This window comes from Mya arenaria, chromosome 10 (assembly GCF_026914265.1).
Source record: "Mya arenaria isolate MELC-2E11 chromosome 10, ASM2691426v1".
In the NCBI taxonomy this organism is placed as follows: Eukaryota; Metazoa; Mollusca; class Bivalvia; order Myida; family Myidae; genus Mya; species Mya arenaria.
This window is the reverse complement of record NC_069131.1, coordinates 2,805,223-2,877,311: the sequence shown is the minus strand read 5'-3', so window position 1 is coordinate 2,877,311 and position 72,089 is coordinate 2,805,223. Positions and strand designations below refer to the sequence as shown.

At 35.2% G+C, this 72,089-nt stretch overlaps 1 protein-coding gene across 3 annotated transcripts; it reads left to right on the top strand.

Moving 5' to 3' along the window:
- Positions 1-14,205: 14,205 nt before the first annotated feature.
- On the top strand, positions 14,206-56,260 carry LOC128204200 (uncharacterized). Of its 3 annotated transcripts, none has more exons than XM_052905580.1 (16): positions 14,206-14,251; positions 19,636-19,695; positions 27,596-28,453; positions 29,972-30,130; positions 30,268-30,475; positions 35,111-35,360; positions 35,872-35,971; positions 36,203-36,320; positions 41,374-41,433; positions 41,907-41,966; positions 42,695-42,763; positions 43,664-43,717; positions 44,487-44,552; positions 48,057-48,110; positions 49,619-50,674; positions 52,021-56,260. In XM_052905580.1, exons 3-16 carry the CDS (start codon positions 27,713-27,715, stop codon positions 52,530-52,532), a joined length of 3,507 nt encoding a protein of 1,168 aa, XP_052761540.1. In that variant the 5' UTR covers positions 14,206-14,251; positions 19,636-19,695; positions 27,596-27,712; the 3' UTR covers positions 52,533-56,260. The 3 variants fall into 3 exon arrangements, with proteins under 3 accessions (XP_052761540.1, XP_052761539.1, XP_052761541.1); XM_052905579.1 differs by having other exon boundaries at positions 41,907-41,978; XM_052905581.1 differs by lacking the exons at positions 14,206-14,251; positions 27,596-28,453 and having other exon boundaries at positions 41,907-41,978.
- The last annotated feature ends 15,829 nt before the right edge of the window (positions 56,261-72,089 follow it).

The following is a 72,089-nucleotide window of genomic DNA, read 5'->3' as shown; positions in this document are numbered from 1 at the left end:
AAGGTGGTTTTCGTTTCGGAGAAAACATTTTTTCAAGGACCTTCCGATCTGACTCGCTATATCGTCGGGTTTGCGTTCAATTCTTGTTTCCAATTGTAATTCATTGATTGGATTTGAGCGAATTGCTTTATGCATGCGAGTTAGTTCCCAGAACAGTTTCATATCACAGTTGGCAGCCGAATTTACGTCATCAAAAAGTTTTCCGTTCACTCTAAATTGTGCATTTTTCTGTTCGCTGATGAAACCTTTTTTCGCAGTTTTTCCTCTCGGTCTGCCCTCCGATATCCACTTCAAGCGCAGTTACACTGTGCTTCATAGGCTTGTTTGACCCCTTGGTTTCAAAATCATTTAGAATGAGTATTGTACTCAAGCTAAACCAATTATAAGCAGCGCTTATAATGCTATTTACTACATGGCTATATAGAATATCAAACTGTGTTATCAATGCCAGACATGTCGGCCATTTGGTGTCGCATGGAGTTTAGATTAACAGGTGTTTTTCTACAAGAAATTATTTTTCAAAAATCAAAAGACATGTACTATGCATAATAATACCTTTTAATCCTCTGTTGAACTGCTTAGCCGATCAGTCAGTGTATCTAAAAGGAGCATTCAAGGATTTCAGAGTTTTAGAATAACGCCTTTGAAATCAGGTTTGGAAGTTGCAATGACGATGAAGGTGTTATGACTATAAACATATTTGGAGACTATATTGCAATGTTTTTTGAAGTACTTGGGTAAGGTTTTATTCAATTGATGATAAAAAACTTGAACAGTTTAGTGGTCATCAGTACATTTAAATATTTATGCACGGCTTGACAGGGAACACAATAATTGACAACATTAAGATTAAAAGCATCCCGTGTTTCATTAACTTTGATGGTCATTTTTTATCATTCTCACCGAGATGAAGATCTCAATCCTTATTCATAATTACAATTTCATCAAATTATATGAAACTTTATTTCTCAAAATGAGAAGGATTTGGATCTGGGATGCTGGAAATTCATTTTCATCTCCTAACAGTAAGGGTGCATAGTAAGTAAACATAGAAATACCTATCGTTTGCATAAAAAACTCGTACCAAATTCATATTGCATTAAGGGTGTAGTAAAAAACGAAGCATTTCTGAGCATGTCCAATTTATTTTTATAATTGTAAACAATCTGGATAAATATTACTACTTATATAAGTATTTATACTTAAAAAGCCTTGGAACGGTCAGTGATACAAAAAATCATTTGAATTCGAGTGCACTCGGGACTAATACTAGTTTGCATGACCATATCCTCATATTTGTCCCATCTTCAACGTTCTGGCCCTTAAAATCCTCATTTTTTTTTATTTCTCTGCGAAAATACATTTTCACACCTTCGGCAGGGAATGTTCACACTGTGACTTGTCTGTTAAAAAGGATGTATGTCAATACTATTATGCGTTTTGTACCAAATGAATGTCAGAAGAATACTTTATGGAATTTCCTACGACGAGCACATGCAAATGCATTTTTTGGTTCTCAAGTCTTTCTCCAGATTATCAGTTATTCGAATTACTGTCAAGTTCCACTCATATAAATCGTACAGACGACAAGAGAACGTACATGGTTAAAATGTACTTAATTACATGAATGCTATGCGGATTTAAGTTAATTTTATTTAAAGTTACTACGTTCATTACTTTAAGATGCAGTTCAATACATTTTCAATATTAAAATTTAATACACCTGTATCATTATCTATTACTTAAACCTTAACATTCTCACTGTTGTCACTTTCTGTTTTGCTTTCATAGAAAGCTTCACCATTAACGAGCGATCCCTCTATTACATTAAAGTTGCTGTATATTCTGTACAGAAACTGTTTATTGGTTTACATATTATATCGTTAATATATTTAAATTTTGTTCGCGAATTTATACAGTGTTAAATTGCGTATTATGTATGTTTACACATGTATGTATAAAGACATAATATATATCTTTAATATTGAGGAAACAAAAGATACTAATATGAAATAAGGCACTGCCTTAGACGGGCTCTAGTTATGTTATCAACTGCAGAAACTTCTAATGCAGTACATTTTTTCTTAGATAAACAAGTGTCAAAGGCAAAATTCATTTTATATGACATACTATGACTTTGACTACACCAATTAGATTATTAAGGTGCATAACAAGTAAGGTTAAGGCAATGCAAAGCAAACTTAATATTTTAATGTTTGAAAAAACTCATAATAACAAACACAAGTGTATTAATTTACCTAATACTGAATATCATACAAGCATTTACAGTACAAATAAATGATTCCTACTTTAAACATAAGAAGGCAAACGAAACAGATTGAGTTTACTGAAAACTAATTATTACAGTTATCTGACAATTAACCTGTACTAAACTATTTTAATATGTAAAACAGCATTGTGTATATTTTAGATTTTTAAGGTTCTGCAAATAACCTGGAAAAATGGTTTGACCACCTCAGCAGTTATTATTATTATTATTATTATTATATACCGTATTTATATAGCACTCTTTTCATTCGTCATGAACGTTCAAAAGTGCTTTACAAAGAAATAAATATATCACATACATGTATATGACAAACAATTTAAAATAAGTTACAGATAAATACAGAGACAGTTAATACGTTATAAATAAAAAACGAATTAAATGAGATAAAATGTCCATCCACAGGTGACTGTAAAACAACAGGAAATTGACATATAGAAATAAATTATAAAATGAACAGACCCGCTAGAACCTGTATTAATTGTCCTGTACTTAAACAAATAAAAATATAAAGATAAATCATTCAATATTTCCTAGTACATGTACACACAATATAAAAGGAAAACAGGATAAAATGAAATAAAATATTGAAATTACTGATAATACACATTACTCGATGAGAGTACGTCGGATCAATGTCACAGTCAAGTCAAGTACCGATACAATGCGGTTAACACGTTAAGTTTCATAGAACTGAATGAATAAGTGTGTTTTTAATGCCCGTTTAAAAGAGTACAAAGTGTCACAATCCCTTATTCCAGATGGTAGGGCATTCCACAGTTTCGCGGCCGCAACTTGGAAGCTCCTCTCGCCATATTTCACTGTTCGACTTGATGGGACGACCAATGTTAGTGATTGATTTTTAGATCGTGGATTCCTGGATGGTATGTACGTTTGTAACATGTCCGTTAAGTAGCCAGGACCTTGGCCGTTTAGAGCCTTGAATGTTATTGTCAACAGTTTGTACTGAATCCTTGATTCAAACGGTAGCCAATGCAATTCGCGCAGTACTGGGGTTATATGATCGTACTTCGATGTTCTCGTTATGATCCTCGCTGCTGTATTTTGCACAATTGTGAGTTTATTGATCAAATGCTTAGGAGCCCCGTATAGAAGAGAATTACAATAATCCAATCGCGACGTTACCAACGAGTTGACCAGAGTTTTAGTTGCACTTGTAGTAATATATTTCCTGATGTGTCCGATTTTACGTAATTGTGAGAAGGCATTTCTACACAAATTATTCACATGGTCTTCCATTTTAAGTGTTGAATCAAAGTACGCTCCAAGATTTCGGACGCAATCCGATTTTTTGATCTCAGAGCAGAGCAGAGCAGTTTGAAATGAATATAAATTCCCTGTAGTTGATGTTGTTAGCACCATTCCATCATTGGATATAACGGTGTATGCAGAAAGTATGAAAATATTTTATTATTTGAAGTATGAGTCTTTAAACTGAATTATTTATCTATAACAGTTAAAAAACAAGAGGGCCCTGAAGCCCCTGTATCGCTCATCTAATCCAATACAGATCAGCAAGAATAACAATCTGATCAAGTTTCATGAACATAGGGTAATAAATGTGGCCGCTAGAGTGTTAACATGCTTTTCCTATTACTTGACCTGGTGACCTAGTTTTTGACTGCACATGACCAAGATGGAACTTGGCCTAGAGCTTATCAATATAAACATTCTGACCAACTTTCAGGAATATACAGTCGTAAATGAGACCTCAGGCCTCAATTTCTGGAAACTTCTTAAGTCCCTTATAACCGGATTAAGCTAAACTCACTATTTTTGGTTTTCAATAATTTGGATAATATTTACTTCTTTAAGAGTCTTTATACTTTAGATAGGAATTATCTATATCTTAGTTAAATTAAACAATTTTTCATTTATCAAAATTCCATTCAAGTATGTATTTTGAGTAATAGAAACATTAAAAGCTACTCACACCTGTTAAGCTTAAAAAGTTTCGAGAAATTGGGGCCTAGAGTATTTACAAGCTTTTCCTTCAATTTGACCAGGTGACCGAGTTTTTGACTACACTTGACCCAGATTCGAACTTGACCTAGAGATTATCAATATTAACATTCTGACCAAGTTTCCTGAAGATACAGTCATAAATGTGACTTCTATAGTGTTAACAAGTTTTTCCTTTAATTTGACCGGGTGACCTAGATTTTAACCCCAGCTGACCCAATATCGAACTCGTCCAAGATTTTATTGAGAGTAACATTCTGACTAAGTTTCATTAAGATATTGCCCAAACTGTGACCTCTAGAGTGTTAACAGTCAAATTGTTGACGACGGACGATAACGGACGACGGATGACGGACACAGGGCGATCACAATAGCTCACCTTGAGCACTTTGTGCTCAGGTGAGCTAAAAACATATAGATAAAATCTATAAAAGCACATAGATTATTCAACAAAACATTAATTCTTGTTACTGATACATATATATTTATGTTGTAAACTTGTCATATATGCACACTAAAGCAATTTAACTGTTCACAGCATTATCAGAACAAAAATGTACTATAATTATGCTTACATTAGCTCATTCATAAGCTCATTAAAACTACAAAAAGTATATACTTTGCCAATACACTTAATTGTTCAGAACATATTAGGCTTTGTTTTAATTTTAACAATGTCACTGTATTTTAGACATAATAAATTGCCCCCCCCCCCCAGCAAGAGTTTAGCAGCCTACTGACAAGATGACTGTAATAAACTATGATGCATTGATCTATTGATAGGGGAATACTCTCCAGGAAAATTGACACATTCTTTGCATTTGATACATATGCAATTCCTGTCTCTTATTCCAATTGTTCATGATGATTACAGTACTGAAGTCATTGATCCAAGATATATAATGCACTCTGGTATAGAGTACTGAAGTGATCGTCCCATATGCCAACTCTGGTATCCTGGATGAAATGTTACCAGTGAATACAGTACTGAAGTGATCAAATCCTGATGCCACTCTGGTATTCTGGATAAAACGTTACTGGTGAATCCAACTTACTGAAGAGATCAATCCCAGATGCCACTCTGGTATCCTGGATAAAACCGTACTGGTGAATACGGTACTATAGTGATGCATTCCGATCTGAAACAGATTAACACCTATTTTAAACTCGAATATAATAAACAAGGGTCAATTTGTTTACATTGACGCAGATGAAGAGACTATCACACTAACAAATGAAGTCACCGTTGTTAAAAATATGTAAATATGGCCTAAGACCACAGTTATTCTAACTATATTACAATGTATCTCTTCAAAACAGTATTTTCATATAATATTTTTGCAAAACAGACTTCAAAACTCCTATAGTTCTATTTCAGGCTGTATGCAACACATACTGAAAGTTTGGCAATGATATATTAAACACTTTTAGAATGAGTATAAGCAACAGTGGTGTTTTCATAAAAAGCAGAAATAGCATTTCCATCAATCGGTAAGCCGCAAACTTTTAAAGAGCCATTATTTCCTCATGCATTGGATTAATCTGACCAAGTAAAGTTTATATATATATATATATATATATAAGACAGCACCATGAAAATGGCCTGCCTACTCTATTATGATTTTTTCAAAGCAAAATAAGATTTTTCCACTTTATCAGCTTAGCGTTTATATAAAAAATGACATAGAGCCAAACTGAAATGCTTCCAGGGACAAATGGCACAGCAAAGGAAATGGTAAAAAACACACCAAAACTGAAAGATGACAACTGCTAGTGTTTTCATGTATGAGATGGCTACATGATGTAGGAAATGCAGTGATAGCATAATTATGCTAAGTTTAAAAAATAAATGCTTGAAGTATCTGTTTTGAAGGCTAGATTTGCCTTAAAGTTAAGATTACAGCTCTTAACCAGTGTCTATAAGTTGCTTATTTACACCTGATTAGTATAAATCTCACTCTTTGGAATCATTTACACACAAACAAGTACTACAAAGTTAACTTACATCTTTATTATGAAATATTAGATTCAGAGCTGCAACTCCTAGATCTAGATTGCAAGACCACTGCCATGGGCGAGAAGCCGCAGCAAACTGGAGCTTATTGGCACATCATATTCTGCAAGCAAGACACAAAATCAATGTTTGACACAGAATAAGACTATCTTCATCTACTGTAAAAGTATGAAAAATGCCTGTTAACACTCATTTGAGACATACATAACCTTTTATGTAGGACTTATGCTCCAGTCAATTGTAAACACCACTCAAGCCCGGGGAATAGAGGGGACTTTGACTTTCAGTCCAGCTAACCCAGGATAAAATCCCCGCCCTGCAGGGAAGAAATGATGTTAAAATACCCACCAAATGCCCCCCGCACTGTTACATTTTGCACCAAGACAAAACCACCGCATTCACCCGGCACTGCAGTGACACCTGAATGGTAAAAACACAGCCCTTTTCCCCGGCTATCCCCGGTTTACCACTGGACCTGGAGGGTCCAAGGTTACAACTGACTGGTGCATTAATGCGATAAATGTGCAGAAAAGTTCATTAATTCCAAAACATTTATAACAAAAAATATTAAATATATAGTCTTTTGGACGATTTGCAATATTTTTTTTAACAACTCAAAGGTTAATCTTGACTAATCAAGTACCCAGATGCATTTTGAAAGCCTTTAAACCAGACTTTCTTATAAATCTTTCTTACTTGCAGACAATATTCCTTTCTAAAGAATCCATCCTTGCCAAGAACGGGTATGGAATTCCATCACTAGACCATGTTTTGATCAGCATTGGTTCTTGTCCTTGAAAATACCCCTGTGGCTTCAGCAACCAGGATGGCTATATTAAATAAACAATAAATTAGTGTCTTAATTTATTAAAGCTGCACTCTCACAGATTGAACGTTTTGATCAAATTTTATAAAACAATTGTACCGAAAGTCGCTACAGAAAATAATGTTTTTGGTGCCAATCTGGTGTACCCTTTAAGGCATTTTGAGTGTATTTAGGTTTTTTCTTTAATGCATAAAGGGAAAAGGTACTTATCTCGATCCCCCTGCTCACTTTTTATTGCTTTTGCCATCAGAGTTGAGACGCAAATTTTTTCAATGTATTATCTTCAAGTAAATGAATATATTTTTGAATGATTGACAGTATGAATGAATGAAAAGTAGCAATATTTCTTTAGATAGGGATCTCATTGTGTTGCTGTGATTGTTCAAGTAGATGTTTTTCATGTTCATAAGCTAAAAATCATATGCACATTAAATGAAACATAATTCTGCATCATGTGTAGTAAGTTGTGATACTTTTTTTGCAATTAATGCAATGTTTGCTTAAAAGAGCAAACAAAATGTGCGAATAGATGCACAATACAGTCCAAAGACCAATGAAGGTCAGCAGTTTTATTAGAAAATGATATTATCTCAAAGCCGCAACAAAAACGGCATGAAAGAAATTCAATTCGGAAAGAAACAGTCCATCAATGAGCTATTGAAATAAACACTGATCATGATGTCATAACAAGCGAATGTTAATATCAAAGCGCAAGAAACATACTGGCAATTTATTTCAGGGAAGCCTTGACAAAAGTCTGGTTTATTTCCAAACTTATTGCCTCCAGTAATACATAACATGGCAATACCTGCATTGCTGAAAATCTGTCCACAGCAGTAATGTCAAAAACCAGGTGCCATGGATGCATTCTGAAATAAAAAAAACCCCTGTAATTTGTGCTAATCTTACATATCCCATTTACAAGTGATTTACACTGAAATCTAAACTATAGTAACACAACTTCTTTATGACCAAACATATTGCTATTGAGCATTAGTATACTGTATGTACATGACTTTTTATTTTGTATGTCAGAATATTACACCTTTATATATTGACAATCTAAAATAGAGTCTTTCTTTTTTAAAGACATCGACAATACCAGAACCATCAGTTATATCATATTACTCACTAAATACGTGGTTATAAATGAAGACGAAGTCATGTAGTGCTGATGAATCATCGTCAACATTATATCACTACCTTGTTGTTGATTCCAAAGCTCATACTTAAATGCCAAGAGGCAATATTACCATTGTCACTTTATAAAATGCCCTTTTCAGTACAATTTAACTTTACCTTGAGATGTTGATGTTTTATTAGTTTGCGGTCGACGATGTTTTTAGTTTTTGCTTCTTAAACATTTTGCTACTACCCTATGGGGTTGTTACCCACAACAATTATAATGTCTGTAACCTTTTATTGCATTACCTTTATTATGCATTATTATAATGTACTATGTCATAAACGAATGTCTTTACTAATGAGTTTGCCACTCTAATTATATTTCTTTACAAATGTCATTAGTTTCTGATTTTATATATTAACCTGTTCTCTGTTATGGCTAGATTGTGTCATAGGACTAAGACTTTTTTTATAAATTGGTTAAATGGAAACACAAATAGTATCATTAAACGTTCGAGGTTTAGGTAACATAGAGAAACGAAAACAAATATTCGAATGGACTTTTAATAATAACTATGATATCATATTGTTGCAAGAAGTACATTGTTCCAAATTATCTAATTCAAAATGGAAACATGATTGGAAGGGACCCTGTTTTTTCAGTGGAAATAGTACAAACAGTAAAGGAGTTTTATTCTTATAAATCCAAAAGCTAACATAGACATACACACATACACAGAAATTATAGAAGGTTGAATCATAGCCTTAGACATAATTTTAAATGAAAAGGAATACACCATAATAAATGTATATGGACCTAATAACGACGACCCGACCCCTTTTGAAAATTTACAAAAATTTCTGCTAGAGAAAAAACCTTTATCATTGGTGGTGATTTCAATACTGTTCTACACTGTACACTAGACAAAAAACGGTAAGATGGACACTCACAAAAATGCAGAAATACTTTAACAAATATTATCGATTCTTGCGAATTAGCCGACATATGGCGTTTAACGCATCACTCAAAAATGCAATATACCTGGCATTCGAGTAGTAAACCTCATATACACTGTCGACTTGATTACTTCTTAATATCAGATAATATGTTAAACTACATAAAGAATAGTTATATAAAATCAGGTTTTAGAACGGACCACTCCGTTGTTATTTTAACGATAGATCATTTAAAAAGTGAAAAAGGCCCAGGGTACTTTAAATTAAATAGCTCTCTTTTATTAGATACAGAATATCAAACAAAAATAAGAAATTGCATCCGTGAAACAATAAACTTAAATAAAGAAGCAAATCCAAATACACTATGGGAATTAGCAAAAGGTTCAATCAGAAATGAAACAATAAAATATGCATCACATAAGAAATCAATATTACAATCTAAAGAAAAATACTAATAAGCGATATAAGTTATATTGAATCAAAACTAGACAAAAGTACATCTGACAATATCGACATCATCACGCAAGAAATGATACAAAAAAAGAAAGAACTAGATTATATTCGCAGTAATCAAATAAAAGGAAATATTTTAAGGGCAAAAGCAATACACGTTGAAAATAATGAAAAAAACCCACAATATATTTCGCAAACCTTGAGAAAAAACATGCAGAGAAAAAAACAGTGTATAAATTAAAGGTTAACAATGAAATAGTCACAGGCGTAACAAATACACTAAAAGAAGAAGTCAAATTTTATAAACAACTATATAAAAAAGACACAACCTTAGATGAGAATATCAGAGCCTTATTTCTTAACGATAATAATAACAAACTTTCCGAAACTAACAGCAACTCCTGCGAAGGCTTACTTACAGTATATGAATGTGGAAATGCCCTAAAAGACATGAAAAATAATAAAAGCCCCGGTTCGGATGGTCTCACTGCAGAATTCTATAAGATTTTTTGGAACGATATTCAGAAAGTTTTAATAGACTCTTTAAATTACTCCTTTAGAAATGGTCATTTAACACCACTTCAAAAACAAGGTATAATCTCTCTTATTCCAAAACGAGATAAAGACTTAGAAAACCTTTCAAACTGGAGACCAATCAGCTTATTAAACACTGATTATAAGATAGCAACGAAGGCAATTTCGAACAGAATAAAATTTTTTTTACCTGAACTTATTGATAACGAACAAACGGGCTTTATCAAAGGCAGATATATTGGTGAAAACGTTCTTCTAATAGTTGAGGTCATGCAATACCTTGAAGAGAATAATATGCCCGGACTCCTGTTTTTCGCCGACTTTCAAAAAGCCTTTGACAGCGTTGACCACTCTTTTATATTAGACAGTTTGAAAACTTTAAATTTTGGCTCGGATATAATACAATGGACGAAACTCTTCTACAACGATATGCAAAGCATAATAACGAACAATGGTCATTTGTCTGAAACATTCCAAATTGAAAAAGGGGTAAGACAAGGATGTCCACTCTCATCGATTTTATTTATTATCTGCTTACAAATACTGTCTAGCAATATAAAACAAGATACCAATATTAGGGGAATCAAAGTTGTTAATACGGACATCAAACAATCGCTTTTTGCTGATGATGCAACTTACTTTATTGATGGTTCTGAGAAATCTTTCGAATCCTTGATCAAATCATTAGAGTCCTTTTCTAAATGCTCAGGCCTAAACCTCAACATTAATAAATGTATAATCCTAAGAGTGGGAACGTTAAAGAATACTACAATTAAATTATGTCAATCTAAATCCTTTATATGGACTTCAGAATGTGCGACAGCGTTAGGCATCACATTCTACAATAACAAGCAACAAACAATCGACACAAATATCAACAAAAAGCTAAACGAACTACATAAGACATTAAAACAATGGGAACATCGAAAACTAACTTTGTTGGGTAAAGTAACAGTTGTAAAAACGTATGCGCTACCAAAGATAATATATCCATTTACCGTGCTGGCGAATCCAAGCAAACCCGTTATTGAAAAAGTTAAAAGGGCTATCTTCAAATTTATATGCGATGGGAAGCCAGACAAAATAAAAAGACAAATACTGTATCAAAATTACGAATATGGAGGATTAAAACTTACAAACATTGAACATTTTCTTGACTCAATAAAAGCGTTATGGGTTAAAGGATACTTGGATGATAATAATAAAAGCCAATGGAAAATCTTCTTTAAAAATAAACTGAAAGCACATGGCAACCAACTAATATTTGAATGTGAAATGGATAAATATTTCATTGATAAAGTGTCAGGACAATGTGCATTTCTGAACAATGTGCTTGAAGCATGGAGCAAAATAAAACAAGTTTACGATCTAAATAAAATAAAAATAGCCAAAACAGTTACATGGAATAACAAAAACGTCCAAAACCTAGGAAACACACTTTTCTACAAACATTGGTATGAAAAGGGTATAAAACATTTTGAACACATTTTCGATTATAGAACCAATATTGTTTATGTTTTTAATGAAATTGAATATCTATACGGCATAGTAAACACCGACTTCATAAGATATCAGACCCTCATTAAATCTATTTCTGCAGAAACGAAACAACAGCTGATAAAAGATGGAATTAACCACATAAACGGCACGTCGCTTCGAGAAAAAATGGTAGAATCTAGGCAAAGAAATAATATCCTGTACTTAATATTGAACAAAGCAACAATTACATCGCCAGCTTCAGAATTAAAATGAAATGAAGCCCTGGAAGAAAATATTGAGTGGAAAAAAATATACTGTAATATATACATATCTCAATAGATACTACGTTACGTAGCTTTTACTACAAATTTCTTTTAAGGACAAAACCAACCAACAAACTGCTTTTTAAATTGAAACTTGTCGATTGTAGCTTATGTACATTCTGTATCTCGGGTATTGAATCTACATTTATACTGGGAATGTTACAAGACACGACAATTATGGAATAAATTAAACAACTTCATAGCTTCAACAACAATTAACATAATTATAGGTAAACGCGAAGCTTTATTGGGAACAGTGACAAAAAACAAATACAACAACATATGCAACTTTCTTATTATTCTTATGAAATTTTATATACATTCAACCAAGTATAATAACAGAACACTATCCTTTGATGCATACTTGACGTATTTGAGATTAAGGATTAAAATAGAAGAACAAATTGCGTTGAACAATGACAAACTTGAAACCCACAACAAAAAATGGGAAGTACTTAAACATACAATATAATTTAACAATAAAAAGACACAATTAGCCATACAAAGAACTCTTAGACTTAAAAAATAAAAATAAAAAAACATTAATGGAATCTAATACAGGGGACACCGATCGTATAAACATCATACGATCGGGTGTGTATGAAATGTGTATGTGTGCGTGCATGTGTGCGCGTGTGGGAGCGAGTGTGCGTGCGTGTGCATGTGTGAGAGCATTATTGTTTCTGAATATAAGTATTTCCCATCAACATACATAGATATGTTGTATATGTTGAGAATTTAAAACTGTACTGATATATGTATCTATGTGAAAAATAAATGAGAAAAAAAACGAGTTCACCTGTCACACAGTTCCTGTATATCTTTTAAGTTTCAATCTCTCAACCGGCGTGTTGGTGATTGAAAGGTGTTCCCATCCTTTGATCTCAGTCAAAACATCTCACTCATCCATTGTTGAGGTTTACAGACGGTACACCCCATTCATCTTTTCAGTGACAATATCTCGCTCAGCCATAGCGATTTCTGAACTGGTCAACCGCATGTCATAAGTTTATGAAATTGATATCTTCATTGTATGATTTACTGAGAAGTGGTTTTACATTTTTTACAAAATAATCATACTGTACCTGGCTGACGTGACAAGCTCTGCTATGTGTACCGCTATAATCCATGGTCGTAATTAAATCGGTAATCCAACAGAAATTAATTCTTCGCAATTTCTATCCGATCAACAACTGTCAAACATCTAAATAGTATTGATATTGTAAAGCCTAAAATGACAACCACTAACTCTCAAGTGTGACTATCGTATAGAATGGTAAACAATGCGTATGAATATCTTTAATAAACAAGTGAAAACAAAGTATATATCTCAGAAAATCTATAGAAATATGTTTTATTTGTGTTTTTGAGTTTACCAAAAGTATTCATAGTGATTGCTTATAAGCCTATTTTGAATTATTTTAATCACTAGTAGGGCGCTATTTCGCCGCATCTCATAGTTTAAATTTCATTCTTCCGTATCGTCACGCTCTGATGACGTTGGTGTCCGGCATGCACGCGCTCAATATAGTTTATGAACAGAAAAAATACTGGTTCCATCACCTTTACTTCTTTTTTTCAGGCTGATAGTATGTGCAACTTTTGAACGAAAGTAGTGCTATGTGTGACCGTAATAGGGCTCTGCCGAGCTTCGCTCGGTTTAGAGCCAGTATTAGTCTGTTTTCGCTCATTTCCCCCATAATTAAAGGTGCCATTTCCTTAATAAAATGTGTGGAAAAGTCATAAGGGTTTAGTTAAGGTGCGACAAACCACGTATTTTCAATACTGCTAACAACATCCAAACCATTACTGATATATTTGTATTGTGAAACAAAATTTGGTTTATACTATCAACAATTATTTGTACGGTACTATAGGCATTTTAGGGATCCACTGTATTGTCGGGCAGTTTTATTTATGTTATCTGCCTTTAACAGTACTTTTAACTTTAATCTTCAGAGTCAATATGCATTTAATCATATAATTTCTATAATGGCTAAATATGTAGAGAAACCTGTTATCAATTTGATTAATATTTATAGTTAATCTCAGTCGTACTTGTTTAAATCATTAAAAATACATACATTACACATACAGAATTTACTGTGACGTTTCAACTTTTAAAATAAATTCATCTGGTTTTAAACTATTTTAGGAGTTTGATATAGTCAATCCTGACTGTTCAACGAACGGTTGTCACATTTTCTAGTTGTGTGTAGCCTATCAAAGTCACATGATGTGTTTTATATTTAATACTTCCTGATTGGAAGGTAAGTACATAATTTATCATGTATTCATCGTGTATTCAACGTTATCATATACTAGTCCTTATTATTGTTATATTTTAATAAAAGCATTGCATTTAACAATACAATGTTCTAGTTTTTAAAATTAAATTATTTATTGATAAGATAATCATGATAAACTACTTCAGGTAAAATCAAGTATAAACATGTATTTTGTTTAATGAAATGAGGGAGTGAAACCTGTTATATGTAAGACATTTTGCGATCAATGGATCAAGCTAAGCTTAGACCATTTAATTCATACATACAGCATATTTTAAAGGCATTGTTTACGACAATAACGATAAACATTTTTCGTTTTGTTTGGTACAATCAAGTTTTACCATATACTGTAAACAAACGAAATACGATACATACGCTTTAAATATTTTGAATCGATAGAGTTCGTGTACATGACTGTCTTCTATGCTTTTATTTTATTACTGAATTTTGAAGTCGAAACAGATTTAAAAGAAGAGCAATCCATTTACCATTTAATAACAGAAACATTCTGTTGTATCGACTTACCTTGTATAAATTGCGGACTAGTTATGTCATACTATAAAAGACACTGAAGAAAGCCTAGTAATTTATTTAAAGACAATTGTACAATTGAAATCGGCGTATCGTGATGAGTTGAAGGTACTGTAGTTATTGTTCTACACATAGTTGTATGCATTGTTTTCCTTTTTATTTCAACGATCAATAGCACAGACGCCGTAAATGTTTATCATATTAAGGCCACTACTTTTATATAAATTGGTTTACAAAACCGGCGGGTCTAATTTTCCGAAAAGTACAAAAAAATAAAAAAATGAATTTCACTTTTTTGTTCAAAATTATTTTCCCGACCGTATTGATTTTGGTGCGAAACGAAAGAAAAACGAACAGATGAGAGTACGAATGCAGTAGATCTCGATTGGTTTGTTGTTCTGTAGCCGTATTTGCCATTTTACAGTGATAGCATGTGAGCCAGTCAACTGTTATGGCAGCGCCGTTGGCAATAATAATAATAATAATAATAATAATAATAATAATAATAATAATAATAATAATAATAATAATAACAATAATAACTTTATTTAAAGAAGGTAACACATTAAGACATAGGCATCATATTATAAACAAACATAACACACGACTTATTTACAATGTGGCCTTCTGAAAGAACATACACACGCTCACACACGATAGCAGTCATTCTTTGTATGAAATAATTATTTAAAATATGCAGGAGTTGTGAAAATAACAAAAGCAATAAACATTGGCAAATTTAACAGCCGCCACAAACAAAAACTGTTACGTGATTGTTGTTTTTCCCCGCCAATTTAGGTCATGAAAATATTGTTGTTTATAGATAAAAAATAAAAGTGTCAGCGGCTGCCATCGAATTAGTAGACACAAATATCTGTAAATTATGTGTGAGAAAAACATTTATAACATTTTATGGCTACATATCAAATAACAGTGCCCTAAGTGTGAGTGGTGAAATCGAAAGTAAAATTTCTAAGTTGACACCGGTGACCTAGTTTTACAAGTTCAGTCGGTTCATTTTTTAAATGGTTTGGAAATACTTATCATTGAGTCAATGTAAAGCTTGTGTTTATTCTAGATTACATGTTTATTCATGTTTGGGTTAATAGTAGAGTAAAAACAATGAAAGAGTTGAACACATGTGTCGATGACATTTACTAATGCCAGGAGTTGTGTGCAAAACATTTAGATAAAACAACACGGAAAACTATTTTGAATAAGTTCATTTCAATTTGTAATGAACTTGATATTTCACTATAAATGAGATTTGTTGTTGTAACCAAGGAATACTCTTTAAAATGCAAGATAAACAATAATGAAGTATAGATTGATGCCCTGTTAACGCATGTATACACAAAATGGCGGAGATGGAAGAAGATGAAAATATTTAATACATAATTATGGATTTCTCTGTTACTATCATTGGCACATAAAGTTAAGTCACATGCATGATTTATTATTTTGCTATGTGACTTTTATGTACTGATGTGGTATTTTGCTACAAGATTTGAATTTGAAATGGATTTGGTGAACATATCCTGACTTAGCATGAATCGGGTTACACACAACTAGGACCCCGCATGATAAAGGTGATTAAAACTCAAATCTCGGTCTAGTTTGGTTTTTAGTTTTTCAGGAATTGTTTTCACAATATTAAAGCTCAAATGACTTTATTAAATGTTACTTCCTTATTTACAAAATTGGTAATTATTTCACTTCATTGACGTTTTCCAGTATTGAAATAACTGAAACAATGTTTAGAAAATGTAATGTATTGTTTTAATACAGTGCAATTTTTGTGTATTTTAATGCGTAAAATTCGCCTTCTCTCTTTTTTTCAATTTAATATTGGTCAGTTTTAAAGTGTTCTGCATTCACGTTTGCTTTAGCATACCCTTAAAGCTAAACAAATATATCTTGCTGAGTGATATTCAATGTGTCTTTGATAAAAAAGTGTAGTTTATACATGTAAACATGTTTTAAGTCAATTTGATTAATGTTTTATATTCACAGTATGTAAGATTTAAACATTTTGTTTAATTAGAACTTTGAAACTTTGAGTGCATTAAAACATGCATTAATAGCAGTTTAAAAATGTCAAGTTAATGATATACATTTTCAATGTTTTAATGTTGTTATCTGATTTTCACCCTTTAAGAGTATGTTTTGTGACTTTTTTCCTTTTTATGCCCCCGAAGGTGGGCATTTTAAAATCGCACCGTCTGTCCGTCCGTCCGTCCGGCTCTATAACTTTTCCTTGTATGGACAGATTTTAAAATAACTTGTCACAGGTGTTCCACATACCAAGACGACGTGTGGCGTGCAAGACTCGTGTCCCTACCTCAAAGGTCAAGGTCACACTTAGTGTTTATTCACAATGGAGTGCTGCATATAAGGACATAGAGTATAGTTTGTCGTGTCCGGGCTGTAACTTTATCTTGTATGTACAGATTTTAAAATAACTTGCCACATGTGTTCCACATACCAAGACGACGTGTCGCGTGCAATACCCGTGTCCCTACCTCAAAGGTCAAGGTCACACTTAGTGTCTATTTACAATGGAGTGCTGCATATAAGGACATAGAGTATAGGTTGTCGTGTCCGGACTGTAACTTTCCCTTGTATGGACAGATTTTAAAATAACTTGCTACATGTGTTCCACATACCAAGACGTCGTGTCGCGTGCAAGACCCGTGTCACTACCTCAAAGGTCAAGGTCACACTTAGTGTTTATTCACAATGGAGTGCTGCATATAAGGACAAAGAGTATAGGTTGTCGTGTCCGGGCTGTAACTTTCCCTTGTATGGACAGATTTTAAAATAACTTGCCAAATGTGTTTCACATACTAAGACGACATGTCGCGTGCAAGACCTGTGTCACTACCTCAAAGGTCAAGGTCACACTTAGTGTTTATTCACAATGGAGTGCTGCATATAAGGACATAGAGTATAGGGTTATGTGTCCGGGCTGTAACTTTCCCTTGTATGGACAGATTTTAAAATAACTTGCCAAATGTGCTCCACATACCAAGACGACGTGTCGCGTGCAAGACCTGTGTCCCTACCTCAAAGGTCAAGGTCACACTTAGTGTTTATTCACAATGGAGTGCTGCATATAAGGATATAGAGTATAGGTTGTCGTGTCCGGGCTGTAACTTTCTCTTGTACGGACAGATTTTACAATAACTTGCCACATGTGTTCCACATACCAAGACGACGTGTCGCGTGCAAGACTCGTGTCCCTACCTCAAAGGTCAAGGTCACACATAGTGTTTATTCACAATGGAGTGCTGCATATAAGACATAGAGTATAGGTTGTCGTGTCCGGGCTGTAACTTTCCCTTGTATGGACAGATTTTAAAATAACTTGCCACATGTGTTCCACATACCAAGACGACATGTCGCGTGCAAGACCCGTGTCCCTACCTCTAAGGTCAAGGTCACACTTAGTTTTTATTCACAATGGAGTGCTGCATATAAGGACATAGAGTTTAGGTTGTCGTGTCAGGGCTGTTACTTTCCCTTGTATGGACAGATTTTAAAATCACTTGCTACATGTGTTCCACATACCAAGACGTCGTGTCGTGTGCAAGACCCATGTCCCTACCTCTAAGGTGAAAGATACACTAAGTGTTTATTCACAAGGGAATTCTGAATATAAGGACATAACGGTGTAGGTTGTCAAGTATGGGTGGTATTTTTTTATGTTCAGATGCAATTTAAAATAACTTACCATATGTATTTGACACGTAAAGGCAAGATCAACTTTTCATGTACTGACCTTGTTCGTAGGTCAATGTCACATTCGGGGGCATTCGTCACATACTGTTACAGCTCTTGTTTTGTTTTGTTTTAATTTTCGACCACCCGGTGGACATTTTCTCCAAAAATTCTTGTAAACCAAAAAATATAAAAGGAGTTGCCTAATGATCATAAAGCGTTTTACAACTGTCCAACGAACTTCAGTGACGTATAGAGATGATTTCACTTCATATAATTTTTTTGTAGGATCTTGCGGAGGATGGCAGTGCCCGAACAAAACGTTATAAACACTTTGTCGTACTGTAGATTAGGAACCTAAGTTCTGGGTAAACGTGTGGGGTGTGCGTAATAGCAAACATCTTCCCTTGTTTTACCTGGCATAACAATGTTGTTATGAAATGTCGTTTGCACTCAAATGACCTCTGAGTTTAACATTGAGCTTCGATAGAACAGTCCAATGCTTTGTGTACATGCTTTAAATTTGATTTGAATTTAAACTGTAAAATTAAAGATGAGACAAAACAATTCTCTTTACATTTCTTATCACTTATAAACGGCGATTCTTCACAATAGACTACATGTATTTAGTATTTAATTATACAAGTAATTTCTGATGGAAGGAACTTGACCAATAATTACGATAACACACGAAGAGCGTTATCCTGCAAAGCGCGGTAATTAATTAGATAAAACCCTCTCGATGATACCAGTGGCTTAGTTCTGAAGCCGAAAAGCAGAAATTATTTAGTCAACAAGAACCGTCTTAAATGTTTGATTTGATTATTTTAAGGTAAATAGGATTATGTGTACTAAAAAAAGGCGTAGTGTTACTTATACTGTAATGTTATCGACATGTTATTGAACATAATTAAATGATCTCTCTCTCTCTCTCTCTCTCTCTCTCTCTCTCTCTCTCTCTCTCTCTCTCTCATACTTATATGCTATGTATAGGAACTCAACCGCACACGTGTCCAAATTTTTATTATTAATACCAAAATTGTACATGTCGCCTTTTGAGTAACATTTAAAATAAAGAATATTTGTAATAATATGAAAAACATTTCTTTCTACAGAAAAGTGGACAATGCCAGAGTTGACGAAGTATGACGTTTGGACTATAACAACAAACAGAGGTAAAAATGTTTTCATGATCTAAAATATAAATTTGACATTCCAGTTGTCTGTGTCGAGTATCTGTTCTGCTGGTCATCAGTCATTATCGTAAATTCATCATTGAATAATTGAAAGGACAAAGAGTGTTTAAGCTGATCAACAATATTTGTTATAATATAACTCATTTAGACGAGGATACATAAAACAAGAAAACAGAAGCAATTGACCTTGAATATCCATAAGACTATATAGTTGAGAGCCAGCTGTTTTCGTACTAAGTGACCTGCGTAGGAAATTGTTTACTGCATTCTAAATATCAAAGTCTAGGATCCAGCGATGCATTTATTTATCAATAGTGGTGCTGGTGTTGGTAAATTATATTAATTGAAAATCGGGGTTATACAGTTATACAAGTTACACAAGTCATACAAGTCGTACAAGTCATACAAGTTACACAAGTCATACAAGTCATACAAGTCATACAAGCCGTACGAGCCGTACGAGTCATACAAGTTATACAAGTCATACAAGTCATACAAGTTATACAGGCCATACAAGTAATACAAATCGTACAAGTTATACAAGTCATACAAGTCCTACAAGTCATACAAGTCATACAAGTCATACAAGTCGTACGAGTCATACAAGTTACACAAGTCATACAAGTCATACAAGTCATACAAGTCATACAAGTCGTACAAGTCATACAAGTCGTACAAGTCATACAAGCCATACAAGTCATACAAGTCGTAAGAGTCATACAAGTTACACAAGTCATACAAGTCATACAAGTGATACAAGTCGTACGAGTCATACAAGTTACACAAGTCATACAAGTCATACAAGTTATACAGGCCATACAAGTCATACAAGTCGTACAAGTCGTACAAGTTACACAAGTCATACAAGTCATTCAAGTCATACAAGTCGTACAAGTCATACAAGTTACACAAGTCGTACAAGTCATGCAAGTCATACAAGTCGTACGAGTCATACAAGTTACACAAGTCATACAAGTCATGCAAGTCATACAAGTCGTACGAGTCATACAAGTTATACAGGCCATACAAGTAATACAAATCGTACAAGTCATACAAGTCATACAAGTCATACAAGTCATACAAGTCCTACAAGTCCTACAAGTCCTACAAGTCACACAAGTCGTACAAGTCATACAAGTCCTACAAGTCATACAAGTCATACAAGTCATACAAGTCATACAAGTCCTACAAGTCCTACAAGTCATACAAGTCATACAAGTCGTACAAGTAGTACAAGTCCTACAAGTCCTACAAGTCCTACAAGTCGTACGAGTCGTACAAGTCATACAGGCCATACAAGTTATACAAATCGTACAAGTCATACAAGTCATACAAGTCCTACAAGTCATACAAGTCATACAAGTCGTACAAGTCCTACAAGTCCTACAAGTCGTACAAGTCCTACAAGTCCTACAAGTCATACAAGTCGTACAAGTCGTACAAGTCATACAAATCCTACAAGTCCTACAAGTCGTACGAGTCATACAAGTTATACAAGTCATACAAGTCATACAAGTCATACAAGTCATACAAGTCATACAAGTCGTACGAGTCATACAAGTTATACAAGTCAACAAAGTATACAAGTTATACTAGTCACACAAGTAACACAAGTCATACTATTTATACAAATAATACAAGTCATACAGGTCAAAAATGTTGTACAAGTCAAACAAGTCTCATAAGTCGTAGAAGTCATACAAGTCAAACAAATTATACAAGTTATACTTGTCACACAAGTCATACAAGTCATAAACATCATACCAGTCATTCAAGTCATACAAGTCATTCAAGCCATACAAGTCGTACAGGTCGTACAAGTAATACAAGTCATACAAGGCATACAAGTCATACAGGCCATACAAGTCATACAAGTCATACAAGTAATACAAGTCATACAGGCCATACATGTCATACAAGTCATACAAGTCCTACAGGCCATACAAAACCTACAAGTCATACAAGTAATACAAGTCATACAAGTCATACAGGCCATACAAGTAATACAAATCGTACAAGTCCTACAGGCCATACAAAACCTACAAGTCATACAAGTAATACAGGCCATACAAGTAATACAAGTCATACAGGCCATACAAGTTATACAAGTCATACAGGTAATACAGGCCATACAGGCCATACAAGTAATACAAGTCATACAAGTCATACAGGCCATACAGGCCATACAAGTAATAGAAGTCATACAAGTCATACAGGCCATACAAGTAATACAAGTCATACAGGCCATTCAGGCCATACAAGTAATAGAAGTCATACAAGTCATACAGGTCATACAAGTAATACAAGTCATACAAGTCATACAGACCATACAAGTAATACAAGCTATACCGGCCATACAAGTTATACAAGTCATACAGGTAATACAGGCCATACACGTAATACAAGTCATACATGTCATTCAAGTCCTACAAGTCATACAAGTAATACAGGCCATACAAGTAATACAAGTCATACAAGTAATACAGGCCATACAAGTAATACAAGTCATACAGGCCATACAAGTTATACAAGTCATACAGGTAATACAAGTCGTACAAGTTATACAAGTCATACAAGTCATACAGGCCATACATGTCATACAAGCCATACATGTCATACAAGTCATACGAGTAATACAAGTAATACAAATCGTACAAGTCATACAAGTCGTTCAAGTCATACAAGTCATACAAGTCATACAGGCCATACAAGTAATACAAGTTATACAGGCCATAAAAGTTATACAAGTCATACAGGTAATACAGGCCATACACGTAATACAAGTCATACATGTCCTTCAAGTCCTACAAGTCATACAAGTAATACAGGCCATACAAGTAATACAAGTCATACAAGTAATACAGGCCATACAAGTAATACAAGTCATACAGGCCATACAAGTTATACAAGTCAAACAGGTAATACAAGTCGTACAAGTTATACAAATAATACAAGTCAGTCATGTCATACAAGTCATACATGTCATACAAGTCATACAAGTCGTACAAGTCATACAAGTCATACATGTCATACAAGTCGTACAAGCCATACATGTCATACATGTCATACAAGTAATACAAGCCTTACATGTCATACATGTCATACAAGTCATACAAGCCATACATGTCATACAAGTCATACATGTCATACATGTCATACAAGTCATACGAGTAATACAAGTAATACAAATCGTACAAGTCATACAAGTCGTTCAAGTCATCCAGGCCATACAAATAATACACGTCATACAAGTCATACAAGTCGTACAAGTCATACAAGTCATACAAGTCGTACAAGTCATACAAGTCATACATGTCATACAAGTCATACGAGTAATACAAGTAATTCAAATCGTACAAGTCATACAAGTAATACAAATCGTACAAGTCATACAAGTCATACAAGCCATACATGTCATACAAGTCATACAAGCCATACATGTCATACAAGTCATACAAGCCATACATGTCATACAAGTCATACAAGCCATACATGTCATACAAGTCGTACAAGCCATACATGTCATGCAAGTCATACATGTCATACAAGTCATACAAGCCATACAAGTCATACAAGTCGTACAAGCCATACAATTCATACAAGTAATACAAATCGTACAAGTCATACAATTCATACAAGTCATACAATTCATACAAGCCATACAATTCATACAAGTAATACAAATCGTACAAGTCATACAATTCATACAAGCCATACAAGTAATACAAATCGTACAAGTCATACAAGCCATACAAGTAATACAAATCGTACAAGTCATACAAGTCACACAAGTTATACAAGTCATACAGGCCATACAAGTAATACAAGTCATACATGTCATACAAGTCGTACAAGTCGTACAAGTTACACAAGTCATACAAGTAATACAAGTCGTACAGGCAATACAAGTAATATAAATCGTGCAAGTCATACATGTCATACAAGTCGTACCAGTCATATAAGTCATAAGAGTCATACAAGTTATACAAGTCAAACAAAGTATACAAGTTATACTAGGCACACAAGTAACACAAGTCATACTATTCATACAAATCATACAAGTCATACAGGTCAAAACAGTGGTCACACAAGTCACACAAGTCGTACAAGTCATACAAGTTATACAAGTCAAACAAATTATATAAAATAATTAAAAGTTATACTTGTCAAAAAGGTCATACAAGTCATAAACGTCATATAAGTCATTCAAGTTGTTCAAGTTATACAAGTCACACAAATAACACAAGTCATACAATTCATACAAGTCATTCAAGTCATGCAAGTCGTACAAGTCGTACAAGTAATTAGGGTCATACAAGTCATACAAGTCATACAAATCATATAGGCCATACAAGTCATACAAGTGGTACAAGTCATACAAGTCATACAGGTTAAAAAAGTTGTACAAGTCAAACAAGTAACACAAGTCGTACAAGTCGTACAAGTCATACAAGTTATACAGGACATACGAGTCGTACAGGTTATACAAGTAATACATGCCATACACGTCTCACAAGTAACACAAGTCATACAATTCATACAATTCATACAAGTCATACAAGTTGTACAAATCGTACAAGTCATACACGTCACACAAGTCATACAAGTCATACAAGTTACACAAGTCATACAGGCCATACAAGTCATTCCAGGCAAACAAGTCATACAAGTCATACAAGGCATACATGTCTTACAAGTCATACAAATTATACACGTCATACATGCCATACAAGTCATTCAAGTCATACAATTTGTACAAGTTGTACATGTCACACAAGTAACACAAGTAATACAATAAATTAAAGTCATACATGTCATACAAGTCATACAAGGCACACAAGTCATACAACTCATACAAGTTGAACAAGTTGTACAAGTTGTACAAGTCACACAAGTAACACAATTCATAAAATTCATACAAACCATACAAGTTGTACAATTCACGCAAGTCACACAAGTACCACATGTCATACAATTCATACAAGTCATAAACGTCATACAAGTAATTCAATTTGTTCAAGTTGTTCAAGTTGTACAAGTCACACAAGTAACACAAGTCATACAATTCATGCATGTCATACAAGTCATACAAGTCCTACAGCTCAGAAAGGTTCAACATGATTTACAAGTTATAGAACTTAAACGAGCTATACAAATGTATACAAGTCATATAAGTCCTACAAGTCACACAAGTTATACCAGTCAAACATTTGTTTACAAGTCGTTTAAGTCGTTCAAGTCATAGAAAATTGAGCGAACAACCAACGACACAGCAGCAATATATGGTCTACGAAGCATAACGTTTCGTTTGGCCATCACATAGATAGCTAGTATTCCCTTCATCGGAGATCAGAGTCGCATTGAACATTGACAACGTAGAGATACTAAGACGCTCAGATAATATAGAGGGATTGAAGTTCGAGCTAGCTGTACATAAAGCCTCGAACGCAATGAATTGTGTTTACTGTTGAAACTTAAGTCACGGACACCATACGTAGCGTTAACCACAACTCTTTTGTCTTAAAATTACATACCCTTAATATTGATATTTACTCTTGTGGAAAGATAAGACTTTGTGGAGCGAACTAATTTCAAAGTTATAGAATAATTGTTTTGATACATGGTACACAATATCACCATGGAGTGAGATAATGTCAGACATAATTTTCTTAAGAATTTGCCAAGTTTACTGAATAGCTTTGTATCATCTTTGGGGTTAGGTATCCCTGAATTTAACATTCATTTCTATATGACAGTTTCAAGTGAATTGCAATTTTGTTACTTGGTACAACTTTTCATATAAAGGTATCCGACCCGTAACTGTAAGAAATTTGAATGCCGGGGGACCCAACATTATTTCTTATCGGAAGAGAACATTATATAACACACATGTTTTTATGCCCCCCGAAGGTATGATCATATAGTAGCCGCTTTGTCCTTCTGCCTGTGCGTTCTTCCTGCCCTCTGTCTATCACATCCTTAACCTGAAGAAAGTATCTTCAAAACCTCTGATGGGATTGTAATTTAACTTGGTACAAAATGAATTGCAACCAGAAAAAGGGCAGTGCCCAGGAACCATTATCACTCCCTCGGTGCTCGTCCTGGCCATGTCTTGGAAAGTACTAAAGGGATTGAAATGGAACTTGAAATAAAGATCGATGGTAATGAGAGTAAGCTCAGTGCACAAGAACCATTTCGTTGCCCAACATATTTATTAAGGTACCCCCTTTATCTGATAAGTTTTGGAATTGTGTTTTTGTCCGGGTCATATCCGGGGAAAAGAGTTGATGCACATGTACATTTACCTCGGAAATGCCAATATACACTGTAAAAAGACTTTATCTGATAAGATTCGGAATTGTGTTTTTGTCCGGGTCATATCCGGGGAAAAGAGTTGAGGCAAATGTACATTTACTTCGGATATGCCAATATACACTGTAAAGAATTCAAAAAAAGAAACTTTGTTCTATTTTTTAATGTTTTAATTGTCTATTGCAAATCACGAGTTGGTAACGTCATCTTACAATAACCATATACTTGGTATCTTATGATCGTATTTAAAAACGTAACAGACCAGAACAATACATAACAGTGGGTTTTACTTAGTTTATATGGATATTACCTCACATCTGTCCAAGCATCAATAATTACAAAGTTAAAAATAGAAGCGATATCAGAGATTGATTTAGCTTGCAAACAATGAATAATTAAGTAAAACTGACACATTAACTGAAGTTAACGACGGATACAGACATTATCTGCAAACAAACGAATCAAGCCGGAGCAAATGTGCTCTTAAAGGAACTTTTTAAAGGGGAAGCACAGCGTTAAAGTTAATAGTCATATTATACAGTTCTTTGACTTAGCTTGCTAGAAAAAAGACACAGGCATTACTATGAGAGCTGAAGTAGTTTAATTAATGTTGACAAATGTTTTAGTTAAAGCAGGTACTGTAGTCAAGGTTTGTTTTTATAACGGTACGTTAACGCGCAAACGGAGCAATTACGGAACGTTGTGTTGATGTATGATGTTTTCTAAGCATGTTAGTACATACATCGCTTATATCCATGTTTAACCAATACATCTCCCAAAACAATTCTAGACACGCTTTTATAACGTTTCAAAGCCTATGACTGGTGATGTATCATTAAGAACATCTATGATAAATAGGCGCGTTTGTATCTATTAGATATTCTGATGTTGGCCATTTTCTCGGGTTCTCCGTTTCTTCCACAACACAAGGACACACTCACGCCCACCATCATGCGAACGACAGTGACATAGCATAGTTAATGTGGCTTCCTGTCACAATTGTTTTCAAAACAAACAAGGTTTAACCCTTACACCCGCACTAGCATTTGTTACTTACCAATTACATTTGATACACACATTTGGATAAAGTAAATATCGCAAACTATTTGTATGTTTTTACGGTGCTGCAAAAAAAAAATGATTCATCGAATCTATTTTCATTGTGCTCCGTGGCGCATTTTCACAGTCCATCAGTTTTATTTGCGAGAGTATCCTTTATTGGCAAATATTTTTCTTGAAATTATGTTTTGAATAACAACCATCCGGAGTGTTCGGATATATATGTAAATGTTATAACATAATCAATTTGCTGTTTCAAAATGCCTGAAAACACCCGAACGCATTATCATGCATTAGATATACAGCTTTGAAGGAGAATATTCACCCTCTATTAAGTTATTTAACACCAATAATATATATTTCAATAATAAAAAGGTACTTATTTCGATCTAAAAAATGTTCGACAGAGTGGATAAATTGGGTACTAACCAAATTTTATTTTCCGGTCAAATAATTTGATTTATACTTAACAGTGCATTTTGGATACTTTAATTTCTTTGATTTGCAGATGTTAAGGAGACAAATACTAATAAAGAATGATTGCCGAAAGAAGAAAGCCAATAGAGGACAGAAGATGTTGCCACTGTAAAAACCTGAATCTAGTCTCTACTCCATAGCTGAAACAATGGAGAATTATAAGAAACAGTTCACTAAACCTGAACACCAAAACTGGCTTAAAATGTCAATAGCATTGAACATAACAACACGGGGACTCGCTCCGTTCGCTTGTGAGATCTGTGATGACATCCGCGTCAAAAGTTTAAACATAAGAATAAAGCATTTTTTTCCTGACCTCTGTAAAAACTGCTCCATTGTTGAAGTTATACCGTGTGACCCAAATAACAACATATGTAATTCAGGACAATGCCGCTTTCACAAGGGGCGTTCTTTTCGCCCATGCCTTATTGTAAAATGTAACGACTATCGCAACACTGTTACCGACCTTATCCGTAAAGGGCTCGATATTGAAATCATTTGCAATAGCTGCAGGACAGCAGAAATTATACCGTGTAATCCAAGAAATAAAGTCTGCAATTCGAGAAGATGCAGATTTCATATGGATCAACATACAAGACAAATCATCTCTTCAAGGCCATGCCCGAAATTCATTTGTAATACGCTCCGGGACACCATAGAACAGAGACACAGGTTTGGGTCTCCATCATGGAGGAACACCGATGCAAGGAAATGGTGTGTAAACGCATGGGAAATTGCCAAGTGCTTTATGCCCCCAGATGGCTACGCAGATGTGGACAATGAGGTCGACACTGACTTTAACGGGATTATAACTGTCTACATTAACTGTGTCGAATTTCAACAGTATTTTACCGATGACCTATCCCGTCAACGCAATATATGCTATAAGGTAGGGAACTCGTAGAGCATTCGTTAATTTCAAAGTTGCAGCGATTCTTTTCTCTTCCAAGACTTTATACTTAGGTGAAGGATCAGAATGACGGAAACATTTTGTCAGATTTGCACCTTAAATATTAGTAAAGGTTTATTTTGTAACAAAAACGAGATCCCAAATATTTCCATTTAGTAATACGCTTTTTATATACCTCTGGCTATGAATCAATTTACGCACTTCATAACCTTAGTGCTCGGTCAATTAAACGCTTCGTCCCTTTCTCTTTATATCAATTTACGCAATTCATCCCTTTTGGTTTCGGCCAATTTGTGCACTTCATCACTTTTGCTTTCCGCCAATAAATGCACTTCAGACTACTTTGCTTTCGATCAATTTACGTTCGTCATCATTTTGGCTTTTGGTCAATTTACGCAATTCATAACCCTTGTTTTTGGTCAATTGACGCTCTTCATCCCTCCGACCTTCGGTCAACTCACGCACTTTATCCCTTTTGCTTTTCGTCAATATATGCACTTCATACATATCGCTTTCAGTCAATAATCGTGCTTCATCACTTTTCCTTTCGGTCAATTTATGCGCTTTCCTGCTTATGCTTTCGGTCAATTAGCCTGTGACATCCTTTTTGCTTTCGGTCATTTTACTCACTTCAACCCTTATGGTTTCGGTCAAAGTTACATACAAGACATTTCCTATTACAGTGCATCTATATGCAGATACTAAAATTCTCGACAACGCAGTCCTAATTTCACTATATTAACATCAGACAAATAAAACTTTCAAAGCTGCAATAAGTATGTATGATTGTGGCGGTGTTTTAATTTTAGCCACATTAGATTTTTGGTCATAACTTTATGAAAGACCACAAACACAATTTTTCACTGTTTCTTTCTTTATTTATACAGTTTTAACAATTTTAATTTCAATAACAATTCACAGTAAATGTCCTAAATAGTGAATATTAAGTAATGAATTTATTTCCAGATGTTACCACTTTCAAACTATTATAATCCAATAATTTGTCAAATAATATCAAATTAATGAAAGTGGTTGTAACCTGACTACAGTGTGAGCTAGAATTGAATCAACTTTCAACTGGATAAAAATACTCATCATAACAAAATACAATCGCCTATTGGTCACTTGAAACAAACTGACCTCCGGTTTAACTGCCCGTATCATAAAGCCAATATTTCCAGCTATACTGTGGAACGCTGAAAAGTAATAACGATTTACATATACAAATCTGACTTTACACATGTAGCTTAAGTCCTTAAATGATCGATGAAAAATTGGTTGAAGCCAACCCCAAGCTTACATCCATAAATAGTAAATGGATTATAAACATTTAGCTTACGCCCATTTCATGTTAACTGACATAATACCTTTAGCTTACATCCATTTACAGTTGACGGCGGAGGTTATACGGGCGATATACCTTTAGTTTACGTTCATTACAGGTTAACTGATGTTAGCTTACATAAATGTACATACTATAATGTATCCTTGCTGCAGGTTCGTGATATCGGAAAGTGTGTGCGCCATGCTCCCGGATTGAATATCTCTGACTGGGATTTGAAATTATGGTTATCTGATCTGAAGACGTTATTTGCTGACCCAATCTTTAACAAAAACAATCCCCTTGCGCAAGATGCCATCGACCAACTCGATATGGTAAGACTTTGTGGTATTCAGGATGAAGGCGATCGCTTAAATGTTCGAATAGTACACATCCTTCATGCTTTGCAGGTTTTTGTACATCGACGTAGAAACACAATCTATAAGTTAATATGAACTAGTTTACTTTACAGTTGGAGAGAGACGAACTTTTGATTCAACACTCTGATATCGCCGAAGTACTTGACATTAAAAACGCATTCGAAGAGTTGAGTTCTGGGTTAGATAAAAGAGCATCGGACATAGGTGACGTAGTAGATGATATAATTGCCCCAGTTAAACACGATGCTACAGACAGAGCCATTCAAGACACAAGAGAGTTGATTGAATGGAAACAGGACGGTCAGTGGTTTTGTTTTAATACAATTATAGTTGTCTTGACGAAAGCTTCATTGATTTTGATCGATTTATTTCTTGTTTTCATACAGCAAAACTTACAAAGAGCGAAATGTTTACCTATTCATGTTCGTCTATAAGTTTACTGGATAATTATTTTTTTGCAACAGGCCTTCATGGAGCATACTCTTACAATAGATTAAAGAAAACAATCAACTAGGACCAACCTGAAGTCTGTTGTAACACGATGTATCGAGTACGCCCGAGTTTCGATTTCAGTCATTTACAAAATCCCTTGTTTTCATGGTTTGAAAGTGAAGACACCTCTAATAATTTAATTTAATATTTGCTTGCGAATATTTCACATTTCATCATGTATGCACTTCAAGCGCAATTGTACAATTCGAACTTTACCATAACCATTGAACCATTTGGCACTTGGCAACTGTTGAAAAAGGTACTATTAAGCTTGTTTCCGTTCAATAAGTTAATTTACACTTGCTATGTATGGACTTACTTTTGAGTATTTGTCAAGATCGACAGTAATATAATATAAAGGAAAGGTTTTCTCTAAATACTTTTAATTTGAGTTACTCAAGTCAATAGACTGCACAAATTGTTTTGTGCACCTGTGGGGTTCGAACCAACGACCTCTCGCTCTGCAAGCAGACACTCTACCGCATCATATATGTTGCTCTACGACATGTATTAAGGAACAACGGTCGACTTGTGACAAATTATTGTGTGACGTCAAACATTGTATTGATTTCAATATTACAATTACGATGAAATTCATCAAAATCTATTTATAGTAATGCTGCCTTATCAGTCTTAATAACAGCTCACATGCTGTTAAAAGGGCAAAACTTTGAATATATTTCATTGCAAATGAAATTAGCATTAAGCATAATGACCGAAATCTATGTCAATTCATTTTAAACGTTGCAATAAAAAGGTTTAATCAGTTATCGTCTGCACTAGATTTAAGATGTTTTTAATGTAAAAAATCCTAATACCGAAGTTATTCTGAGTATGTTGATTGAAAAATTAACAATGCGATAAACTTTCTGTTTGACTGACGCCGCCGGTGTCTGAAATCCTGATTATAAAAGGCATATTTCTAGTTAAAAAAAACGTAATTTCAATATTTTAATGTCCTCCAAATGATTTTAAGTAATTTGGAGACTATCCCTGAGGAAAAACAAACATCGGCATCCAAATCCACAACGGGATAAATGCCAAAACTCAAGTAGTGACACGTGCGTACAAATAACTTTGATATACAGTCGAACCCCGTTGGCTCGAACACACTTGGCTCGAATTCCTCGTTGGCTCTAACTAGATGTAGAGGACCGATTTCTTTAAACTGGAGGTTAACAATCCCGACGGAGTATGAATTTTTAGCTCGACTATTCAAAAAATAAGGAGAGCTATACTACACACCCTTGCGTCGGCGTCGGCGGCGGCGTCGGCGTCGGCGTTGGCGTCACACATTGGTTAAGGTTTTGCATGTAAGCACCTTTAAGTCATTATCTCAGTAAATACATCAGTTATTGCATTGAAACTTTGGATATGTATTCCCAACTATCTTATATACTATATTAATGAAGTTAGATAACAATTTTTTGAATATAATGCAAATTATTGGCCTTTATTATTCGACTTAGAAATTCTGGTTAAGGTTTTGCGTGTAAGCACACATAGGTTAATATCACAGCAACTACTTGAGGTTTTGCATTGATACTTGATGCAATGGTTTTCAACCATCCAACCTACTTAATTAACCAAGTTAGATAACTCTAGTTTGCATTTAATGCAAATAATTGCCCTTTATTATTTTACTTAAAATTCTGGTTAAGGTTTTGCGTGTAAGCACTCATAGGTTAATATCACAGCAACTACTTGAGGTTTTGCATTGATACTTGATACAATGGTTTTCAACCATCCAACCTACTTAATTAACCAAGTTAGATAACTCTAGTTTGCATTTAATGCAAATAATTGCCCTTTATTATTTGACTTAAAAATTCTGGTTAAGGTTTTGCGTGTAAGCACACATAGGTTAATATCACAGCAACTACTTGAGGTATTGCATTGAGACTTTATACAATGGTAGTGAACCATCCAACCTACTTAGTTAACCAAGTTAGATAACTCTAGTTTACATTTAATGCCAAATAATTGCCCTTTATTATTCGACTTAGAAATTACTCAACCATCCAATCTACTTAAATAACCAAGTAAGATAACTCAGTTTGCATTAAATTAAAATAGTGGCCCCTTTTTTTTCGACATATAAATTCTGGATAAGGTTTTGCATGTAACCACTTTTAAGTCAATACCTCAGCGAATACTTCATGTATTGCATTGTAACTTTACACACAGGCTCCCATCTATTTAACCTTCTTTTTAAATCAAGTAAGATAACTCTATCTTTTATAATATATAATTTTTGCCCCTTTATTATGCGACTTAGAAAATCTGGTTAAGGTCTTGCATGTTACCACACATAGGATACTATCTCAGCAACTATTTGATGTATTGCATTGAGACTTTATACAATGGTATTCAACCACTCAACTTAATTGAATAACCAAGTAAGATAACTGTATTTAGCAAATAATGGCCCTTTATTATTACACTTAGAAATTCTCTTTAAAATTTGCATGGAACCACATTTATGTTAATATCTCAGCACACCATGTATTGCATTGAAATCTAATATAACAGTTATCTATGCATGTTTCGCCAAAACTTTTCAATCCTTACATGAAAAGCGGCGGAATAGTCGAGCGCGCTGTCTCTGTGACAGCTCTTGTTCTTTTAATAATTTGCCTAAAATATATATTATGATGGTAAATGGTTTCCCAGAAAAGCGCGCAAAGTGTTAAGCGAACATAAAGTCATTTCGGAAATGAGGTCGTTAAATTGCATCCAAGCTCTGCGCGTGCTGACGTTTGATTTAAACCTCAGAATGGGCTAAAAGTTCAAACAGTGAAACATATTGAAGTGATATGTCAGTGTTTGAATTTTCAAACAATGTAATATCATTTTTCATTTCGTTAATAAATCTTTATATTATTGATGTAGCCTGGCCCCAATTTCTCGAAACTTTTTAAGCTTAACAGGCTTAAGTCGCTTATTTCAATTAGCCAAAATACATACTGAAAATGGATTTTGATAAATGATAAATGGTTTATTCTGATAACCATACCGATTATTCCTACACAATTTCTAAAGGTTCTTGAAGAAGTAAACATAACACATTTTATAGAACAACAATAATAGTGAGATTAGCTTAATCCTGTTATAAAGGACTTAAGAAGTTTCGAGAAATTGGGGCCTGGTTATATCGTTGCTCTCGTTGTATCGCTCAGTGACGACAAAACATACACACTTTAAGATTTCCGATAATGTTCATGTTGGTTCTTTTTATTTGCTGTGAGGGTCTTACTGCTATTTGGGCGATTTGTGGTAGTCGCACTGACCGTCCGTTCGTGTAGTTTCGTTAACATTGTATTGAAGCTTTAATTAACTCATGTTTTTTTTATCAAATATCGATGAAACTTAACCTCATGATAGAGTATAGGGATGTTGTGTCCTCCATCAAAGTTCCCAAATTGCTTTGTTACAATAAGGAAGTTAAATCAAACCTTTTGATTGTTTATTCCAGTTTATCAAGGTTTGCCTATGCTATTTGGCTGCATTATGACTTAACCTCGCGGTGACACCATCACGACTTAAATTGTGTTTAAATGCCATTAGTTATATGAAATAGAAGTGTGTTTATTTTGGACAGGCACATGTTTACATTTTATTTCCATCAACCAATCTCATGTTTTTGTATAATACTAATCATAAACTAATACCAGTGCAATGTTTTATATCGTCAATGTTGTCAGGCATGGCATGCTTCCGCTGAACGTGCACATGTGTATTTTTAATTTTTGACGGTATCAATGATTTATATTGCCAGTACCATGTTTTATATCACCAATGTTGTTAGATTGGAATGTGTCTACCGAACATGTGTTTTATCTTAATATATCATCACGCACACACACGCACACACACGCACACACACACACACACACACACACACACACATTTATATATGTGGGTGTGTGTTTTGTAGTGTATAACTACTTCAAATTGTAATGTGGTCTTAACGTCTTAACATACTGCATCAAAATTATGTTGAATTGATAATCGAGATAAAAAATAAAACTTTCTGTCCAATCATCTATTGATCTTAGTAGACTTGCTATCTTTCAAAAGAAAATGTAAGAGGTGTATTGAAATTATGATTTTCCTAAAAAACCTGTATCAAGAATAAAACACACACACTTTTGCTTAATTAGTTTTTAAGTTTTCAGTGTCTTGAGGAAGTGAAATATCCATTTTACTCTCTGGCTATAAAGCTATGGAATACACTCCTTATTAGCGGAAAATTTACCTTATTATTTAGTATATTCAACTGTGTTTTTAAAGGGATATGGGATTTACTTGAAAAGAAGGGTTATTTTGGAGTAAAAAAATGGTCAAAATGATTGTTTTGGTTTTAAATTATCTTATGATTACAACATAATGTGCGAATTGAAATTCAGTTGTCAAATATTGATAATTATTTTTGTTTTACAGCCATTGATGACTTCAACGTCATCACCGTGGAAGAAGCACTGACAAAGGAACCATATTATATCATACGCTTTGCTGTGCAGGTGATAAAAGAAGAAGCTTTGCAATTGTTCACAAAGGAAGGGTTCTTGCTATGCTTAATGAATGATAAGACTGGAAGTGTTTGGCTTCTAGGGTACCTGCAGCATGGACGACCACGTGCACAGATTAAATATAGAAGTCTTCTTGGGAGAACCTTTAAACATAAACTGGGGTAAATGATATTTTCAAAAAATATTGTACATTTGTTTGCATGGTCACTTACCACAAAGTATAAATATTACATCTATTTTAAAATGTTAGATAATTTACTCCTCTTCAACATTCTGTTTCTCATAGTGCTTATGAAAAGTAACGTTACACTTATTATGCTGTGCAGATCCTTTTTTTAATAATTTATGAAACCGTTATCATATTCAAATGTGCCTAAAATTATATTAAAGTTCAAGGAGTGAATGTGCTGAATGTTGGTGTAAGATTAACATTCATTTCACTCGTGATATCGGAATGTTGTTTTTTTCACCTGTTGTTGTGCCATTCGTGAAAATATTGCCTTTTGTAAACACTGGATGAAATACATTTTAATCTAACCCAAAAAATCAAACAAATATACCATCTTTATGTATTCATCTATAACGTTTTTTTATAAAAAAAAACATTGCTCACTTAGACATTATTTTTTGTTTTATTTGCTTTTTTATACTCATAACGTTTTCTTTTAAAAGGAATGTTTCACAGTCCAATTGCAAAGAGTGGCAGAGTTTTGATGTACCACAGAACATTCTTGATGCTGCAATGGAAATACATCAGCTGGGAAAAAAGAATGTGAGTGAAGCAGCGACAGCACATTCATCGTCAAGTGTTGTCGACAAAGTAACGCATGTATATCATTTTAATTACTAATTGTCCTCCTCAGAAGTCCTACAAGTATGTATTTTATTTGTTTCTCAATTAATACCATTTAAGCAAGGAAATATGCACAATGACACTTTAAATAAGACATTAAAATGGCTTTCAAGCAGGTCTTATGTATTTCCGTCTCATTTTTTGTTAAAGTTTGCCCAAAGAGATCAAGCTGATGTGAAACAACAGGCAATAACGAAAAGTGAAAATCCGGACTTCTTGGCTGATATCAACCTGACCGAGGGCTTCGAGGTTAAGGCAGTACAATCAGGTACGCCCACAAGGGATTATGACGTCATTGTTTATTTTATTTTTGCGCTCCGATTGGATAAGCGCAATGTCATTTATCCAATGTATTATCGGTTAAAAGTAGACTAAAACCACAGCTTCGCGTTCTTTCAAAAATTAAAAATTTCATATTTGGTTTGCAAATATTGTTCTTACGTTTGGACATTTACCACCAGATCAAAATCAGGTTATCTTATCTAATTTATCCAACTGATAGAATATGAATGTCAGGTCAAATCCGTCAGTAATCTATTAGTATGTTCAAGTTTAATTCAAAGGCGTGAAATTCCATTTTAATGCCAAATAACTATGTAAATCTTGATATATTAAATTTCGATTCACATGTATAGCTCGTTTGGTAGCCAGACAAAGGAACCGGCACGACCGGATGTATTGTTTGTACGAAATAGATATTCATGCAATTAAGCAAAGTATGACATTGAATGACCATGGTTAAAAGTCCATATTTCAAATCGCCAAATTCTAATGGGTAGGTTTTATCAAACAACACCCCGCTGCCTCTCACCCTCCATCTACATCCCATATCCTGTCGTCAGCTGACTTTGTTTTTGTATCAATGAAGTTGCAATTCAATATTACTGTTTACCTGAACCGCGATATGACAAAACCTTCATCACGATCTAAATTCGATAGCAGTGTACAACATAACTGTATGATACAGATGAAATAAGACTAAACAAACACCAACAAAACCTCCAGACTACTATTGTTTAGCTTCAGATACACTGCTTTAAACTATTTAAGATGCTCAAAATACTGTTCTTATATCACAATTTTGGGAATCACTTTATTTTTTCTGACATGGTGGATTTTAAAGTAAAAATTAATGATTTGGAAATACGACCAAGGCGATTTAGTTCTGACTTCTCTTAATTGCTGTGTTTCTCAACTCAAAAGATGAAATGGCGTTGAAATTAGTTGGCTCTGATTTCATCTGAGCCATTCTGAACCTTTGTACACATACTCATGTTGTGCTGCCTGAAAATGCATGGTTACAATTTTATTACAAGTTTGTTCCAGCTGTGTAATGATACGATTCCAAGTATAACATTAACGTAAAAATGGAATGAATAATTATTTTCATTTGTATGCGGATAGTTATGAAGTAATAAACTTTCCTTCATTATTCAAACAAAGTTCTTCCTAATAATGACCCTTCTGATGAATAGCCAAGTCATCCGTAAGGAAATTGAATAATACCACGATGGCACAAGATGCATGTGGTGTCTCTCTTTTTTGTTCTTTACTTTTTCGTTTTTGTCTTGCGCCCTAGCCTCGAAGGATTTTACTTTACTTGTTTCCTTACTCGGCTTGTACCTGTCATTTGCATTGTATATGGAGACACTTTCTATAATTCAGCTAAAGACCATCTGTATTATTTCGGGCAAGGTTAGTATCTGTCATTATTTTGAAACAGGCTAGTCACGCTAAGGACGGCTAACCATAACCCCAACCATATGAGCAAAGCAATATCTAGAAAAGTGGTTACCATAAAGAGAGCGATAGTTTAAAAGAATATGTTTTAAATGAACCCCCAATGGAAAGTCCACTCTATGTAAGAGCTACATAATGCCTTAAAACTTTAAACTTCAAATTCGTTTCTTCCCTTTCAAGTCTATTTGAGATTCGTAACCAAGGAGCTGTGTCAATTCTTAAGTCACGTGTCAATATTGCTGCATCCAGGCATCCATACCGTTTAGTTCCCTTCTTGAATAAACAGCACAACAGGTTTTAGTTGTGTTTTAATCGTCAAAAACATAATTGATGATGCTTTCAGAAGTGTATGGTGGCACATAATCATCTCCATGATAGTATCACTAGCTCATCCATGAAGGGGTACATTACACTTGTAATAAAAATATTAGACTGATGCCTTCGTATTCAAGTGATATTAGTATCTGGTCATTGAGTACTTGTAATTAATTTATCAGTTTATATGTCTGGCTTGCTTTGTTCTTCATTGTTTTCAAGTTAATGCTTGCTCTGATGAGGCTTTTTTTTATATGATTAAGTAATTAGAGGTTAATACACGGCGTAGCCGGGCCGTTGAGTGATAATTGGCCTGAGTGACTCATAATGGCCCGAGACGTAGTCGTATATGTATGTTTTTCTTATTTGTAAGTCTACAGTTTGCTTTTTTAAGTTTACCTGCTATCCAATTGTGCTTATTTTGCTCTCGCTTGCCAACGATGAGTTAACTCACTCTCAAATTAAATTTGCTTTTATTTCGTTTTTGAGAGTGAGCCAAACAGGCAAACAGCATTTTGTTGTCACTTTTATGTTCCCATTCCAATTTCAATTGATCACTTTGAACAGTCCACAACGTATATCCGAATATTTCAGTACGAATCACTGACATCTTTCTGTTCATTGTCTGAATAACTGAATTCAATTTAATAAACATGAACACCTAGCAAGTAGAGCGACTGTTTGTACTTAGATAAACCAATACCTCGTATTAATGATGTCAACATGCATGAACAGTTGCTGTTTTTCAAGTAAATTCAACTTTGCCGCTCCCTTTGTTTTGTTTTTTTTGAATGTCAACGCAGAATGAAAAACGCCACTCTAACGGTCCACACTGGTTATCAAACACTAGCATATCTTCCTAAACTGCGTTCACGTTTGCCTCCCTTTAAGATTTTAACAATAAATATGTTCAAGCAGATCAATAAATTTTGATTATTTAGTCAAAACATTATTTCACAGTCGCCAAAATTCATTATTAGGCGAAAATTGAATTCACGTGCGAACGTTCTACGGGCCGCAAATTGATAATCGATAATCGGCCCGGGCCGCAGAACTGATAATCGCTGAGTCATGCAAATAATCGCGAAAACCCTGTACAAATGTGTTACTTTATATAGTAACATATGTATTAATTATTGATAAATGATGGGAAATTGTGAAGTTATGACCATGCTTACTAGTTTAAGCTCCCAGTACACTCGGCTTCCAGTGAATTATTGTTTCGACAAGAAATTCGGCAATTTAAATCGGCATTGAGTGAAATGCCCAGAATAACGCCGTCTGTTAAATTCTTGCTGTTGAAATAAAAAGTTTGAAGAAGTAAACGTCTGAACAAGTGATAAGTTATGTTTAATATAAAGAATACAAAACTTCGGAGATATTTGGAGTACGTTGATTGGATAATTAACAATGTGATGAACTGTTTTTCTGACGCCGCCGGTTTTAAAAATCCTAAGCACAAAAAGGAAAACGTAAGTTCCGCAGTTGTAGAAAACTTGATATCAATATTATCATGACGCCTGAACGTTTTCAAGACATCTTCGGATTACCCTGATTAAAATCAAACATCGGCGTATCGGGATAAGCGACAACTCTCTTATAGCTGCAGGTATTCACCAACTAGTTTTTAAAAGGCATATGTTCTCGTGGATTTTAACCGCAATATCTAAACGCCGCGGGGATTTAAAACGCACAGTTTTGTTCAAGACAAACAACTTTGCAAATTATTTTTCTTTCATGCAAAAGGTTTCATTCCGATTGACGCAGATCAAAATTATGATGCATATGACGATATTGCTGTCGATATTCTGGAATGCGTTTTTTAATCCTTATGAGAAATCGTGTACCGAATACCACGAAGACATAAAAAAGGAAAGCAAAATTAGCAACTTATTTGGTGAAACACTCGGAAAAGTTATCATTAGCCAACAGCACGAATAAATATGTACCTGCGCATATGACTTCGTAGTTGAGAAAGAATTAGAAAGTTGTCAACAGATGGAGCTTATTTTAGGTTAAAGGCAAAATAAGTATTCAAAACTAATCTAACATCATATATATGACATTGAATGCTAATGCAGAAACAGGATATCTATGCGCGCCACTCCTTCAGGAGCTGTACAATACTGTCATTTTTATCCGGACAATATTAAACTTGTTCTATTTCCCAGTAGGTCTGACTTTGACCAATGGAACTTAAGCACGAATGAATGCTACGAATGTTATGCGAGATATACTTTACCATGCTGGTTTATGATTCCATAAAGCTACGTTTCAGCTTGAAGGCGTTAAAGTGCTGTAATGAAATCAATCTCTACTGACCTTTAAGTGTGACCTTGACCTATGAGGCGAAATAATGCTATGTGGGAGGCTTACAATTAGTGCGCTAGCTCAGACACAATAGGTGCAGAATGTGCGACTTTTTAGTCTCCCTTCGAAATTTTAAAAAATTGTACGATTTTGTCTATGATTGTGAATATCTCTGAGTCATATTTGTATTATTACTTCATCAATGCAGTTTAATTTGCTTATATCTTTATTTATAAACCGGTTCTAAGGGTTCTAATTCTAAGACCTAAACCCAATTACTTGATACAAAGAAATTCATATGCTCTATTAATAGTTATTGTGTATGTGAGACGTTTGAGTTAACTAAGATTCCTTCAAATGATAATGATGCTATATGTAAAATTAAATAACCCGGCTAGTGTGTTCGTAGTACGGCCATTGTTTTAACGGAAATTAGGAAGTTGATTCTTTCAGCAAATATTATACGATAAAAGGTAGCAACATCATTGGTTATCTATTTCATAGTGATCACAATTGATTATATCAGCTTTGCGTACATTGGAAAAGCATGTACATACACGCGCACTTATCAGGTACCTAACCTTAAAGGTTTTATTTATGTATTGTCATCCAAACGCAGACGTTTTGTATATGTTTTAATAAAACATTTTTACATTGTTCTATCGACAAAGGGTTTGTCTGTGTTTTACAAGTACTATAACTTCTTTTATTGCAGTATTGCTCTTTTTTCATAGTTTCGTTATTTTCCTTCCCGCAATTTACATTGTTTCTGTGTTTATAAAATGAGAATTATTATCACTTATAATAAACATCAGCAAATAAAACAATAAAACATTTTTGTTAGATCCTGTAATATGCACACTCATTTGAAAATAAAACATACGACATCAATTTATTAAGTCTCAAACTTAACACTAATAACATTCTTATTTCATTACCTATTCCATGTCTTATAGAAGCTGGGACAATGACACAATTCATGAAGAAAGACGTCGGAACCATGACAGAACATAGAGGTAGGAATACATGCATAAGGCTGAAAAAGTAAAGATCAATCCAACATTATGATATATCAATTAAGTATGTATAAGGCAACATTTGTATGTAAATATTCATGTACGAAAGGTGATTCCAACCAAGCAAAGGTGTATCAATGATACATTGGACCGGTAAGTACGACAAGTGATGTCAATGACATTCTTTCAAATATACCTCTCCAAATGTATGGGCAAATCGACAAATCAACAATACATTTGGTCATTAGACGTATTAGTCTTTGTACACTCTAGATTATATTGCCGAGGACAAACTGAATTTATGGATTTACCAAAATCTCTGCATTGTTATAAAATTAAACATTTCTGCTCTTAACAATATTATTCCACTGCGAGCCAATAATCAAATTAATTGCAATTTTGTTATTAATTTTTATTTATTAATTGTCGAACATGTTTATACAAACAAATGACGTCTGTGGCATTCATTACAGATGAGTCATCTTTGACCGACTCTTTGAAATCTGATTTGTTGGAACCATGCGTAAGCGTTGGTACGTATGAAAGTGAGTGTGCTCATAAGTGATTCATTTATTCAACAGCTCAAACAACTAACGTAACATTTCACTTAAACGCTTAAAATTAACGCTAATAAAATTCTTATCTCATGATCTATTCCATGTCTTACAGAAACTGTGAAAATGACAGTTTCTGTAAGAAAGACGTCGGTACCATGACACAATACAGAAGTAGAAATATATGCAGTGAGCTTTGACATTAAAACTCATAAAATCATTTACCATATGCATGGCAAAATGTAGAACCTCGAAGAATAATATTCGTGTAAAAGACGAAAGGATGATACCAAATATTCAAATGTCTCTCAATGAAAACTTTGACAGATATGTACGAACAAGTGATATCTGTGGCATTCTTCAACAGAAAAAAAACGTTTATTGGCTAACCGACATTTGGTCATTAAACATAACAAACGTACACCATGTTGAAAATCAGTAGATAATGAAGACGCCAACCATTTATATGATAAAGTTGAATTAACACTGCCTTATATTGCAGACGACAAACTGAATATTTTGTTTACATGTATAGTGAAATTAGACATGTCTGTTCTTAACGATTATCAGTTGAATATTGATCCATTAAAGTATATATGGCCGAATGTTGAAATAATTTTAAAACTTAAATCAATATAAGTTTAATCTGTCAATCAATCTATGAACATACTTGTACGAACAATTATTTTTCGAGACATTTATTACAGATGACACATCTTCGGCAGGCTCTGGGAAAACTGATTTGTCGGAACCAAGCGTAGACTTTGGTAAGAATGGTAAGTGTGTTCAAAATATGTGGGATTCATTTACTCAAAGGCAGAAGAAAACATTACATATCATTTTAATGCTGACTTTATTTGTGTGCCTAAAGTTCTACTAAATGTTTTGAAGTTCACATTCATTTTTACTTGGCACCTCATTGCCACACTGGAGTTTTAACACGTTTTAAAACCTTCTTGTAGTTTTAATCTGTTCAACTATAAACAAACATAGATATATTGTAATTCAAGTAATAAATCTAAAGTAAATAATAGTCCAACTAAATTTGTCTATTCAAGATAAAGATGTTTCCCATACTAAATCCAATTCAAATTGATGTGATACGTTCAATAAATCCAAGGAAAAACAACTTATTTCTAGAATAGAATTTGCACCGCTTTATATACATTTATATTTTCCACAAAAAAAACAAGGATTTTACACGCGTTAAACGAATATAAAAATGTAGTTCATTCAATACATATAAAAAATACATTCATAAAACATACTTAACGTGATTCTGATTGTACCATACTATCATGTTATAAATAAACCGATTGATCACGACACCATATTGAATTTTAAAATGTTTTTTATTCCCATGCACGAAATGTTGTTTTGAATGATGACCAAACAAATGATGGTGTTCTTTTTGTTTGGGCAGATTTCTAATGATACTGATAGTAATGGCGGTCCTACTGAGAAGGCGTGTGCCAGCAGTCTGTGTTCAGCTATTGTTTTGGTGTAGCTATTCATTACCTTTAATTCATCGCTGCATAAGTGAAAGAACAGCGTGTGCTCATGTTGGTCAACAGTGGTATTGTACTACACTTCAGTATGGTGATGATATAATACAAGCAAAAAGATGCAAGTGTGTTTCAAATGCGGGTAATAATTCAAATTTGGACTCTTTACAGACATACACGATGAAGGTGCCAAACGTCTAACAAAAGATGCAGTACATGAATCAGGTATCAATATTTGACATTTATCATGTACTCGGTGTTATTCACAACTTTGATAAATACTGTGATACGATGGCATGTGAATCTAGTGGTACAGGTATTTCTAGATATAGCCATTGATATATGATTTAAATATATTTCAATTGTTGTTTTAGTTGTACATGAATATTTTTTTCAAATGCCAGTTGTGAATGCCAATAATATACCACAAAATAGAAAATTGACACTTATCCCAAAGCTGATACCGTTGCATTCAAATATCTTATTTAGGGACATCTCAAAACTATTATGCTTGCTCTGACACTCCAAACCTCATTGACAGCAGTGTATGTAGTCTTTTATGTCCACACATATAAGCAGTTAGAAATTTCATAGCTAACAAGAACTTGATGTAACGCATCACATATTTTTCAATTTCAAAGATAAAACTTCAAACTTGAGTGTGAATTATGAATGTTGGAAAAAGAACTAACATTTGTCCTAACCATTGAATCACAAGATAGATATAGTTAATTCTTATGTCTGTCATACCAGGTATAGTTCTTATTTTTATGCAAATGTTAGATACATTGTTGCTGAGAAGTTTGCTGTACATTAAGTACGTTGTCTGATTGTTATATACGTTTAATGCATATCCGTGTGAAGGGGCAAAATGTCTGTTTCAGTTTAATATTGCGTAGTACATATGGCCGAACATTGAACAGTTTTCAAAATTTAAAATGATTTAAGCTTATTAATCAGTGAACACATTTGTTATACGAGACATTTATTACAGATGACATATCTCCGAGAGACTCTGTGGAAACATATTTGTCGGAATTAAGCGTAGACGTTGGTGTTGGTAAGTATAACAGTAAGTGTGTTCATAATATGGGGGATTCATTTATTCAACAGCAGAAAAGAATATTACATACTATTTAATGCTGACTCTTTTTATGTTCTTTAAGTTTGAAGAAATGAGCTTCACTTAAAGTGCTTCCACAGTCAGAATCTACTTATCTGAATTCCAAATAACCCTTAACGATAAGGACTCCAGTAAATAATAGTCCAATAAATATTTGAATTTTTAGATAAGGATGTTTCCAATATTAAATCCATTTCAATTTGATGTATGTTACGTCCAATAAATCCAAAACAACTTACTTCAAGATTAGAATTTGCACCAAAACAAGGATTTTACACGCGTTAAAAGAATTAAAAAAATGAAGTTCATTCAATACATTTGAAAACTATATTCATATAACATACCTTACGTGATTTTGATTGTACTAAAAAGTTAAACACTTTATAACATCATATGTTATAAATAAACCGATTGTTCGCGACACCATATTGCATTTTAAAATGTGTTTTTTATTCCCATGCACGAAATGTTGTTTTTTTGTGTTGACTAAAATTTTGATGGTGTTCTCTAGGGTTTGACAGTTTTTGCAGATAGTTTGGCATAGTTGCATTAACTGGACATGGACAAAATTGTTCAGGTATCTTATGCGACTGATGGTAATTTCGATCCTACTGAGATGCCATGTGTAAAATACCAGCAGTCAGCGTTGAGCAACTGTTCTGTGGGTAGTCAGCCATTACCTTTAATTCATCGCTCCAAAAGTGAAAGGACAAATAGTGCTCAAGCTGGTCAACAGTATTCTTGATGTACATTTCATCTAGGCGAGGATATAATACAAGCAAAAAGATGCAACTGACATGATTTTATATTAGCAAAACCAAAGTGAAAAAAACACTATTTCCTAGAAACTTGCTTTGTTGCACAATCTTGTTAAAGTGACACTCTTATTTAAAATCAATACAAACATATGTATAACAAATAAAATTTTAGTAACAAACCTTAAACTACTTACTTAATAATGTATTTATGGAAAATCTTGATTACTAATAACAAGAAGGTAACCGCGTATTTAATAGCTGAAAACGCAGCAATACTAAATGATTGGTGAGTGCTAAATGATTTACTGTGATCAACTTTCCTTTTATAAGGTAGAAATCCGTGTTTGCTGCACCCTTTCTTTCAAATTAAACACGGCATCCTTCATAAGAACCATTTTTTTCATTGCTTATTTATCCTTCTTGGTATATTAAAACAATTGACAATTTGTATTAACTGTGGTAAATCTTATTTGGGAGTAAGGGTGCATCTTTAAGGATATACAAGCCCCAACTCAGGGTCACCCGCTTTGACTGGTTATACTACCTATTGCCAAGAAAGACACATATTAAAGTTTGGTATCATAAAAAGGGGTCAAATCAGTCATTTTTAGCAATTCATTACAGGAAAAAACTTTATTTTAAATGTCCAAAATAAAGTAAACTGCAATAACGTTTTTTCCTTTTGATAATTTTAATCCAAATTTTACAGAACGGTTGTTTGTGCAATATACTCTTAAATTGTTACTCAGACTTATATAAAACCCTCTGGAGGAAAGTGTTGTTTTTTGCCATTGTTTTCACTAGTCTGATCTATCATCAAACATCCTTTTTTTGATAACGAACTCTTTTATGATTTTACAAGGTAAATGAGAAACATTTTTTACTTTTTAGAGAACAAGTTTCAAAGAGCTTCCATGTCAATTTGTTTGAATTAGATCCTTAAATAAATGAGTTTAGTCACCTTGAATTTTTTAACAGAGTGAAGTTTAAACTGATCTTTTTGTCAAATCCACACCTCATTTAGCCTTCTACGTCCATTTTCCTTATGCCCATGCCCAATTTCAATGTTAGCTTATGAAATAAAACTTGAATGGAATTAAGTGTAATATAACCCGTTTATTAACAAATAATATTCTCTTTCCATCAAACTTCTACTTGATTGAAAGTTAAGATGTCCTAGAACTAGTAGAGGGTATATCCTTAAAACAGCTTTATCTACCCTGCTGTCTCTAAAAAGTGCCATTTGGAAAAAAGATTTGTAAATTTCGCCCTTTTAATGGAAAATTAGTTCTTTTTTCGTGAAAATAAGCGCCAACACAATGAAACAATTGCTTTAACAAGCGCAATAAAAACTGCTGCCAGAATCTGATATACACGACCTTATACTTACAAAGATAATTTAAATTATTCACTCTATGACATCAGAACACGAACATAATAGCAGATGTCTTTGTGAGATTCGTAGCAAATGAGTTGTTTCAATTCCTAAATCACGTGCCAATATATGGCATGTATACATATTACTCGCTTCTTGGGGTTGGGAATAATTTTATTAATCAGATGGAAATGTTTAATCGTGTAAAACATTATTGGCGATGAATTCTGAATTATGAGGTCATTTACTTAATTCTTGCTTTTTATTAAAGAACTAGCCTAATATTGTGTATGTTTATCATCGATATTGCTATCTTTTGCAATGAGTAAATTTCTATCTCAAATTGTGAAATGTAAACTGGTTTGAACCTAAGTTAACTCTTGTTTTGCTAATTATTTCAAGGCGTCATTCCTAATATTTATTAATGAACATAAGTTTGGTTTGTTTGTGTTGTTTATAATATGGGTTTCTCTTGTCTGATATGCCATAACATTTGTACTTTAAAAGGGTATCGTTAAATTTGTGAGTAATGAGTTTATCCCGGTAGTTCCAATTTTATTAATTAGACCATGATCATAGATGAACTTTCTTACATTCAAACACAAACACGGACGGCCCGGCGATATTTACGATAACGACGACGGTTTTATTACCGCTAGATACAGATTATAAGTATCTTTCATGGCCGAGAGTGTAAGATAGGTTCATTCCGACTCGAGCGTAGGGAGATTCGGCAAAACACCCTGCTTAAAGGTCGGGATGAGCCTATCTTAAACGAGGGAGGTAATTACAATGTGGCGACCATAAAAAAGGAGTTCCTTACGGGCCTTTATCTTCGCCCGTGGGCAAGATAAGAATTTCTAGCATGGTTAAATTATTGGATCTACTTGTCTGAGGTGGGAGAAATTGATATTCCCTTTGACCGATATTTGTATATACTTTTAAAGATCAATTGATCAGGTGTTCGGAAAGACTTCATTCCACATACAGTTTAAGCCATTTTTCAGAAGACATATTTATTATTTCACGTACTTCCTTATGTGCTGCATAATAGATGCGTAATCGCGTAAAGGCGCTATGAAATTAAATCCTAAGGTATCTTATCACATTGAATAAAACATTTCTTCAAAAAGTATTTTGAACCGATTTGCATTTGAAAAAATACTTATACTCGTCCAAAAAAATCAGGGCAAAACATACTCATTTGAAAGAAATATATATATGTGTTCCACTAAAATTGATGTTGTTTTTCTTTTGTATTTGTTTCTTTGCTAAAATAGAAGTATTTCAAAATTGGACTCTTTACAGACATACATGAAGAAGGTGCCAAGCGACTATCAAAACATGAAGTGGATGAATCAGGTACCAATATTGACTATTTGCCATGTACTAGGAGTAATACACAATATTGATAATATTGTGATACGATTGTATGTGAATTTGATGAACAGGTATAGACATTGATATACTATTGAATTAATTTTTCAATCGACATTTAAGTTGTACATAAATCTTTTTCATCTACGTAGCACCCTTATGTATTTGTACAATTTTAATGTTATGCCAGTTGTTAATAGCAATATAGTTTCAACAAACAGGGATTTGTCACTTATCCCGAAACCGATACCGTTGCATACAAATACAAATATATAAGGGACATCCCAAAACGAATATACTTGTTCAGACACTGCAAGCCTTATTGATAACAGTGTATTTTGTCCATACATATAAGCTTGGATTCTTATAGCTAACCAGAACTTCGTGTAACGCATCACATATTGTAAGTAAACAGTTTCAAAGATAAAACCTCAAACTTGTGTGTGCATTATGAATTTTTGAAAATGAATTCACATTTGTACAAATCATTGCATTACAAAATTACAAGATATATACTTTTAAATCCTCCATTATTTTTAAACCAGGGATTTTTTTGTGTATGGTAGAGCTATTTTTGCTGAGAACTGTGTTGAAATTTATGAACGTTGTCTGGTTGTTATATAAGCTTACTATACGCCAGTTTGAAGGGCGTAACGCCTATGTCATCATATCATTGATGTGGTAGAAACATATATGCAAGACTTAGAAAGTAATGGTACATCTTTTTTATTAATATTAATCACGTGGATTTTTTTGGAAGACCTCAACTTCCCAGTACCACATTTAAAGAGGATATTGTTTCTAGACTAAGATTCGCTAGTTCTAGTGTGCTCTGTTGAGGCAGATCCTGACCTTGTCTGTTTTACTTAGACAAATTATTCGATGATCATATTTGGTAATGACATAACGACCATACTATTTGTATGCAAATTCCATCAACATACAGTCTGGGATCAATTTTCTTTCCAATGAGTTCGGTTGAACAAGAAATAAACCAACGTAGTTCATGTTTAGAGGACAGAACAGTGGTACTTTATAGGCAATACATCTGACAATAATTGAAATCGGTATTGGACAAAATGCCCGAAAACTCTGTCTTCAAATTTCTTTGAATTGGAATCAAATGATTAAATAGTTTGTCGTCAGAATTTGGTATTTTAATGGAATAATATATATGTATTGCTCAGGAGTTATTCAGAGTATGTTGATTGTATCATTGGATAATTAACAAAATATGATGAACTATCTGTTAAACTGACGCCGCCGGTATCAGCTTTCCCGATAACAAAAGGTATGCCGCAGTTAAAGACAACGCAATCTCATATTATTGTAATGTCGCCTGAATGTTTTCAATTCATGTTTAGATTATACCTGATATATAGCAAACATCAGTATCAGGATAAATGACTTATATCTAATGGCGTTTACATAATACATTTACATCTACATTATAAACTATGCATACCTCAATACATAATTTCTGATGTTTAAAGTAACCAACAGCTGGAACCAGAGCTTTCGATATGGAAAAAAATACATCAGAAGTCTGATCCGGAAATATCTTCCGCCACCAGATATTTTGAATGATTTGTGTTACTGCTATGGGAGGAAGTCCAAGATAATTAAGGACATGTGTGAAGCTGTCCTTTTGCAAATTAAAGAGACGATAGAAGCGCTACCTGGCTGTTTGGACATAGTGGCTGATATCTACCCATCATATACCATTGAATCAGAAAATCACATTGTTTTTTTGGTAACATTGAAAGAGCAAGTCGATACGACCCTTTTCAAAAAGTATATTCCATTTGCTACTGAGTATCGTGTGATTGGATATTACACCACTGAAGCTAAGTCGATATACAAAAGCGAAATTTTTACACCGATGACAGCAAGGGACCAGCTAAAAGTAAAACAATGCATCAATATGCATTCCAAGGACCTTTTTAACAAACATAGGTACTTGAGCATTATTACTGCAAATGTAGTAAAGTCACGGGGATTCAAAACAAACAGCCATGTTCAAGACAAACAGCTTTGTATAGTGTTATTCGTTCATGCTAAAGGGTTCGTTCCGATTGCCGAAGATCCATTTTTTGATGCATATGACGAAATTGCTATAGATGTGCTGGAAGGAGTTTTTATTCCTTATGGGAACACTTCACTTGAGTTCCACCAAGATGTGAAAATGGGCTGCAAAATTATGCGGAATTGCGATAATGGTGGAACCCTCGGGGGTTTTATCGATCACCACACGCATGGATTAGTCGGTCTCACCTGCGCACATGCCTTGTTACATCAGAAAGAATTAGAAAGTTGTCTAAAACATAGAGCTAATTTACGTTTGAGTGACTGGCCAACGGAATATCGTGAAAAAGGAAAGAGACACGTCTTTCAGCCAGTGGAAGACCCAAACCGAGGTCCATTAGGGCAGATAGTTGAAGCAGTGTACTGCCACGGAGGAGAAAACCAATCCGGGGTAGAAGCGGTTTTATTTCGAGTTGAAAGCCAGTTTCCTCTGTCGGGTGGATTTCCCTCCGTAAAGAAACATGGTAATTATATATGGTACATTTGCGACGTGTGTTTGGTATATCATGGCGACTTAATGGGTGGGCGAATGGGCTTGTATGTTAGTTCATATACAATAATTAGGGGGTTTCCCAAGGATTGTTAGGTACCGCTCATGGACGGGCAGTAAAATGTAAATTTACTGGGGGTTTCAAAAAGTTTTCGTGCACAAACTCACTCTTATCCCAACAAAATATGCATTAACTTGAAGAAACTTAATAATAAAACAAATGATTATAATAAACTTATAGGTAAACCCCAAGTAATTCTATGAGAAAGGATCGCGACACTACCTGTAAACAAAGGAGTACAATTCAGAGAACCCAATGCAAAAATTTATATAGAAGATATGATGCAGTTATTGTTATAAACTTTAAAAATACCCACAGTCTGCTTTAGTAAATAAAAGGTTTAAAACAGTGCGATCATAGAGTTTCATAATGAAAAGCATCATTATACTAGAATTGGAAACAAATAAAGAAAAAAATTCGTAAAAAAAACACAACATATATTTGCTAAAATCTTCTCTATGTTAAATTTTGAAACAAAGAGTCTTCACACACTGAAACATTCCTAACGAGCCTAAACCGGTTTTAAGAGAACACGAATCTGCAAATTTTGAATTAAATCAAAGGACTGAAATCTTAGTTATGTAAAGATGCAATATTCAACTTAAAATATTTACGAGGAATTATTTATTAAAAGCTGATGAAGATCTTGACTTTCAATGGCAACAGTGGCAATCCTACAAAAATCGATCGGAGGTTAAAAGAACAAGTTAAGATGTCAAAAATTGAATATAATCGTATTGTAGATACATAATAATTGATTGTTCCATTTAGAATGTTAGGTACCAATAGTTGAATATGTTATCAACATAAAACTATAGCAGTATTGTGGTCAAGTACACTTTTACCGGCTTATCTGTTTTTGTAAAAAAAAAACTGTTAATTTTTAAACCAAACTCGTAGTGCACGTAAACTGGTTTAAACCCCGAGTAAATTTACATTTTACTGACCGTTCCAAGGCTGTACCTTACAACTCTTGATAAGGATGCCTTGGTTTTTATATATAGTATGTATGCACTGTGCTGTTTGTTGAGTTTTGTGCTGTTCTTGCATGTTTCTTGTTTTTGATGTTTTGTTTTTGTGTTCTATGTCTTTGGCGTTTACTCAGTGCCATTAAACAGGGTTTATGTTTAAACCCATTGCTTCTAAGCTTGTTCCTGTAGTTTATCCCATAAGTATTAAAACAAATTATTTAAATGGTTTTTGACATACACTCTGCCAGACAAATTACAAGTTCACATGTCATGTCGTTTCTTCTTCAGATGCAATTAACGATACATTGTTTTCATTTGGAAGTGGTCGAATATGTGGTCCAACAGCACTTCATGGTAAAGAGGTAGCCAAATTTGGTGCGAAAACTGAGTTAACCAAAGGCTTTGTGGAATTTGAAGAGTCATTTATTTGTGTCAAGACGATTGACTTTCCATGGACGGTTGGTTCTTTGCAGATGGTTTTATTCAATCAAAACCAAGTCCGCGCCATTGATGGTGTGTTTGCATACCCAGGGGACTCCGGTGCACTTGTTTTTGGTTATGATTTTGAAGAGGTCGTAGCTATAGGAATGGTTGAGGGAGGAGAAATCGGCAGCCAGATTACTGTTGTTTCCCCAATTGGAAGTATTTTGGAAAGATTCAATACTCGAAAATTTAAGCAGTTCGATAACAAAGACAAAGAAAATTCAAACCGAATGATTAGAATTGAACAGAAATTAGACGAACTCTCTTCTCTTGTTAAGCAGCATGATGACATACTACAACCAAAAAAGAAGACATAAAGCTTTGCTGGATCGATACTTTTATACATATTGGTAACGAGAATAAGTGTTCGGTTTAGTGTACAATCGCACCATATTTCACCGAGTGAGCACCAAATGTTAGACTTCATGCGTGGCGTTATTTTCTTTTGACTATTTAAGAGGTGAAAACTATTGCAACCGTATACTCAAACAAACAATGTTTCTTTTTATTTTATGATAAAAAATATATACAATGACAGTTTAGTGAAGGTTTTTAGAAAAGTGTGCATTATGTATGCTCACGTACCGACATTTCCGACACGACTCATAGAAATAGTGTCTCAGCCATGTGCGTGCTGACGTTTGATTCGGAAGTTTAAAGAGTGAAATATTTGTTTCACTAATAATCTCTATGATTCACCAGGGAAGATTTGTTTAATATGAGGGCTTTTTGCTATGTGAGGCTCTCTTTATTCAATGTAACAAGCAATTGTTCCTCTCGTTAACCATGCTTTATATTTTTTTGCCATTTTTTTCGAAAACTTATATTTTTGCAGTTAAGAATGAGAGATTTCGAAAACATGGGTTTGCCATTATCTTTGCTATTCTTTTGCAATTCCTTAAATTTTATTCGCATGTAAATTAACTTAATCTTAAAACAATTTGAATATTTGCCATACGCAATTTAGTCGTTTGACTTTCCGACACTTTTCCTACGTTATTATCAAGACATACTCCTTGATTATCCAAACTTAAGTTTTATGTTCAATGTCTTCAACTGATTAAATTTGAATTGAAAGCACTTAAATATTAGGTGTCAAAGTAACACAAGGTCTTACCAAAACTGAGAAAATAGATTGTTGCATCTTGTGCACATTTAACCGTTTCCATTAAAACCATAGTCTACTCCAAGAAGATTCAATTTTAGGGACAAATATGTTACACCTCAAATGAGTATTTTGAAAAACATGCTTTAGACTTCAGAACTGTAGCTAATGTAATTAAGATAACCAGTTAACAGGATTCCTGGTTGAAATACAAAGCATAAAAAAAACAATATATAATCTTAAAAATATACTGTAGGATAATGTTCACTATGGAAAGTTTCCTTTGAAACGTCTGTGGAAGAAAATAAATAATCTCATCATGCTTTGCAGAAAATGAGTTTTCTTTCATTTTTTCAGTGATGTATGATACAATTGTTTAACATAAGTTTAAAAAAGCACAATTGTTTAACATAAGTCTAAGAAAGCACATAATTTTTATGGGATATCATAACTTATATCCCGTTTTAGTTATAAATTTAAATCGAAAGTTTGTTTTAAAGTGTTTATTCACATCAGCCGTATAATGCAACTTCAAGCATAAACAAAATTAGATTATGACGATAGGATTTAGAGAAAATACATATTTTCAATGTTAGATTTGCATTGATTTTCATTATTGAGAAAATGTTAATTAATTGAAAATCGTGTTGCCAAGTCAAAACAAATTTTATCAAATCAAACCTGATATCTCAACAGTTCCCATCTGATTATTTCGATACAAATGAAAAAACATAGATGTTTGAGGTTGTTGGTTATGTGCTAAAGTTGAAGACTTATGAAAACATAATATGTAAGGATGAGTGTCAAGAAGTATGTTATTATTGTAAATGTTAAGTCAATTATTTTTCAATTTTGATATGCAATGCAAGTGTATCTTGTAATAATCTTAGTTTTTTTATATGCTGCCTCTTAGAATTACATTTTATTCTTAAATATATATACGTTTATGACACACAGAATATAAATATGGTGAAAAAAATTGAATACATCACATGTACAAACATAATACTATGATATATATACAACTGGCTATACGGCTGTCAAGGCCAACTCCGTGGCATTTGTCACGTTCCTGTAACAGCTCTTGTTTTAATAAGGAAAAGAAAGTTCTTTAGGATCAGTATCAATATCCTAAATTACCTGTGTCATATTTTTATTGTATTTTCAAGTTGGTTGAGCAAGCCCGGCATAATCTGAACAACTGTCGAATGTGTATTTTTCAATCGTCCTATTACATCTTATTATTGTATATTACAAATGCTTTATTTTATAATATGTTCAAGTGTGTTGAGTATGCCCAGCTCCATTTGAAATGTCGTGTATACTGAACACGTGTATATTTTATTCCAACGTACAACTGCATGTCAATGTAATATGAATGCTTTATATTGCAAATGCCATCTTTAAAATCGTTGAAGTGACTCAGCATGCCCGGCTTCATGTGAACTGGCATGTGTGTTATTATAATTCGACATACACATTCAGATTGATTTACACAATCAGTGATTATATTGCCCTTGTCGTGTTTTATGTCGTCATTATTGTTGAGCAAGCCTTGCCTCTTCTGAACTGGCACATGTGTATTTTCTTATGTCACTATCCCATGTTAAGTTGTTGAACATCTAAACATGCAATGTTGTTGCTGTGCGTTAAATTGATTAATGATTTAAATTGCGTTCAACAGGTGTATCGTTTTAATTACAAATGATTGATTGCCCATACACATTTTTATATATTATGCTGTATTATGATAATCTGATGAATATATGATCGTTTGATTTTATGCCCCCCGTCAAAGAAGAGGGGTATATTGCTTTGCACATGTCGGTCGGTAGGTCGGTCGGTCGGTCGGTCGGTAGACCAAAGCTTGTCCGAGTGATAACTCAACGATTCCTGGCTGTATGGTCATCAACCTTGACATAAAGGTTTGGCCTAACCAGTAGATAACCCCTATTGATTTTGGGGCTCATCGGGTCAAAGGTCAAGGTCACAGTGACCTTTAATGGTATTTTTTAAAGCTTGTCAAAGTGATAACTCAACAATACCTAGACCTATGGTCATCAAACTTGATATGGAAGTTGGGCCTGACCAGTAGAAGACCCCCTATTGCTTTTGGGGGTCATCGGGCCATAGTTCAAGGTCACAGTGACCTTGAACGGTAAAAGTTTGTCCGAGTGATAACTCGACATTGCCTGCACCCATGGCTCTCAATCTTGACTTGGAGGTTTGGCCTGACCAGTAGATGACCCCTTTTGATGTGAGTTGTCAACGGTTAAGGTCAATGTCACAGTGAAAGCAAACTTGACAATTCCTGGACCTATGGTCATCAAAATTGACATGAAGGTTGGGCCTGACCAATAGATGACCCCTCTTGACTTTGGGGGTCATCAGGTCAAAGTCACAGTAACCTTTAACACAAAAAGTTAACAAATCTTCTCCCATTGATATCTCAACAATGCCTAAACCTTTGATCATCAAACTTGACATGGAAGTTGGGCCTGACCGGTAGTTGACCCCATCTGATTTGAGGGTTCATCGGGTCAAAGGTCAAGGTCACCTTGAACGAAAAATGCTTGTCTGTGTAATAACTTGTCCATGCCTGCACCCATGGCCCTCAAACTTGACATTTAGATTTTTTGTGACCAGCTGATGACTCCTATGGATTTTGAGGTCATAGAGTCAAAGGTCATGGTCATAACATACTCTATCCTCACACTTTGAATGGTTATAATCTTAAAACTGCCCCAACAAGTTCAATGTCAGTGACAAATCAGCTGTCATTTTGGTCCAAGCATATTTCTTTCAATTGTCCATATAATCCTGACAACATTGGGCTAAGCTGGGGCATAATGTTTGACAAACATCTCTTGTTATTAATTAGCTTTGATTTTCATAATGAAACGGTTTCAAATATTAGATTAATAATAAAGATAAAAAATACTTTTGCATCCTTGTGAGTTTTTAAGATTTCTGTGTTTTGTGATAACTTTTGACAACTTCATATATGGTATCATGTGATGTATAGGTGATCGAGATAAAAAAAACTGACGGCGGGACCATATTTTAATTTTAAGTTACTGGGTTGCTTTCAATATCTAGAAATGAAAAAAAAACTTGTATTGACATTTGTGATTTGCATAAGTTACGTTATCGGAAAATATACTTAAAAGATGTCTGTGTTTTAAGAAAACCTTATTAAAAGAAATGTCCAATTAAATCTCCCGATATATAGATATGAATAAATTCCTTATAAATGGAAAATTAACGTTCCCATATAAGAAATATCTTTGTGTGTTTTAAAATAATTGGGGATTCATGTATAAAGTAAGATTGTTATGCTGTCAAAAATATCCGAAATTTGTTTTCCTTCAAAATATGCTTTTCAAAATCTGACTTAGAACATGCATTTGATACATAATGAAGGACACCAGTCAATATTGGATTATTTACTTTTTTTAAATCATTAAAGCAACACAACATTACGAAGCACATACAGTACTGTTAGTGAAGCAGATAACAAAAGTGCTTGAAAGAAATTGCAAATATTTATTTTATTTTATTTATTTACTTGTTTTGGGGTGGGAAGTGGAGGTTTGGGAAGGGGGAAACGCAAATCTTCTCAGAAACAAACTGCACAAATCTAAGCTAAATTGTTATTCAATCCATTTTCCTGTTTACTTGTTATATGCTGATATATTAACATCATATGAATAAAACCTGATGTCGGCACCTTAAGTGTTGTCGTTCAAGTCAATCGTTTACAGCATAAAAGAGCCGAAGGACCTCATTTCCGTCGAGATTATTTGCACTCGAGATACATGCATGCACCAAATCATTTAGGTGAAGTAGAAAGTATTATTGATGTTAGATCTATTTAAAAATCATTTAATAAATCTGCCATTAATAGTAATACAAATTTTACAATGTTTTCCAATCCCTTGGATCAGAGTAATGTTGTCAGTACATTTTCATAAGTTAAATCGAAATATTTTTATAAATCTGTTCATGAAGTTCCTGAGGAAATAGACATTTATAATACGACACATATTGAACAAATATCCAACATTTTATCATTGACGATTACGAAACACATGCTAATATCTTTCAACAACAAACACCACTTATCGGAAAGTAGACCAGAAATGCCCAATATTTCAAAGTGGTCAGTTAACAAATTAAAGACAACATGTTGAAAAAACTAATGAGTGATTCCATCACATTGAGGATTGTTCACGTCATAACGAAAGGATACAAACTTTATTCCGTGCAGTAAATGCTTGTAAGAATACACTACATAAGAATGGTAAGCTTTCAAATGAAGATAGCGTCCTACTTTGAGAATCTAAGTATAAAGGTAATCGATATTGAATACTACAGACAGAAATACGAGTAAGAGAATCGTCCAACGGCCAGTGGAAAAAGTTGAGAATTCTTGGTCACGGGAGTAATAATGACCTGTGATGAACCTTGCCGCGCCACGGTGAATTATACCAAACATTAGAACAGTATTAGCGAGTTGATCGGATCAGTGATATTAATGTTTATTTGGGGTTGCCTTTAATGAGAAATCGTCAGTATCTCATGTCGTTCAGTCATATGTATCCGGCGATGTACTATAGTGAACCTAGATTTGAAAGTGGACCTGTTGATTTGATGTCCAAAGTGTTACACGTTTTCTTTTGGAGCAACTATAGACTGTGTTCGCGTTTGTCTAGATTTAGAAAAAAACAAAACTATTAATTAAACAACAGTATGAAATGACTGGGCCCCTCTGGAATGCGATGCAAAATGGAAACATATGCCGTTTTGGCCTTAGAGGTTTCGCAAATTGACAATCTGATGAACGCGTTGGTCACACGCGGTGGTCACATACTGTAGCGATGTTTGTAAATAAACCATGGCTTTTATAGTCTTTGGGAGCAGAGGATTGTTTTCACCAGAGAATTTTGTTAAAATAACTTTTAAAACCTAACTTAACTTATAATTAAGAAGGGACACTCTTACTTGGATTTACGTTCGAGACAAACCTAGTAAATATTGAATTGAAAACAAAATACGAAAAGACTGCGCAAAATGCATCTGTCGAAAGCGATGCGATACATCAGTAAATAAGATTAATTGCGTTGTACCCAACAATATCAATTTTAAGTACGCGTTTGACTTTTCTCTCTTTTTGCAATTGTATCACCTTGTGTCTAGTCCCTTTAATAGTAAATATTACATGAAATACACATAGACAAACACACTAACCTTAAACATTCATTAAAACTCTGTTTAGAGAAACACACTCACGTTACAGGACAGATAACGCTGATGACCATATTAGGTTAAGAGCTGGAGATATCCCTGGCCCTATTGTTAAGAGACACACACCCACGTTACAGGACAGATAACTCTGATGACCATATTAGGTTAAGAGCTGGAGATATCCCTGGCCCTATTGTTTAGAGACACAAACTCACGTTACAGGACCGATAACATTATTGACCATATTAGGTTAAGAGCTGGAGATATCGCTGGCCCTATTGTCAAGAGACACACACTCACGTTACAGGACCGATAACATTGATGACCACATTTGGTTAAGAGTTGGAGATATCCCTGGCCCAATTGTTTAGAGACACACACCCAAGCTACAGGACCGATAACATTGAAGACCATATTAGGTTAAGAGCTGGAGATATCGCTGGCCCTATTGTCTAGAGACACACACTCACGTTACAGGACAGATAACATTGATGACCACATTTGGTTAAGAGTTGGAGATATCCCTGGCCCCATTGTTTAGAGAAACACACCCACGTTACAGGACAGATAACATTGAAGACCATATTAGGTTAAGAGCTGGAGATATCCCTGGCCCTATTGTTTAGAGACACACACTCACGTTACAGGACAGATAACACTGATGACCACATTAGGCTAAGAGCTGGAGATATCCCTGGCCCTATTGTTAAGAGATACACACTCACGTTACAGGACAGATAACACTGATGACCATATTAGGTTAAGAGCTGGAGATATCCCTGACCCTATTGTTAAGAGACACACACTCACGTTACAGGACAGATAACACTGATGACCATATTAGGTTAAGAGCTGGAGATATCCCTGGCCCTATTGTTTAGAGACACACACTCACGTTACAGGACAGATAACACTGATGACCACATTAGGCTAAGAGCTGGAGATATCCCTGGCCCTATTGTTAAGAGACACACACTCAAGTTACAGGACAGATAACATTGATGACCATATTAGGTTAAGAGCTGGAGATATCCCTGGCCTTATTGTTTAGAGACACACACTCACGTTACAGGACAGATAACACTGATGACCACATTAGGCTAAGAGCTGGAGATATCCCTGGCCCTATTGTTAAGAGACACACACTCAAGTTACAGGACAGATAACATTGATGACCATATTTGGTTAAGAGCTGGAGATATCCCTGGCCCTATTGTTAAGAGACACACACTCACGTTACAGGACAGATAACACTGATGACCACATTAGGTTAAGAGCTGGAGATATCCCTGGCCCTATTGTTTAGAGACACACACTCACGTTACAGGACCGATAACACTGATGACCATATTAGGTTAAGAGCTGGAGATATCCCTGGCCCTATTGTTTAGAGACACACACCCACGTTACAGGACAGATAACACTGATGACCATATTAGGTTAAGAGCTGGAGATATCCCTGGCCCTATTACAGGACAGATAACATTGATGACCATATTAGGTTAAGAGCTGGAGATATCCCTGGCCCTATTGTTTAGAGACACACACTGACGTTACAGGACAGATAACACTGATGACCATATTAGGCTAAGAGCTTGAGATATCCCTGGCCCTATTGTTAAGAGACACACACTCACGTTACAGGACAGATAACATTGATAACCACATTAGGTTAAGAGCTGGAGATATCCCTGGCTCTATTGTTTAGAGACACACACTCAAGTTACAGAACAAATAACACTGATGACCGCATTAAGTTAAGAGCTGGAGATATCCCTGGCCCTATTGTTTAGAGACACACACATACGCTACAGGACAGATAAGCCTTATGACCATATTAGGTTAAGAGCTGGAGATATCCCTGGCCCTATTGTTTAGAGACTCACACTCACATTACAGGATAGATAACATTGATGACCATATTAGGCTAAGAGCTGGAGATATTTCTGGCCCTATTATTTAGAGACTCACACTCACATTACAGGACAGATAACATTGATGACCATATTAGGTTTAGTGCTGGAGATATTCCTGATGTTATTGTCTAAAGACACACACCTACGTTACAGGACAGATAACACTGATGACCATATTAGGTTAAGAGCTGGAGATATCCCTGGCCCTATTGTTTAGAGACACACACTCACGTTACAGGACAGATTACACTGATGACCATATTAGGTTAAGAGCTGGAGATATCCCTGGCCCTATTGTTAAGAGACACACACCCACGTTACAGGACAGATAACTCTGATGACCATATTAGGTTAAGAGCTGGAGATATCCCTGGCCCTATTGTTTAGAGACACAAACTCACGTTACAGGACCGATAACATTATTGACCATATTAGGTTAAGAGCTGGAGATATCGCTGGCCCTATTGTCAAGAGACACACACTCACGTTACAGGACCGATAACATTGATGACCACATTTGGTTAAGAGTTGGAGATATCCCTGGCCCAATTCTTTAGAGACACACACCCAAGCTACAGGACCGATAACATTGAAGACCATATTAGGTTAAGAGCTGGAGATATCCCTGGCCCTATTGTCTAGAGACACACACTCACGTTACAGGACAGATAACATTGATGACCACATTTGGTTAAGAGTTGGAGATATCCCTGGCCCCATTGTTTAGAGAAACACACCCACGTTACAGGACCGATAACATTGAAGACCATATTAGGTTAAGAGCTGGAGATATCCCTGGCCCTATTGTTTAGAGACACACACTCACGTTACAGGACAGATAACACTGATGACCACATTAGGCTAAGAGCTGGAGATATCCCTGGCCCTATTGTTAAGAGATACACACTCAGGTTACAGGACAGATAACACTGATGACCATATTAGGTTAAGAGCTGGAGATATCCCTGACCCTATTGTTAAGAGACACACACTCACGTTACAGGACAGATAACACTGATGACCATAATAGGTTAAGAGCTGGAGATATCCCTGGCCCTATTGTTTAGAGACACACACTCACGTTACAGGACAGATAACACTGATGACCACATTAGGCTAAGAGCTGGAGATATCCCTGGCCCTATTGTTAAGAGACACACACTCAAGTTACAGGACAGATAACATTGATGACCATATTAGGTTAAGAGCTGGAGATATCCCTGGCCTTATTGTTTAGAGACACACACTCACGTTACAGGGCAGATAACACTGATGACCACATTAGGCTAAGAGCTGGAGATATCCCTGGCCCTATTGTTAAGAGACACACACTCAAGTTACAGGACAGATAACATTGATGACCATATTTGGTTAAGAGCTGGAGATATCCCTGGCCCTATTGTTAAGAGACACACACTCACGTTACAGGACAGATAACACTGATGACCACATTAGGTTAAGAGCTGGAGATATCCCTGGCCCTATTGTTTAGAGACACACACTCACGTTACAGGACAGATAACACTGATGACCATATTAGGCTAAGAGCTTGAGATATCCCTGGCCCTATTGTTAAGAGACACACACTCACGTTACAGGACAGATAACATTGATAACCACATTAGGTTAAGAGCTGGAGATATCCCTGGCTCTATTGTTTAGAGACACACACTCACGTTACAGAACAAATAACACTGATGACCACATTAAGTTAAGAGCTGGAGATATCCCTGGCCCTATTGTTTAGAGACACACATATACGCTACAGGACAGATAAGCCTGATGATCATATTAGGTTAAGAGCTGGAGATATCCCTGGCCCTATTGTTTAGAGACTCACACTCACATTACAGGATAGATAACATTGATGACCATATTAGGCTAAGAGCTGGAGATATTTCTGGCCCTATTGTTTAGAGACTCACACTCACATTACAGGACAGATAACATTGATGATCATATTAGGTTTAGTGCTGGAGATATTCCTGATGTTATTGTCTAAAGACACACACCTACGTTACAGGACAGATAACACTGATGACCATATTAGGTTAAGAGCTGGAGATATCCCTGGCCCTATTGTTTAGAGACACACACTCACGTTACAGGACAGATTACACTGATGACCATATTAGGTTAAGAGCTGGAGATATCCCTGGCCCTATTGTTTAGAGACATACACCCACGTTACAGGACAGATAACACTGATGACCACATTAGGTTAAGAGCTTGAGATACCCCTGGCCCTATTAGTAAGAGACACACACTCACGTTACAGGACAGATAACATTGATGACCATATTAGGTTAAGAGCTGGAGATATCCCTGGCCCTATTAGTAAGAGACACACACTCACGTTACAGGACAGATAACATTGATGACCATATTAAGTTAAGAGCTGGAGATATCCCTGGCCCTATTGTTTAGAGACACACACTCACGTTACAGGACAGATAACATTGATGACCATATTAGGTTAAGAGCTTGAGATATCCCTGGCCCTATTGTTTAGAGACACACCCCTACGTTACAGGACAGATAACATTGATGACCATATTAGGTTAAGAGCTGGAGATATCCCTGGCCCTATTAGTAAGAGACACACACCTACGTTACAGGACAGATAACACTGATGACCATATTAGGTTAAGAGCTTGAGATATCCCTGGCCCTATTGTTTAGAGACAAACACCTACGTTACAGGACAGATAACACTGATGACCATATTAGGTTAAGAGCTTGAGATATCCCTGGCCCTATTGTTAAGAGATACACACCCACGCTAAAGGACAGATAACACTGATGACCATATTAGGTTAAGAGCTTGAGATATCCCTGGCCCTATTGTTTAGAGATACACACCCACGCTAAAGGACAGATAACACTGATGACCATATTAGGTTAAGAGCTGGAGATATCCCTGGCCCTATTGTTTAGAGATACACACCCACGCTAAAGGACAGATAACACTGATGACCACATTAGGTTAAGAGCTTGAGATATCCCTGGCCCTATTGTTTAGAGATACACACCCACGCTAAAGGACAGATAACACTGATGACCACATTAGGTTAAGAGCTTGAGATATCCCTGGCCCTATTGTTAAGAGATACACACCCACGCTAAAGGACAGATAACACTGATGACCATATTAGGTTAAGAGCTGGAGATATCCCTGGCCCTATTGTTTAGAGATACACACCCACGCTAAAGGACAGATAACACTGATGACCACATTAGGTTAAGAGCTTGAGATATCCCTGGCCCTATTGTCTAGAGACACACACCTCCGTTAAAAAACCGATAACACTGATGACCATATTAGGTTAAGAGCTGGAGATATCCCTGGCCCTATTGTTTAGAGACACATACCCATGTTACAGGACAGATAACACTGATGACCACATTAAGTTAAGAGCTGGAGATATCCCTGGCCTTATTGTTTAGAGACAAACACCCACGCTACAGGACCGATAACACTGATGACCATATTAGGTTAAGAGCTTGAGATATCCCTGGCCCTATTGTTTAGAGACACACACCCACGTTACAGGACAGATAACACTGATGACCACATTAAGTTAAGAGCTGGAGATATCCCTGGCCCTATTGTTTAAAGACACACACCTACGTTACAGGACAGATAACACTGATGACCACATTAAGTTAAGAGCTGGAGATATCCCTGGCCCTATTGTTTAGAGACACACACCTATGTTACAGGACAGATAACACTGATGACCACATTAAGTTAAGAGCTTGAGATATCCCTGGCCCTATTGTTTAGAGACACACACCTACGTTACAGGACAGATAACACTGATGACCATATTAGGTTAAGAGCTTGAGATATCCCTGGCCCTATTGTTAAGAGATACACACCCACGCTAAAGGACAGATAACACTGATGACCACATTAAGTTAAGAGCTGGAGATATCCCTGGTCCTATTGTTAAGAGATACACACCTACGTTACAGGACAGATAACACTGATGACCATATTAGGTTAAGAGCTGGAGATATCCCTGGCCCTATTGTTTAGAGACACACACCCACGCTAAAGGACAGATAACACTGATGACCACATTAAGTTAAGAGCTTGAGATATCCCTGGCCCTATTGTTTAGAGACACACACCTACGTTACAGGACAGATAACACTGATGACCACATTAAGTTAAGAGCTTGAGATATCCCTGGCCCTATTGTTTAGAGACACACACCCACGCTAAAGGACAGATAACACTGATGACCATATTTTGGTAAGAGCTGGAGATATCCCTGGCCCTATTGTCTAGAAAGGTCTTACACATAACATGCTTAAGTAGCTTTTATCAAGAGGCCAAATGTTTCTCTAAATTTTCATTAAGTAAATTTAAAACAAACTTCGTGATAATCAAAGAAATAATTTCTTTTTAAAGACTCACAACTCCAAAAAATGTATATACATGTACTACGCAAATAATATCCAAACTAAATCAGTGAGCTAGTTTAATGCTGTTTCAAGTGTCTAAGGATATTCGGAAAGTTGGTGCCGGGTTCTTGAGTGTCTTTATCCATAAAACGTAATAATTATATGAACCACACTCACCGATTGTTGCTTCTACATCCGAGAAAGCACAAGATGGAGACAAGTAACAGCACTACACCAGCAACGGATCCAGCTATGATATAATCACGCGATACAGCATCAGAACTTCCTGAATGTGTAACTAAAATTGAATACTCGCATAGTAAATGTACATAAAAGAATGAATGTGTATATTATCATAACCATGCCCCATGCATTTTCTCAAACTATTCTATTATAACAGGATCAAGCGTAGCATACTATTTTCAAGTGAGTGTGATTTGTGTTACTTTCTTATATTGAATAGCTCTTTTGGAAAGTATATTGATAAAAATCATTGCAAAACTATATTTAATGTTGAAAGTAAAATTTAAGTAAGTAATTTGGGAAAATGAGACATGAAACTTGATCTAGTTACGCTTAAGATGTTACAAGCGATTGGGAGCAGTTTAATAGCAAAAGTGCACTTCACCTAATGACAGTATTATTGTTAAAAATTCTGACAAAGCACGGTACTGTATGTACAAAACAAAACATTTTTCTGAGGGAACAATTCACTAAATTGTGGCAAAAGCTTTAACATCGACGAATATCTAAATGATCTGTCTTTTTTAAATTGAACATACTATAAAGCTTATAAAATTGTCCTTATATCATACATAAATATAGGCAAGTATTGCACGTAGGCACAAAAGCCGACTAACACCATTGATACCCGATCAAAACAAAAGTCGACCTTTCATTATTATAAAAAGGAAAAGTCGATAATTATTATGTAAATCATGCGTTTTATGACGGCTAGCTTATCAATATTAATAAGTATTTTTATGTCCTGTTAAGTATGAACATTAGTACTTATATTATTCACAAGACGGCTGTTTATATAAAGTTCAACAAGTCAGGAAATTATTTAACAAGTACCTTGATCTGTACTTTTGTCATACTTGTTTGCACATTGTCCCGTCTGTTGTTCACATGAAATATTCATACAATTTTGACAGACATGTTCACACTTATTTCCCCACAAGCCGACCTCACATCCCAAAATACAGCTGCCATTGACATGATGGCACTTGTCATTTAAACAGGTAGACGAGCACATTTGTGTACACGTCATACTGGCTACGCTTAGATTGTATCCATACCAGCCAGGCTTGCACAACGCACAATGCAAAGGGTTGTACCGTTCGCATTTTGTGCACCCGTCAGGACAAGACACGTTGCAATTATTACCGGTCAAACCATCTGCGCATGCGTGCCCGTAACAAAATCCGTCGAGTTTAGCACAAATTGTGCCTGGGTAACAGTGGGTACATTCAGTGATACTCGTGTCACCATAGAAATAATCATCTCAGCAACGTGTACACTCGCCGGAACCTGAACACATGAAATTAATTGGGCACGAGCCTGAAATGTGGGAAAAGAGCATTTCAATTTGCATAGGCTGAGAGGAATGCGTGATTTCAAGTCCACTTTTCCCTTAAGTTTCAGTTAGTTCACCAAGTTCTTTCTTTTTTTTAAGCTTATCTTTTTTCTCATTCATTTGAATCATGCTTCACATTTATTTATTTACATTTTTTTTTAATTAAATTTGCTTATAAATAAATAAAATGTAAATCAACACTTACCCGCATTTGAATAAAGATGAAATAAAACAATCCAAATAAAATACAGCATGACTAATTCTTTATCGATTTAAATGAATACTTCAACTTTGTAGGAGCAACAAGTCATAAAGAAGAAACTCAATTACAGATCGTTTCCATGATTCTATATCCACAAGAATATTCTTCCCTGATTTTAAAATCGTAGCAAAATCTTGCAGCAAAAGTGGATACACGCGCACTTGTTCATGATCTATTAACCGTCTAAATCTCTATTATTGCTACATGGACGATATCGTTGATGAGGACCTGTTTGCATTCGTACTGACTGACAATCTTTTTCTAGTATCCTTATCTAGTAGTGCATCCAAACAGCTCATATTCGAAACTCTTATTACAATGTGTGTTAGAATTAACACATTTCTTGAGCTAAAATGTGCAGACCACTTTTGTACAAAATTATCAGCAATCGTCTTCTTTATCATATTTTATAAAATAATCTAGATTGTTGAAAGTTATGAAATTATAAAGAACTATGAATATGCCTGCCATGCTTAAACAATGATTTGGAGTATTAAAATAGTTACATATAAAATCATTATTTCATATTGATACGATAACCATAAATCTAAAAGAGAATCAATGTAGTGCAAACGGAACAATGTTTTTAGTGTTATGGCATGAGTTTGTTTCAAGTGTTATAAAAGTTTAAACAAATAATGGATACAAGATCTTAATTTTTTATAACTTATCAATTAATGCAAACATGTTAACTAATTAGTTATAAAATCTGACTGAAAGTGAATAATTTATTTTGCTTATTTTTTTACAAAACACTCGATTTTCCCGATGCCGAACATGTGAATGAAAAAATACAGAAACATGCTCAGTAGCCGAAAGTTAAAACATAAACCCCGATTATTTCTGTAAAAATTCACATTTATACTTACACAATTTATTTGCATAGTGATAGCAGTTTATTATATTCTTTTAAACAGTACGTGTTGCAGTCCATGTAGAGTTTTTAAAACTAATTGGCCAATACATTTTGCTGTAACATATCATGGCAATTTTGTATTTAAATGATTTCCAAAATGTTCTATCGAACTCTAGAAATGCAGATACAAGTAAAGCCCAGCCAATAAATAACGAAGGCGCTGGTGAAAGGCAAAAAGCCGAACAGACACCTGACCGAGAAAAAGGCAGAACGGTCAGAAAGGTCAGCGGGACAGGAGCTTGCTGGTGGTTGAACACGTAGGCAATGAATTTGTTATATATTGAACACTTAAAAGGTAAAAAAAGGCGACTGAAAGCCGGTTGAGCTAGTAATAAATGCAGGATAACATACAAGAAACACACTGCTTTGATAATGGGCATTTATTCAAAATGTCAAAAAATCAAATCAAATTCAACAAGAATAAGTTGAAGTGTTACGTTATGTTTCCCGTAATACAATATCTTGTCGGGTAAACCACCAAAGGCAAAGCCGCCGCCACCAAGAGAAACTGGCCTGAGGTTAAAATGTATGAAACTGATGCCGTATAAATAAAAAAAACTAAACAATTATCAAAATAAAATTAAGAATGAAAAATAGCTAGGATGCACACTGGCTCGTAATAAAGGGTTAGAATTCAACCAACATGGTAACAAAACAAACCAATTGGAGGAATGCATAAACACATCAATTGTGACATTAAGCCATCAAAAAAACAAGATATACAGTGTTGTGGTAGTAGTCACGCGACATACAATTACTTCTTAATACAGTCATTTATGACGTAATAATGTTCTCATCTTGTTCACTCTCTCTCGAGAGAGGACTTGTATTTGTTCAGTCAGGAAAATAAGTTTATTTTATAAACAATTATTCAGATGGAGGAACAGTTTCAGGAGTTTAAAGACTCTGTGAACGAAAGGATTATCGGCGTAGAACGAAATCTACAGACAGTGATTCAGAAACTTGATATTTCCTCCGGATTTGTAAATTCACCACGTGAAGGGTGCTTCTCGGTAAACGACCACCCAGAAAGAAGCCACGTGTTGGCTCCCGGTACCGCAGCTCTAACTGCCACCGCGTCTAATTCTGATATCCAGGGGGATTTTTCCACACTGAAGGACAGTTTGGCACGGATTAAGCTGCCGACAGAGCTACGACTCAACGAATCCCGTCAAGGAATCAAGCGTTCGGATGTTCCTGTATTGAACATTCTTTCAAAGTGTAGCCGTTACAGTGAAACCACGGCAAAACTCCTTTCGACAATTGAACCAGGCTCTAGTGTAACCCAAGAAACATTGGACCAGTTGTTTCTTATTTGTCATGCCCAGTGTAAATATGTTCAGGACGAGTATGCGGCTATTCTTGTAAATGGACAGTTTGACCAATCAACATCAAGGATATTTCGTGCGTTACAAAAGAACACATCCGGGTTAAACGCAGACTCGCTCGAAACTTTAAGGTCTGAAGCCACCTTATCGGCGGCCAGCCGTACGACAGCCCCAGCACGTGGTGCGTCAACATCATCGTACGAGTCGGGACGTGGCGGTTATCGTGGAGGTCAACGCGGAGGTCGTCGGGGAGACGTTTTCAATTGCTTCGCGTCGCGCCAGTTCCCGTCGTCGAGTTACCGCAACAATCACCAGAAGGACGAGGGTGCACCAAACACATACGATAAGGACGATTAGTTACGCATTGTGTGCTTACATTAAGCGTTGTTTTCATTCAGATTTCACTTAATTAAAATCTTGTTTCAATGTGTATTTCTAATCTCCAACGAAATATATCTGCATGGAAACAGATTGATGCGCCCGATCACATAATTGATTGAATTACTAATGGTATTACTATTCCCTTTGCGACACAAGTACAGCCTTTCGAGTTAAAGAATCACGATCTCAGTGCAAAACAGTGTCAGTTTGTTAATCAAGTATAACATAGGTTGTTATTACTCGGATACATAGAACCTAGGGAAGAAAAGTCAGTTTGTGTGAGCCCTTTAGGGGTTGTGCCTAAAAAGAACAATAAGTTACGTCTTATCACGGATTTAAGGAAGCTTAATGATAATTGTAATGTTCCAAAGTACAGAAATGAAGACATTCGAGATGCGGTGAAGTTAATAGAACCCGAAGACAGGTTTATTACGACTGATATCAAAGACGGATTTTTACATATACCTGTTCATGTATCACACAGAAAATTCTAAGGATTTAAATGGGATGGAGTTTATTATGTGTGGAATGTGTTAGTATTTGGTATATGCTGTTCACCATATTTTTTCAATAAGATTTTGAGGCATGTTATAACGTATTTACGGTCTGTAGGGTTGAGAATAACAGTTTTTGTTGACGATTTTCTACTTTGTGCATCTGTGTCAAATATAACAGATCACAAAGATCAGTTACTGCATACATTAGACGAGTTAGGGTTTGAAGTGAATTTTGAGAAATCAAACCAAGTACCAACACAGCGTATTGCATATATTGGATATACAATATGTACTGCCGACAGCAGAATAATCGTAAAAGTGCAGTTGATTCGCGTGGCCATGCTTAAGAGGTCTATTCGGAGAGTTCTTGGTCAAGGGCTTCCCGTCAGTTAGCGAGTTAGCAGTGTGTGTCAGTTGCCTGGGCCGTCACACCTGGCAAACCTTTTCTGAGAAATTCGTATAAATTACTTAGTGCGCGTAAATCGTGGTTGGATAGCTTAATTATAACACCGGAAGTTGCAGAAGAACTAGAGTGGTGGTTAAATTCAGTAGATTACTGGAAATCAGGCGAGGTATGTTCCGAGACAATACAGGCTCAGGTGGTCACCGATGCCAGTGGTCTAGGCTGGGAGGCTGGGGAGAAACGTACGGCAGCCATGTTGCATCGGGCGACTGGAACCGCCGCGTCTCGTATCCCACCTCGAACGAAAGAGAAATGTTGGCCATATTGATGTCCATCAAGGCCTTCGCGAAGCTGTTACGCGGGTTAGTAGTGCAAGTACTAACCGACAATATTTCTGCAATGACTTATATAAACCATATGGGGGCCCGAGCCAAAAACTGTCAAGGCTGGCATTAGCAATTTGGGCGGAAGCGTTCGATCATGGAATCACGTAACGTTGTGCTCATATCGCAGGAGTATAGAATGGTCAAGCCGATTATTGGTCGAGAACGCCAGACAAGCACAATTGGATGTTGCATCCAGCCATGTTCGGTTATATAGACAAATTGTACGGTCGTCACACAATAGATCGGTTTGCAAATTGTCAGAACGCTCAGTTACCGAGGTTCAACAGTCGGTACTGGGATCCGTTGTCAGAAGCAGTGGACGCCCTATCGCAGGGCAACTGGGGGTGCGAAAACAACTTTGTAAACGCCCCGTTTTGTCTTATACCACGAATTTTAGACATAGTACAAACGCAAAAAGTGTATGCGACCATAATAGCTCCGCAGTGGAAGACACAAACATGGTATCAACGGTTGGCTCGTATGTCAATTTCCCCACCTCTAAAGTTACCGAACAACCCAAGAGTTTTTCGATCAATGGGGGCACTTCCGGAGCCGTGCCGGAACCGGAAGTGGCAATAGTCGCCTGGAGAGTGTATGGCGGGAAGAACTTGTAGCAAAAAAATGGTCACAGTATAGTATTAGCAAGTTGAGATATAGCCTTGCTAAGGGCACTTTACGATCATATGATAACGCGCTCGAGAAATTGTTTAAGTTTTGTTCTGAAACAAAGTGTGATTTCCCGCCAAATGACACATGTTATCTGGTCGATTTTTTCTGCAACATGGCTGACGCGTCGTCTCGACCTAATTCGGTCATTAGAACAAACATTGCCGCTATAGGTCACTTATATCGAGCCAAGGGGTGTGTCAATCTTGTCGAAGATTCAGACGTAAGACTTCTCGTTAGCGGACTAGTCAAATCGGAGACCAGTGAACCAATGAAGAGATCAAAGGTCATGCCTATAGAGCGTTTTAACAACTTATTTTTAAGTTGGTTGGACAACAAACATTTGGATTTTAAGTATCTGAGGCTTAAAGCCATTATGTTATTAGCATTGACGTTAATGCTAAGACCATCAGACGTTGCACCTAATGGCATATTGTATTCACAAGCCGACGGCGAGATAAAGTTATGTTTCAATATTAGTCAGGTTGAATTCCGTGAAACGTCTGCCAAAATAACATTTTTCGGAATCAAAAATGATACCTCGCGGTCAGGGTTTGAGGTCGAGTTGCCACGGGCGAGCAACGTTAAGCTTGATCCTGTTCAGACATTACAGGACTGCATTGAACGGACAGACAGGTTCCGGCCGCCAGGTGGTCCGGTATTCTTATCGCTTCGCGCGCCGTATAATGCAATTCAAGCATCGTCTGTTGCCAAGATTTTGGATGAAGCTATAAAACTGGCAGGTCTAGAGGGACAGGGTTATACGGCAAAGTCG

Coding starts and splice junctions, on each gene's coding strand:
- LOC128204200 (XM_052905579.1), top strand. CDS start 27,713: ATGGAGAATTATAAGAAACAGTTCACTAAACCTGAACACCAAAACTGG. Junction 30,476..35,110: donor GATTGAATGGAAACAGGACG/GTCAGTGGTTTT, acceptor TTTGTTTTACAG/CCATTGATGACTTCAACGTC. Junction 48,111..49,618: donor ACATGAAGTGGATGAATCAG/GTACCAATATTG, acceptor TGATGTTTAAAG/TAACCAACAGCTGGAACCAG.